Consider the following 72089-nt stretch of genomic DNA (forward strand, 5'->3'; position numbering starts at 1 on the left):
GGAAAACTACCCCAAAGTGCCATATCTGCCAAATCAGGAGACACTCAGAGGTCCATGGGCCAGGAGTTAGTCACCCAGCACTAAGAATGGTCAATACACATTTATTTGTTTATTCAAACTACAATGTGGAGAACTTGGCCAATAACACTTTCAGCAAATACACTGAGAGGTGAGTGGTGGTGGCAGCAGGGGGGGAGCTCCTGTGTGAATAAACCTGGGGGTCTTATAGGAAATGTGCTAAAAACAGCAAATACAAGGAAATCAAGTGGGGAAATAGAATATCAGGGTTCAGGAAAGCTTTTTACCAGGTTAACTGGGTTCAAATCCATTTGTGAAATGGAGCAGTGAAATGTATGAACCACAGAGACGAGTTCATTTTGTTATTGAATAGTTATTGTAAGAGTACGCCATTGGGGTATTCTGATTTTTATCCCCCCCCCCGCTTGCCCCTAGCTTTGTGTAACATATTGCCCAGTGAAGAGCTCTGGAGAACCAGGAAGCTTGCTGTGCTTTTGTGAGATTTTTGGTCTGTTCGATACCTCATATTACGTCTGCTTCATATTACGTTCTTTTAGGTTACGTCCCGCGGCGACCTGGAAGTACCGAAACGGGTTACTTCCGGGTTTCGCCGCTTGCGCAGATGCACAAAATGACATCACGCACATGCGCAGAAGCGGTGAATCACAACCCGTGCTTGCGCAGACACGCTGCTGCAGATTGCGTTCTTTTCATGTTGCAAACGGGCCTCCAGAAAGGATCCTGTTCGCAACCAGAGGTACCACTGTATTGCATCACTCCAAATAGTGGTGGGGGAGATGTGCCCTCCAGACACTGTCATTATTGCTCCTTACCTGCATGATGATTGGGGAAGGTCAGGGGTAGGCAACCTAAGGCCCGGGGGCCGGATACAGCCCAATCGCCTTCTCAATCCAGCCCGCGGACAGTCCGGGAATCAGCCTGTTTTTACATGAGTAGAATGTGTCCTTTTGTTTAAAATGCATCTCTGGGTTATTTGTGGGGCATAGGAATTTGTTGCTGACCCCTGGGGAAGGTGGTGGCAACTGGGCACTTGTCCCTGCCCTGGCAAAAGCACCCAATTGGCAGCAGCTGTCCTGCTGGTACAATTATGCCGTGTGGCCTTTCCTTGCCCCAGCGCTATCCAGGTAAGCAGCAGTAATATTTATATCCCACCTTTCACTTAAATGTCACAATGCCACGTACAATGATACCAAATATGTGGATGGCATGGGGGGGGGTGTCTAACTAGCAACAGTACCCTCCCACTGCCCAAAGGCCTGGTGCAACCAAGAGTGTTCTAAGCTGGCTTGCCTTGTACTAGTTTTTTTTAAGCAGGGAGCATAACCCCAGCCAGAACAAGTTATGAACCTAGGGTGGGAAGCCCAGAAACCACTAATCCACAGTTCCTCTGTTCTCTACACTGCTATAAGAGGTATAGCAGGTACACCAAATGCTTTTTTCTTTTTTAGTGTTGCTCTTGCAGTGTACAGATCTATTTGCAGGATACTATGCATGAAGTGGGCTCACTCATAGAATCATGGGACCGTTGAGTTGGAAGGCAGCACAAGATCCATCTAGTCCAGGGGTCTGCAACCTTTAAGACAAAAAGAGCCACTTGGACCCGTTTCCGAAGAAAACAAACAAACTGGAAGCCGCAAAACTCGTCATTATAAAAATAACTTTTTTGTCACTTTATTATTTCTTTGTTTGACCCCTCAGAATTACTCCTCCTCATAGAAATAAACGTTAAATTAACAAGTTACCTTTTGTGTGTGTGTGTTCTTCAGTCCCCTTCAAAACAGTGACCAGCGTACATGCCCTTTACAATGTAGCGGGCAGGCGGGTGGGACGGTGCGTGACTAACGCACGCACTGCCCCCATGCGACGTCACAGCCAGTACAGCGCCCGCCACAGTGGGGAGTGTTGGGGCGCACAATGCACCTCCTCCCCTCGCTAGTATCCGCCCCGGAGCCGCGGCAAAGGTGTAAAAGAGCCGCGGCAAAGGTGTAAAAGAGCCGTGGGTTGCAGACCCCTGATCTAGTCCAACCCCAGCAATCAGTGTCAGAAACTGAGATATGGAAGCTAGGAGCTAAATGGCAACTTAAACCTAGGTTATGGGCGCAACAACAGAATGTCTAGGTGCACTTCTTTATAACAAGAATTCAAAGCTGAAAATGAACGAACTGCAGCTAACATATTATGTTCATTTTTCACATGATCCAGTCCCCAGGGGTCAGCAACCTTTTTCAGCCATGGGCCGGTCCACCGTCCCTCAGACCATGTGGTGGGCCAGACTATATTTTGAAAAACAAAAATGAATGAATTCCTATGCCCCACAAATAACCCAGAGATGCATTTTAAATAAAAGGACACATTCTGCTCATGTAAAAACATGCTGATTCCTGGACCGTCAGCGGGCTGGATTGAGAAGCCGATTGGGCTGCATCCGGCCCCCGGGCCTTAGGTTGCCTACCCCGGTCTAGTCCTTCCCTTGCCCACCCCCCTAATATTCTTAATATTACGACTGAGCTATTTGCTGTATTATGCCTCAGTAAATCTCCAAAACATGCACAATTGTTGGTAGAGCCATAGGGATCCATTAGGGAAGAAAGTGAAACAACCAAAGCCACAATATGGTGCTATATTTACTAGTATAACTAAAAAGGTTACAAATAGTTAAGATTTGTCCATGTCTTCAAGCTGGACAAAGCAAAGATGGTTGTGGAGGACAGAGGACATGGGGTGAAATCTGGGCATAGTGGTAAGACCCCAAATTGTGGTATGGTATTTGCAACCTTTTTTTAAGTCTACAAAGGTAAAGCACTTTGTAAGAGTCTTAAAATGTGATGTGCAGGAAGTGTTGTATCCAAGCTGTATAACAAGATTCTGTGTCACAGGAAAGGCAGAGCAAATCTGTAGCCTCGCTACAAATCACAAGACTTGTCGTCTTTTCTTCTTTTAACTCCTCCTCCCAGCTTTTTTTGTCGTTGCTTTTAATATCCAGTCTGAAATAGAGTTCTGGAGAATTCAAAAGCTCCCTGCTCCCTTGCTATCTCTATACAACTGGCTTGTTGTAACAAACCTATTGCTTATTGCAGCTTCACAATAAATCTGCTACATCTTCTTTTTGCAAAAGACAAAGCTCTGGATTTATTTATTTTTAATGAACATCTTTATTGAAGAAGTTGCATGTGAAAGGATGAATTTTATAGCAAAGTAACAACAAAACAAAACAGCAGTACCACCTTTCAGTCGGTATCTAAACTTGGTAGTACAGTAATAGCGTTATGAGCTTGTGGGTGCCAGACCTCTAAATTCCTGCAACCAGCCAATGTTAACAGCTAATCCAGCCAGGCCTAGCCTCCTGGTGAGGTGCAGAGACCACAGAAGGAAGAAAGCCAGAGTTGAGAGTTATCAGTTATGTGAGCTAGAAGCTGGGTGCAAAAGTGGCAGGCTGGAAAAACAGAAAGAGAGGGCTGTGAGCATTCCTCTTGGAATGCTGATGCTGTGAGCCCCTCCATAGTAGGCTCAGGTGGTATATATGACGTGTTTATTGGTTTGCTTTGCTTTTGTTTTCATTCCGCATTTTTTTATCTCGCATTTTTATGCTGCGAACCGTCCCGAGATCTACAGATGAAGGGCAGTACAGTGGTACCCCAGGTTAAGAACTTAATTCATTCTGGAGGTCCATTCTTAACCTGAAACTGTTCTTAATCTGAGGTACCACCTTAGCTAATGGGGTCTCTTACTGCCGCCACGTGATTTCTGTTTGTATCCTGAAGCAAAGTTCTTAACCCAAGGTACTATTGGTGGGCTGGACTATAATTTTTAGAGAGAAAATAAACGAATTCCTATGCCCCACAAATAACCCAGAGATGCATTTTATATAAAAGCACACATTCTACTCATGTAAAAATGCGCTGATTCCTAGACTGTCTGCAGGCCGGATTGCGAAGGCAAATGGGCCGCATCCGGCCCCCCCGGCCTTAGGTTGCCTACCCCTGGTCTAGAACCTATGGGTGAGCGCCTGGAACCCTGGAATCTCACCCCACTTGGAGACTGGGGTGGTGTGCAGCAATAGACCTGAAATTTACAGCACAGAACAGCCCCCACTGCAGAGGAAAAAATATTATCAGTCATCACCTAATTTCCCCTTCGACACTTTACTTACCTACTACAGTGCTACCTCGGGTTAATTACTCAATTCGTTCTGGAGGTCCGTTCTTAACCTGAAACTGTTCTTAACCTGAGGTACCACTTTAGCTAATGGGGCCTTCCGCTGCCGCCACATGATTTCTGTTCTCATCCTGAAGCAAAGTTCTTAACCCGAGGTACTATTTCTGGGTTAGCGGAGTCTGTAACCTGAAGCATATGTAACCTGAGGTACCACTGTATCTGAAAAATTGTCCTCACCTTGAGGGCAGAGGAGTAGCAGGACTCTCTTCTCCACTGAGTCAAAACCTGGATAGGAGTGGGCCAGGGTTTCCTGACCACATTGCAGGACAAGGGATCCCCCTAGATGTTTCTACACCCCAAGCTGTTTCCATCTCTACTTCTGAGGCAGAACCTGTCTTTGGGCAAGTACTGCCCTATGGAGGTGAACACCCTAACAATATTAAGTTAATAATCACTCATGGAAAACAAACTTATTTACCATATTCCACGAGAACAGACCTGTCCCTCATTTCTAAGGCTAGCAGAAAGCCTGCATAGCTTTTAGGCAGGATACTGAGCCACAGAAATATTGAGGAGAGAGGGAGTCTTGAGATCATAGAATCATATAGTTGGAAGAGACCACAAGGGCCATCGAGTCCAACCCCCTGCCAAGCAGGAAACACCATCAGAGCACTCCTGACATATGGTTGTCAAGCCTCTGCTTAAAGACCTCCAAAGAAGGAGACTCCACCACATTCCTTGGCAGCAAATTCCACTGTTGAACAGCTCTTACTGTCAGGACGTTCTTCCTAATGTTTAGGTGGAATCTTCTTTCTTGTAGTTTGGATCCATTGCTCCGTGTCCGCTTCTCTGGAGCAGCAGAAAACAACCTTTCTCTCTCCTCTATGTGACATCCTTTTATATATTTGAACATGGCTATCATATCACCCCTTAACCTCCTCTTCTCCAGGCTAAACATGCCCAGCTCCCTTAGCCGTTCCTCATAAGGCATCGTTTCCAGGCCTTTGACCATTCTGGTTGCCCTCCTCTGGACACGTTCCAGTTTGTCAGTGTCCTTCTTGAACTGTGGTGCCCAGAACTGGACACAGTACTCCAGGTGAGGTCTGACCAGAGCAGAATACAGTGGCACCAGTTTTATTTCAGGCCACTTCTGTGCATTTTTACCTTTAGTCAAAAAAGGGGCACATATTTCTTTTATGTATGGTGAAACAAGCAAAAAGATGCAGAGACGTTTGCAACTTTCCACTACATTTGTTAAAAACAAACGTTAGGAGCTCTCCTGTCGTGCCCACAATACATGAAATCTGGCTCTCTGACAGTACATTGACCACACCTATTGGCCCTCAAGGCTGAGTTTTGGGGCTGGATTTGACCCAGAACTCTCTATATATGTATGTCCCGCAGAGGACCCTAAGGTCTATGAATAGTAATAGCTTAAAGGTTCTGGGCCCTAAAGCAGCCAGACTACCCTCCACCAGGGCCAGGGGCTTTTTCAGTGACGGCTCTGACCTAGTGGACTGCTCTGTCCCATGAAACTAGGGCCCTGCAGGACTTGATCTCCTTCCGCAGGGCCTGTGAGACGGAGCTATTCCACCTGGCCTTCAATTTGAATTAGCCTGATCCTCTATTCCCTTTTCTTTTCTATGAAGAAACCCTTCTGGGACCCCACATTTAAACTCTTCCCTGGTCTCCTTGCTGGCCCTAGTAGGACCAACCTGGCCAGTTAGCCCTGGTGATCATTTGATGTTTATGGATTGGGGGGTTACCCCCCCCCCCAAAATGACCCCTGAATTTTATTGACATTGATGCTGTATTTATGTTGTATTTTATGCTGTTGCATTTTAATCAATGTTTTATACAGTGGTACCTTCGGTTAAGAACTTCATTCATTCTGGAGGTCCGTTCTTAACCTGAAACAGTTCTTAACTTGAGGTACCACTTCAGCTAATGCGGCCTCCTACTGCCACCACGATTTCTGTTTTCATCCTGAAGCAAAGTTCTTAACCTGAGATACTATTTCTGGGTTAGTGGAGTCTGTAACCTGAAGTGTCTGTAACCCGAAGCATCTGTAACCCGAGGTACCACTGTATTTGCTGTTAGCCGCCCTGAGCCCGGTTTTAAACTGGGAAGGGCAGGGTATAAATAAATTATTATTAATAATAATAATATTAATGCTGACTCATTCTTATAGGATCTTGAGGCAGTGCAGGCCTGTTCTTGATCTGTATGTGCAGGTAGGAACAGTCCACTGAGGAAAGGTGGCCTTGTGGCGAGACTGTTTTTGCCCCGTCCATCTTGACGCACTGCAGTCTCCTGGAACATGCTGGTCCTGTGTGTGCCTTCCAGCCACAGTTGCATTCACTGATCAGTGAGCTTCTTCTCCAGCATCACAACCCACCGACAGAATGAATGTTGATTGTGACTTTCTAGCTTTCCAAAACTCTGTCTGAAGAGAGCCGATGTCCTGGTGACAGGATTTTACAGAGAATTACATGGGGTGTGCGTGTGGGTGTGTGTTTTAAAGTGCTCCAGTTCCTGGGGAAGAAACCAAGGCCTGAAGATGAAAAAGGCAAAACACCTGCCCCTTTGAATGTTTAGAAAGAAACAAGGGGCATAATAGAATCGCAGCCTGCAGAACGTTCTGGTCATGGAAAATCCTGGCCTTCAGCATGTTTTGTGCCTGGGGCACATCGAGATTTGGTGGGACAGAATACAGGGAGTCCAAATGAGAGGTGGAACCTAAGCAAAGGACATTCAGAGTCAACTAATGCTTGTTTTGCCCCCATCCTCTTCCCTGCTGAGCTCTAAAGGAAGACCCGGAGACTAAAAAGCTGACAGCCAGAGCGATCTCATGAATAGGTTAGAACAGTGTTCCCCAACCTTGGCCCTCCAGCTGTTTTTGGACTACAACTCCCATCATCCCTCGCTAGCAAGACCAGTGGTCAAGGATGATGGGAATTGTAGTCCAAAAACAGCTGGAGGGCCAAGGTTGGGGAACAATGGGTTAGAAGACAGGCAGGTCATGGGTGGGTGAGGACAAACTGAGATTGGGCAGTGCCCCACTTGACCTATTATTATTATTATTATTAATAGACCAGTCTCCACATCTCTTGAATGTGGCCCTCACTTGAAAGAAGGTTGCCCACCCTTGTTGTAGGTCATCAGAACCAGTATAAGAATTCAGGGTTTAAAACAGGGTTTATTTTATCGGGGAAGGCTTTATGGGGGGGGGGGGCAGAACAGAGTTATCTGGGACGGAATTATTATTATTATTTGTTGAATTTATATACTGCCCTATACCTGGAGGTTTCAGGGCAGTTCACAGAACAAAATCAATATATAAAACCACAAAATATATAATCAAAATAAAAACAATAACCCAATAAACCCCCCCCCCCAAAGAAAACCACATTTTAAAGGGGCATAGGATGCTAAATCAAATCAACCAAAGGCCTGGTTAAAAAGGAACGTTTTTGCCTGGCGCCTAAAGGTGTTAAATGAAGGCGCCAGGAGAACTTCCCTGGGGAGAGCATTCCACAGATGGGGAGCCACTGCAGAGAAGGCCCCGTTCTCGTGTTGCCAACCTCCGGACCTTTCGAGGAGGAGGCACACAAAGAAGGGCCTCAGAAGATGATCTCAGGGTCTGGGGAGGTTCATATGGAAAGAGGCGGTTCTTTAGGTATTGGTCAGTTAGTTAAGTATCTTTATTTATTTACTTGGTGGGGAGCAACTGCGCCCCCCTGGCTAGGCCCGTGGTTGGGGAAGATGTGGTGGTGTTAGCAATTTATTAGTGTCTGCTTTGGCATGTGCCAATGACCCTGCCTCCTAGTGTGGTGTTCTGGTCAGAGGCAGGGAGGGCTACTGAAAATCTCTGCGTACCTTCTTGAAGGTTTGAGGAACCACGGCTGCCTAGGCTTCCACTGAATCAGAACAGTGTCTAGGTTGCAAGAGGGCAGAACTGGGAGCCCTAGAGATGCATGGGTCATGCACAGACCCCACTGATGATATCACGTAAGCAGATGACGTTTACATACACACCTTGACATTTTCATCCATGGAGTTTAAATCACCTTCTTTTGCACTACTGATGCAAATATCTGGCTTGTATGAATGCAGAGGGTAAAATGGAAGAGAGCAAGTTGCATCGTGACAATGAGCATCCTGGCGAACGTAGGTTTGACATGTCCAATTGAAATAAACTGAAGCGAGTCCTGCTTCAGATCTCCTTGCAGACATACCTGTCACACAACTTTACATTTCTCTAAGCTGAGCACCCGCTGCTTAGCAAGCCATTTCTTTGCACTCTCAACTCCGCCAACTCGGCTGTCCTTTGGCTGGTAGCTTCCTTCGCTTCCAAGTGCTGCACAGGCCACAAGGTACACTCAACAGTCGATGGTTTGACCCCAGTGACAAAACTCACCGACAGCGTTGAATGTTCCACGAGACCCTCTCTTTTGCTTCGTGTACGAGAGAGAAAGAGAGGGACAGACAGACAGAGAGAAAGGTGGACGTTAAAACAGGTGATGATGAAGCAGATTGTATAGGATGCTGTATTAGCCTCAATGCTACACACAGGAGGAAAAAAAAAAAACAAAGCACACCTACCTTTCAGGACTCTTGCAAGAGTGAAGGAAATAAGAGATGTATCACCATAAAAGTTCCATTCTGCAGCCTCGGCTGCTTTGCAGAATTGTGAGCAGGCTCACACAACTCTTTTTGTGACAGAGACACTGTGGTTTTTAACAGCTCTAGGATGGGCAACAGAAAAACCCAAACCATCTTAGTCTGGCAAGGGCAAACAACATCACCTCTTGAATTTCTGCCTGCCGTGTAGCTGTGTGTAGATGACATCTAAGCTGGGCAGCCACTCCTTGCAACTCCCTCTGAGTTCCCCTTTATGTAACTCTTGCGCCAAGCAAGCCAACTGCCCTTTGGGGAAGTTGAAGAAGCTGGTTTGTTGTTTTCACTGGGGGATGCTGTCAGGGAACTGCCATCGGAGCTGGAGGCGGAGAGGAGGCTCCAGAGGGATGCCGGAGAAGGTCCCAGCAGGGAGAGAGGTAGCTCATCTGCTGGGGAAGGAAATCAGCGTAACACCAGTGGAGAAGGGGGGCAGATGGGGGAATCGGAGAGGTGGCTCCAGGACTCTTCGCCGGAGACCAGCGGAGAGGGCACAAGTACTCCGCTGCCCACACCCACTTTGCGCAGAAGACTTCCGCGCAGGCAAAGTAGGAGGAGACTGGGCGTGGAACAGCTTCTATGCTGGAAGAGGTTCAAGAAACGCCCACTGACGGATTCTACCAGCGACTGATGCAGCCATGGAACTTAAGGCTGTCCAGACAGAAAGGGTTCAACCAGGCAACCTAGCCAGGAGTAACAGCAACTTACGCACGAGCAACCCCTAGAACCTTTACAGATGCTGATGAAAGGAAAGCTCTCAGCCTTCTTTGGATCAGGACCACTGGCTGTCATGTGATTCTCTAGCCCCATATCTGCACAAAATTATTATCCCAAAATATAGACGTGCTTTTACACTTGCAAGACTGGATGTTTTGCCATCTGCGATACTTGAGGGTCGATTCCAAAAGATCCCGTCTGAGAAACGTCTTTGCCCCTGTGGAGACGGTAGCACCGAAACAGTGGCACACATCCTCTTGTCCTGTACTCTCTACAAAGACCAGAGGAATGAGATCATCACCCCACTCGTACTAACCATCCCAGGGCACTCAGCCACTGCCACAATGTCCTTTCTTCTATCAGATCAAAATGAGCAGATAACAGCAAAGGTTGCTAGGTTCATAGCAGGGGCAATCAGAATAAGGGCCACTAACTGACTGCTGATTCAGGACTTTAAATTGTGCTCTTATATCAAATTTCCCTTTCTGCGTATACTGTAATGTTTTATTGTTGCTATGGCCATTGGCTAATGCGAATAAAGTTTTATCATGTCATGTGAATACAGTGGTACCTAGAGTTACAACCACCTCAGGTTACAAACGCTTCAGGTTACAAACTCCGCTAACCTGGAAGTGTTACCTCGAGTTGAGAACTTTGCCCCAGGATGAGAACGGAAATTGTGTGCTGCTGGCGCAGCGGCAGCAAGAGGCCCCATTAGCGAAAGCATGCCTCTAGTTAAGAAGTTTCAGGTTAAGAACGGACCTCTGGAACGAATTCAGTTTGTAACTAGAGGCACCACTGTAGGCTCATGCAACAATGAGATGCTCAGTTTTTTTTGGTGCTGGCTGCAACATAGTGAGGAAAGAGCCAGTTGCAGCATCAGTCTTGGGGCACCCAGCCTCTGCCCTGTGGGACTGTCTGGATGACACCTTTGAGAGAGAGAAATAGCCAGTGTGATTCAATGGGCACAACATTGGACTAGGACTGGGATTTTGTTCCTTTCTCGCTTCATATCCTTTCCGAGAGCAATTGCAGGGCAGCTGCCCTTTTCACAGCCTAATCGACCTTGCAGGGTCATCTTGAAGGCAAAGAGGGATAATCTCATGAAAATCATGTTGTGAGGATAAAAGGACATTGCTGGGGGGGGGGGGCAGGGTGGTAACATTGAGCATCCTGGAGGAAGGGGAGGGATACAAATGTGAAGTAGAATCCAGGACTGGACAATGTGCAGAGGGATAATCAGTGTCATGCAAAGCAAGACCAGCTGGCTGTGAGGCACCTGTAAGGTGTCCTCCCCTTTACTTACCTCTCCTATATGAATGGCTGCTGTTCAGCCCTATGGAGCGGGGCAGAGGATAAGGGAAAACCCAACCCTCTTAGCCCCAAGAGCAGGTAGCCAGCCTCCCTCCCCCCACCTCAAAAAACCAGCAGACCTTCCTCTGTCACAGCCACCACCTTCCTCCACACAACAACAAAGATTTTGCTGGCAATAAACAAATGGCAGCATTGAGCTGCAGACAGCCAAGCGAGGCAATTTGTAGGAAGAGACGAACCAATTTATTATGGCAATCAGCTCGGGTCCACAAAAGCTGATTGCCATAATAAATTTGTTAGTCTTTACGGTGCCACAAGGCTCTCATTTTTGAGCTGCCAGATAACATGACTCTTGCAGGGAGCCTTCTGGAAAATGCATCAGGAGAGCCACCTTCTCCTAGGCAATCAGTCTCCCTCTTCCGGTGTCATCTTAGGTGGGAGCTGTGAGGAAGCCCAATAGCCTGGAGCTGGACACCTGTGGAGCTTGCAGCCCTATCTTCTTAATATCTTGCTCTGAAAAGAAAGAACACTGTCCCCCCCCCCACACACAGTTCACACTCTCTTCACCTCTTAACTCCTAACCAACAGCAGCCAACAATAACAATACTTAGCACCCGTACTTAGCATTTCAAAGTGCTACACTAAGAAACATTAACTCAAAGAATCCTCTCCGGGAGGCTGTTGTTATCTTCCCACTGAGACTGAAAGATAATGACTGAGACTGAAAGAGATAGACGTCTTTAAGATTATTAGGGTCGCCATATTTCAAAAAGCGAAAACCCAGACACAAAAGCTGTTACCTTTTTTTGGCTAACACCACCAAAAAATGTTTTTAACTATTTTTTCGGGGGGGGGGGGGAGCCAAAAAAAAAAGCGCGTGACTTCCCCCATCTCAGTTCTAGAACTTTGCTGGCTGTACAATGAAGCTGAGTGTTGCAAGATTCAGGACAAACAAAATTAAGCATTTCTTTACTTGTTGTTTAGTCGTGTCCGACTCTTCGTGACCCCCTGGACCACAGCACGCCAGGCACTCCTGTCTTCCACTGCCTCCCGCAGTTTGGTCAAATCAATGCTGGTAGCTTTGAGAACACTGTCCAACCATCTCGTCCTCTGTCGTCCCCTTCTCCTTCTGCCTTCAATCTTTCCCAACATCAGGGTCTTTTCCAGGGAGTCTTCTCTTCTCATGAGGTGACCAAAGTATTGGAGCCTCAGCTTCAGGATCTGTCCTTCCAGTGAGCACTCAGGGCTGATTTCCTTCAGAATGGAGAGGTTTCTTTACTATTCTTCACTATGGAATTCACTAAACACTAAACAACTTAAGATGGCAAATTCATGGAGAAAGCTAAGGATAGCTTTTCTTCTGCCCTTTTGATAATGGCTTGCTTAAGGCCACCAGGTGATTTCATGACAGGGCTAGGATTTGGACTCAAGACTTCCTGGTTCAGTTTCAGTAGGCAAAAATTCTATACAGGCTTACCTGATGGTTGAACACAGCTTGACTTAATTCAGCATACATAGGATTGCCCTGAGACTGTTAGTCTTCCTTCAGATTCTTCCACCTTTTCTCTAAGTGCCTAAAATCTGACATATCTGGGAGTGAGGGTAAACTGACTAGTTGCATAAACTCTACAGGTGAGGATGATTCTTGGCCCTGATCTTTCATCTCTTCAAGAGGTGAGGTTTCAACATCTGCCATATCGGGCAGGTAAGCCTAGCACAGCTCAGTACACCTTAGTGAGTTTTTAGGAGACCCCCATCATCCTCAGAGAGATAACAGTGAGCAAACCCTCTTTCCAGGGAACTCTGAGAACTGTAGCTCTGTGAGGGGAATATAGATCTCCACGGGTGGCGCTGTGGTCTAAAGCACTGAGCCTTTTGTGCTTGCAAATCAGAAGGTTGAGGGTTCGAATCCCCACGATGGGGTGAGCTCCTGTTGCTTGGTCCCAGCTCCTGCCAACCTAGCAGTTCAAAAGCATGTCCAAGTGCAAGTAGATAAATAGGTACTGCTCCGGTGGGAAGGTAAACGGTGTTTCCATGCGCTGCTCTGGTTTCGGTGTTCTGTTGCGCCAGAAGCAGCTTAGTCATGCTGGCCACATGACCCGGAAAAACTGTCTGCGGACAAATGCCGGCTCCCTCAGCCTGTAAAGCAAGATGAGCGCCTCAACCCCATAGTTGTCTGCGACTGGACTTAACTGTCAGGGGTCCTTTACCTTTTAACAACTCTAAGTATCCTTAACAAACTACACTTCCCATAATTCTTTGAGGGAAGATATGGCTTTTAAAAGTGATATTATGCCGCTTTAAATGTGCAGTGCTGGCAGGCTCAGGATCTAACCTCCATGCAAACAAATCAGGATGAATGTTCAATAGACAGTTCATCTGGAACAGGGGTCAGCAACCTTTTTCAGCAGGCGGCCCGTCCACTGTCCCTCAGATCTTGTGGGGGGCCGGACTATATTTTGACCAAAAAAATGAACGAATTCCTATGCCCCACAAATAACCCAGAGATGCATTTTAAATAAAAGCACACATTCTACTCCTGTAAAAACACCAGGCAGGCCCCACAAATAAACCAGAGATGCATTTTAAATAAAAGGACACATTCTACTCATGTAAAAATGCGCCGATTCCCGGACTGTCTGCGGGCCGGATTTAGAAGGCTATTGGGCCGCATCCGGCCCCCGGGCCTTAGTTTGCCTAACCCTAACCCTAACCCTTACTCTAACCCATGATCTGGAAGCACCCTGCTTCGATGGGAAAGAACTCTCTCTGCCTGAGATTCTCAAGTGCCTCTGCCTGCCAGAACACAGAAAGATAACACGGGGCTAAATGGACAAATAAAATAGTTTGCCCAGATGCAAGCTGTTTCCTGTGTTCTTGTCTCCCAAGCTGGTCTAATAAACTGCTCACACAGTATGTTGCCATGAGCATGCTATGCAGATAGGCTTACTCACGACAACCATGCGACTGTGGCTCATGGGGCATCACAATGAGCTAACGGGTCTTGATTCTATGATTCTATGCCACCCTTCTTTTCAGGCTGGTTAGCAGGCCAGCTCCAGCCACACCACAAGGAGAACACAAAACATGGAGAAGGTGCAATGGAACAGGTTGCTGTCTCCAAAGAAGGCAGCTTGGCTGGCTCCTTCCTAGGGAATCCCTGGGATGTTGTGGTTTGAAGCTCCTCCTGTCAATTCTTCACCAGGTGGCTTCCCGCAGAAGAGGCAGCTGGTTGGAATAACAGTGGCGGCAGAAGAATTCTCTGCAAAGAAGAAGAGAAGGACAGAGAACAAGGTTAACCAATAATGGCAACATTAATTTCCTGATGACCTCACTCTTGACAATTCTATCATCATCACATATGTGTATGTACACACACACACACACACACCCTGATCTAGGTATAGTTCGTGGCTGGAATCGGTTTACTTCGTTCTAATATCTATGCTAATATCTAATACGGTCAAACCTCTACTTAGCACCGCCTTTTCTTACTGTCATTCCAAGTTGTAACCATGGCAAACCCGGAAGTAACCAGCGGGTTTGCTGCCGTTCGCACATGCGCAGGAATGGCGATCGCAGTTTGTGCAGAAGCGAGCAATCGCCCTTCGCACATACGCAGAAGCGGGCAATCGCCGCCCGTGCCTGCGCACAACGGTGCCTCTCCCAGAGACCCGTTTCAACCTCCAGACAGACCTCCAGAACAGATTATGGTTGCAAAATAGAGGTTCCACTGTAGTAAAGGTAAAGGGACCCCTGACCATTAGGTGCAGTGGTGACCGACTCTGGGGTTGCAGCACTCATCCCGCTTTACTGGCCGAGGGAGCCGGTGTATAACTTCCGGCTCATGTGGGCAGCATGACTAAACCGCTTTGCCGAACCAGAGAAGCGCACGGAAACGCCGTTTACCTTCCTGCCAGAGCGGTACCTATTTATCTACTAGCACGTTTACGTGCTTTCAAACTGTTAGGTTGGCAGGAGCAGGGACCGAGCAACGGGAGCTCACCCCATCACGGGGATTCGAACTGCCGACCTTCTGATCGGCAAGTCCTAGGCTCTGTGGTTTAACCCACAGCGCCATCCGCGTCCCATTCCACTGTAGTAGATGCACCTATAAACCCCTCCAGTTTAAATATACATAAACACACAACAAAGCCATTTTAAAAGCAAAATGGAACAAGGAGACTGATCCCCAAATAACTACCCTGCCAAAATCTTGTCTAAATATATGCGCTTTGTATTTTCTTTCAATTCTACTAATGTTTCACACGCAACCAAAAATCCCCGCTTGCCACTCTTGAACTTTTCCAATAGAGGGCGCATGTGATCTGAGAAGCTCATATTTCCCCTCTCAACTGTGCACTCATTCATAGGGAAATCCTCCCTTGCACAGTGAGAAACAGTGATGAAGACCCGGAACTGGCAGATGTGCTGAGGAGAGGATAGTGCTCAGTTTTCTGGTGAAGGCCAGCGGGCTCTGAATGCTTCCACCAATGCTGCCATAACAACCAGGACTCTTCATGGCATATAACAGGGCTTCCCAAACTTGGGTGTCCCAGCTGTTTTTGGACTACAACTCCCATTATCCCTAGCTAGCAGGACCAGTGGTCAGGGATGATGGGAATTGTAGTCCAAAACCAGCTGGAGACACAAGTTTGGGAAACCCTGGTGTATAATTATTGCCTGTCACACAAGAAGGGACAGGTGATCAACTCTCCATTGCATGGTTTGCGTGCAGGAGCCAGGCCCTGTGACCAGGACTGGGGCCTTCCTAAGTTTGTTCTGGAGAGGCAAGGCGCGGTTGCACAGGTGAGGCCGATTGGTAACTCACAGCACCTGGTGGCAAGAGCTGGGAAGAGATATAAAGTCAGCATTTTCCCTTCGGCTCTGCCACAGCAACACGCTTCCTGCCTTGCTGTGTTTGGTCCCTTGACTTCTTGATCCTTGGACCCCTGACTTCATGACTCCTTGCTTCTTGACTCCCAGTTCTCTGACCCTCGGACTCTTGGCTTCCTGACTTCTGGACTCCTGTTCCTGCTCCCACCCCGCCATCTTGCCCCCAGTCCTGACGTCCCCAGCCGGGACTTTGATCACCCATGAACCGGACTGTGACAATACTGTATTGCACCTAAGAAGAGCTCTGCTGGATCAGGCAAAAAGCTATGGCAGCCCAGCATCCTGTTCTCAGAGTGGCTTATGGCAGGCATGTCCAAAGTCTGCTTTGGGGGCCTAATCTGGCCCACCGGTCAATTTAACCCAGCACCTGTGGCAGTATATGTCCTGGTGTAAAATCCTAAAAAAGAAAAGCTTTTTCTATCCTAAAAAAAGCTCACCAACCTTGGTCAGCCCTCACACATGTTCACTTCATCACATCTGGCCCTCTCTGAAAAAAAGTTTGGGCACCACTGGCTTATGGGAAGCATGTGAGCAGCACCCAAACACAAGAGTGCTCTCCCCACTTGGGATTCCCACCACTGGCATTCAGAGGTAGGCTGCCTCAGATAGTGGAAGCAGAACACTGACCCTGAGTTCGAATCCCTGTTTAGCTGTGGTGCGGATCCCAGGATGGCCTTGGACCACTCGCCTTTCTTCAGTCCGGCCTACCTGGCAAGGTTGTTGCGAGAATAAAAGGGGGAGGTAGCCCCCATGTTCCTCAGAAGAAAGGGCAGGTACCCCAAATGTCCAATAATAATAATAATAATAAAATAATTTTATTTATATCTCGCCCTCCCCAGCCGAAGCCAAGCTCAGAGAGGTTTCCACCATTGAACCCAGCGCCACAATGATTAATTCTGGAAAGAGCTGTGTGTTTTGTGAAGCGGCAAGACTCCTTCCGCTCGAAAGGTTTGGTTTTATTTTCCAAAGGAGGGGAATCTCCTCCCTGCATTTGGAGGTGGGCTTTTGTGTCAGATGAGTACCAGGGAGCTGGCCGAGGTCGCCAGTAAGTTTTATGTACCTGCGGAAGAGGAGAGGGAAGACAGGGCAGAACTGGAGGGGAGAGGAAATAATGGCCAAAGGGAAATCAAAAGGAAGATGAAAGAGCTTCCAGTGGCCCCTCAATCCCCACAGGCCAGCTGTGTGTTCACTTCAGCCAGACATCCCCATCAGAAATGAATGGGAGAGGGCTAACTGTGGGGGTAGGGCTGTCTAGACACAGCCGGCTGCTGCCAAGGAGAGCCCTACATTTAGAAAACACACTGCAATGCTCTCCCCTTACTTGCCGCAGCAGCACATGGCCCAACAAACCAAACAGGGTTAAAGAGCAACAGCAGCGACCTGCCGTTAAATATCACTGGGAATAGAAACCTTGCGGGGGTGGTCTGGTGTCTCAATGTGAGAAGGACAGAGAGATGGGTGTGTGTGTGTTTGTTTGTGTGTGTGTGTGTGTGTGTGTGAGAGAGAGAGAGAGAGAGAGAGAGAGAAACAGCATCCTAGTTTACAATCCTCTATCTCAGAGGTTTTCTTTTCTTTTTTTAATAAGTAATATTTATTAGATGTTTAATAGTTACAGAAAGAAAAAAGGTTAAAAAAAAACAGTAAAAAATTTAACAAACAATACATCAAAAATAGAAAGAAAAAACAATACAACAAAACAACAAGAAAAAACAAAAACATTTAAAAACACATCCAAATTTCATATCTTTATCTTTCATTTGCTTGTTTCCTCGACTTCCTCGCACCTCCCTTTTTTGTATTCTAGTTCAAATTAGCTGGTTCAGCAAATCCTTTCCCTCTTTCTCAATTTTTTGTTCTATAATTTATCTTAACACAGTTTAACTTTAAATTTTCCACTTTAGCCCATTAACAATCAGTATCTCAGAGGTTTTCAACCTTTTTGAGACCATGGCTCCCTTGACCAACTCCATTCTTTCTGTGGCAACCCTGTGGGAACCCAGTTCTGTCACCCCTTGCCTGCAGAGCTGGCAGCCTCTCACCCTTTTTCCAGCACCTTCCCTTGTGGGGTGTTTCCTCAGCCCTCTCCCCTCTCCTTGGGAGTCCTCTGGGCAGCAGCTGCCACACACACACAACCCGATCTCTGAGTTGCCCCCCGCACCCATAATAATAATAATAATAATAATAATAATTTATATCCCGCCATCCCCAGCCGAAGCCGGGCTCAGAGCAGCTAACAACAATAAAAGTAACACAGCATTCTAAAATCAATTCATTCTAAAATCAATTCAAAATCAAATTAATGGCAACCATTGGGCTAGAGTTCTGTGAGGATTACCAAAGGAGGGGGTCAGACCAGTGTCTTGGCCAAAGGCCTGGTGGAACTGTTCTGTCTTGCAGGCCCTGCAGAAAGATGTCAAGCCCTGCAGGGCCCTAGTCTCTTGTGACAGAGCGTTCCACCAGATCGGGGCCACAGCCGAAAAAGCCCTGGCTCTGGTTGAGGCCAGTCTAACCTCCCTGTGGCCCAGGACCTCCAAGATGTTTTTGTTTGAAGACTGTAAGATCCTCCATGGGACATACCAGCAGAGGTGGTCCTGTAGGTATGAGGGTCCTAGGCCGTATAGGGCTTTGAAGGTTAAAACCAGCACCTTAAACCTGATCCTGTACTCCACCGGGAGCCAGTGCAGCTGGTATAGCACCGGGTGAATGTGATCCTGCAGCGAGGACCCTGTAAGGAGTCTCGCTGTGGCATTCTGCACCTGCTAGAGTTTCTGGGTCAGTCTCAAGGGCAGCCCCACGTAGAGTGAGGTACAATAATCAAGTCTGGAGGTGACCATTGCATGGATCACAGTGGCTAGGTCAGGGCGAGAGAGAGGTTCCTCCTCATGTCACCCCACAGGGGCCTGGGCAGAGGATGCCCCCAGCCTTAGTGGCCCAGCGGAGACTGGACAAAGGTGGACGTGAGGCCAGCACCTTACCTGGGGAGGCACTGCCACAATAAACAGCCATGCAAACCTTTGAGAGGCAGAGACTCAAGAGGGCATTAGAGAAGGGAGGGAAGGAAAGATGGACAGAGGCCAGTGTTGAGTGTGGCACCCCTGACCATAATTCAAGGCACCCCAGGGTGCCATGGCACACTGGTTGAAAACCACTGTATCTGAAGGACTGTCAGAAGACAGCCGTCCATCTGAAATTGCTGTATTTTGGCAGCACTCAGGGCACCGCTGGAATTATAAAGCCCAAAGTCTGCCACTGCCACTATGAAGGGATGTACTGTCTTATGATTTAAACTACAGCAGTTGTTTTCAAAATGTAAAATATAATTAAAATATATGCACATTTCATGCAAATCTGCCACCTCCTCTTTCATGCTACTGCTACGGACCTTCCTCTACTACACTAGTGGCCAAAATTGTGGAAACCTTTTGGGAAAAGTGTATTTCTGAGTTTTGATGGCTCTTCAACACCTGATTGGTTCTCTAAACACTCATGCTCATTGGCTGCATTGAAAAGACGGAAAGCTACTGCATATCAATCTAAGCAAGTTGTGTTTCCCTTTTCTGGTTATTTGGCTATAACATTTGATAGAATACAGATAGTTGAACAAACTTTGTTGCATTACATTCTTCATCAAATTATCCTTCCATCGATATGTAATTTTATGGTATTACTACTGCAAAAAAAGTGGTGTTATGAGCCATCAAACCTCAGAAGCACACTTTTTTCCAAAAGGTTTCCACAATTTTGGCCACGAGTGTATACTATGCAACACTAGAGAGCTCAGATTCTGCTGCCAATGCCCAAATTGACCTATATCACTTAGGTCCAAGCTACCTGAAATATGTTATTTTCTCATATGAACCTGCCCGGTTTCTGAGGTCTTCTCTCAGTCCTACCATGCTTGTGTCTCCCCATGCTTGGTGGGGACATGGGAGAGGGCCGTCTTGGTGGTGGCTGCCACCACTTGGTGGTGGCCTTCTTGGTGGTGGCTCCTCCCAGACAACTTTAGAACTCCCTTCCCAGAGAAGCCAGACTGGCTCCCTCCTTGTTCTCTTTCCACACCAGCAGCTGAAGACCTTCTCGTTCCAACAGGCTTTTGGGAACTGACTGTTTTTAATGAAATGTCAGCTACCCCTGGGCATAGCCAGGATTTATTTGGGGGGGGGGCAGGCTTTCTGTTGGGGGGAGAAGAACCGAGATATCTGCGACGCAATTGGTCAGTTAAACAGAAATACTTAATTATGTGTTGGACTATAGTTGTAATGGAAATCTAATAGAATTGGATTAATAGAGAAGACGCAGGAGGAAAAAAGTTAATATAAGGACCCACAAAAGGGAGGAGGGAAGTCCATGGGAATTTATGGATTTCTCTTTTTGTTATGGTTGCTTGACGATTGTAAATTTCAAAATCTGAAAATTATATATGTGTGTGTGTGTGTGTGCGTGCGCGTGCGCACCCATGCTGGCACTGTGCGTTTTTTGTTGTGATTGTCTGTATGCTTTTAACAGATCTTATATATAGTTTTGATTCTGTCCATGTTCAATTGCTTTTACATTATTGGGGCTTTTTCCATGTTTATGCATAAGCTTGCCTCGAGTCCTTGTCAGGGGAAAAGGCAGGGTATGTATGTATGTATAAATAAATGCGATATATTTTTGAGAGGGCATGTCTGACTTTAAGAGACTAGTCCAAGGGCACAGCAGACAATATTTTCCAACCTCTCTCAAATTCTCAGCTGCAGGATAGCTTACGCCCAATTTGGAAGTGGGTCAATGAGGGCTTTTTTGCGGGGTGGGGGAGACACAGAGATAAAGCATCTACACCATCTAGCTCCATCACAAGTCTCCCGCTCTGTAAAACCACTCCACAATACAGAGTTCACTGGCCTGCCCTACTTTCCTTAATCTGGTCTTGGCCGCCAACACCCACAACACGCAGCCTTTAACCCCTCCTCAACCCGTCTTCTGTGAGGCTGAAACATCTCCCTCCTGTACCCTCTCCCCATTGATCTGCAAAAAAAAGCGCCATTCTCCCGTGTCAGACTTTCTGAGCTGCTGCTTTGAAGCTCCAGCTATCTTCTGCCGTTCCTTTTAATATGCCAGCGATAGCTTTGCACACTTGTACACAGTTCCTGGCAGGAGTTGGCGGGGTGGGAAGAGAGAAAGAGAGATCTTTGCCTAACAACACTATTTGAATTAAGAGGCAGGGAATCAGGAGACCCGCTCTGGATTAATCAGCAGGCAATGCACACCCACCCACCCACCCACCCACCCCGGATTTTGCTATTCTGATGACAGCCACCCCCGTTAATGTATTCTGCTCTGACAGCAAATTAGAAAGAGAGTAAGGAGCTTATGGGAGCATTGTGCCTCGGTGCCCCAGTTCTACATAGGCCCCCTAATCCTGCTGAGCACTGAAAAGAGGTTCCCGTTGGGGTGCGACGGGGCTGGCTAAGGCTTCGCTCAGAGGTGTTCTGACGGGAAACTCAGGGGCTGCCCTCTTGCCAATGCACACAGAGGGCACCATCAGACAGAAACCTTACAGGCATCTTAAGATGAAGAGAGGGGAATTGGGGGAGATTCTCCTCCTCCTTCTAGCTGAAGGTTGTTTAGAAGAGAGAGGGTTATCTGCTGCTTACGCCTGCCCCACTTGGGCATCTGTTAAACAGGCTTTTGCATTAATTAAAAACCCTTTGGCCAGAGGTAGCAGTGGGACAAAACAGAAAACATGTGCGAGAGCAATGCCTTTTTCAGAGACCACTTTCAGCTCTCTCATTAGTGGCACCTAGCATTTGCAGAGCGCTTGGTGTAAACCAGGGGGCAGCAATTTTTTTCAGCAGGGGGGCCGGTCCACTGTCCCTCAGACCTTGTGGGGGGCCAGACTATATTTTTTTGGGAGGGGGAATGAACGAATTCCTATGCCAGACCAATAACCCAGAGGTGCATTTTAAATAAAAGGACACATTCTACTCATGTAAAAACACACTGATTCCTGGCTCGTCTGCGGGCCGAATTGAGAAGGCGACTGGGCCGGATCCGGCCCCCAGGCCTTAGGTTGCCTACCTGTGGTGTAAACCTTACAAGGCAAGAGGGGCAGTGAAGATTTTCCAGCTACTGTTAGTGGGGCAGGGAGGGGGAGAGGGGCTTGTTGAAGACCACCGAGATCTTCCTACAGAAGAGGCAAGATTCAAGCCTTTATAATTTAAGCCATCGCATTTCAGCTGCAGCAGTAGGGGAGTCTTTCGCCCTCCCAATCATGGCCCCAAAATCTGGAGATGCACAGATTTGCTCGATGGTTTGGTTACAGCTACATAAACCATATATACATATTTCCTGATTTCTGCACAGTCCTCTCTAGATCTGAAGTGAGAAGAAAGGTTGAATGGTGAACAGGCGCTGCTGCTGCTACAACACAGCTACAATTCAATGCTGGCTATCTTTAGCACCAACAGAACTGGAAGGGGTGGGTGTGTCATTTGGATGAGTGGTTCAGCGATGTAACGCGCTGCCCTAGGGAGGCTGTCAAATCTTATATGCTTTCACGAAACATTTGGGAAGACGTTTTTGCCAGAGATGCCTCACCCCACTGCGTCTCTTCCGACTCAGTGGATTTCTCCACTGAGAAATCTAGGACACCAATAAGGGCAGCATTTTAAAAAGGCAGGGTTGTGTATGTGTGTATATTGCTCATTATTCTCAGACTGCAAGTGGGGACCTAATGAAACCCTCCTGGTACGGAACACCTGGCTAATTTTCACATCACACAAAGCCAGGTGTGGTACAAAGTGTACACTCAAAAGAAACAAACCCCATTCTCCAAAAAGTGCCTCTGTCTAAGACACGTTTGCAAACTCGTTTTCATGTTGTTTCGGCATAAACCTAAATACACAGAATGTATGACCGTAAACAGTGGTTTTTTTCTAAAACAATGTTTTGGGGTACTCTCGTTTTCCTACTTATATTGAAATACTGCCCCTCAATGAGGCCAAACTTAGTTTCACAAAACATTTAGGGGTTCGCGTAATCCTGCCCCCCCCCCGAAAAAAGCACTGATCGTAAATGTGCATTTAGAAGCACCGCGAGGTAGGGAGAAGCAGCGGGGGAGAGGGGAGAAATAAAATTTGGAGCAGAGTTGTAGCGTAGCGTGGGGTTAGGAGCAAAATTGGGGGAAGGTGCACAAAATTTCACAAGAAAAATAAACCGCTTTGAGGGTTTTTTCTTAAAAATAAAAGCAGTGTAAAAATGTCATAAAATAAAATAATAAAATAAAATGAGCAGAGAAGAGATAAGCAAGAAAAAGGTTAAGCAATCCCTCCTCTTCTGCCAGTTTATTTCCCCCTCCCAGTGTGCTCTTTCTACAAATAAAAAAGGATTATTGGAGTTTTGTACCTACTATGCATTTTGGAAAGCTGTTTGTCTGCTCAGTATGCATATAGACCCCTCTCAAAGATACACGTAGCAAAATAAATAAATTGCATGATGGTTCAAGGAGCAGGTTTCTGTCTATGCTTGGATACCCCTGGATCAGTGGAGTAGCGTGGGGGGTGCAGGGGGGGGGCGGCTGCACCGGGCGCAACATCTGGGGGGGGGGGCGCTCGCACTCGCAGCTCTCTGCCCCTACCTGGCTCACTCACTCTCTCTCACTGCAGTGCTGGCTGTGCGAATCCGATCCGAGCCGCCGGGTCGCTGCCCACTGTGGAGGGGGGGGGGGTGCCAGGCGTGTGGTGCGGTGCGGAGAGAGAGCGAGGGACTATCTGGGGGAGGGACAGTGCAGTGCAGCGGGGGGGGGGGCGCAAATTATTTGCCTTGCCCCGGGTGCTGACAACCCACGCTACGCCACTGCACTGGATGCCATTTTGAATCAAAGTGGCCGGCTGGACCTTTCAATACTGGACTGGTTTTAACTACTGATTTCAAAATTGCACTGATTTTTCTGGCGTCTTCGAATTCCCCAGCAACACCAAGTACAAGGCAAATGAAAAGATTCAAGCACAATTTTTATTCAGATGCAGCTGTTAATTACATCCTTCCAAACTCTCTGGTTCTGGGAGTTAGCTTTTGTAGAGGAGGCTCAAGCAATTAAGGGTAGGTCTGCTGGGTGAGGCTCCTGCAAAAAGACCTTTCCTCCTCCCCAGGGTTTTGCACAACTGAGCTGCTCCCAGAAAACCTAAGGAGAGCAGCCTGCCTAATGTCTCCCAGCCGTGAATCCATGATTGTCTGCATTTTGAGAGAACCTTTACTATCTTTTCAGCCACTACTGCCTTCATTACTTAATTGTCTGCCTTTGCAAAAGACCATAAAATACTTGAGACCAAATTCTATCACTTCTTCTGCATCAATACTTAATTCGTTCTGGAGGTCCGTTCTTAACCTGAAACAGTGCTTAACCTGAGGTACCACTTTAGCTAATGGGGCCTCCCGCTGCTGCCACGCCACCGCCACGCAATTTCTGTTCTCATCCTCAAGCAAAGTTCTTAACCCGAGGTACTATTTCTGGGTTAGCAGAGTCTGTAACCTGAAGCGTCTGTAACCTGAAGCGTCTGTAACCCGAGCTACCACTGTAATACGAATTTACTAATCTTGCAAAAAATCCGTTAACACAAATTATCCATTAAATCATGCAGTCTGCAGAGGGAATCGAACACAGGTTAACTCAAAGGTAAGTTGAGTTCAATTTGTCTCACTCCTTAGTATAGTATACATGCTTTGCAGTCTAAATTATAGTAATAAATATGCCTTATTCGTGTTACTATTAAACCATTGTATAACCGATTACAGTAAAGCTAAAACTACAATTGAAAATTACACGCGTGCAAGTCGTACCAGCCCTGATGAAACTTACTGAATATATTTACTCTGCCTTTTATTTTGGAAATGCATTGCTGATTTATGCAAATATTATTATATTTGAAATAATGCTTGGGTAACGGAGTTGTTACGGATGGGAAATATAGTTTTTACGATATACAGTGTATTTTTCCAAGCTATGCAAATAGAAAACAGCAGATGCAAGGAAGTACACAAAGTAAAGCTGACATCTTTAACAACGCAATAAAGGTAAAGGTACCCCTGGCCGTTAGGTCCAGTCACGGACTCTGGGGTTGCAGCACTCAACTCACTCTACAGGCCGAGGGAGCCACTGTTTGTCAGCTTTCAGGGTCATGTGGCCAGCATGACTAAGCCGCTTCTGGCGAACAAGAAAAGCGCACGGAAATGCCGTTCACCTTCCCGCCGGAGTGCTACCTCTTTATCTACTTGCACTCTGACGTGCTTTCGAACTGCTAGGTGGGCAGGAGGTGGGACCGAACAACGGGAGCTCACCCTGTCGCGGGGATTTGAACCGCCAACCTTCTGATCGGCAAGCCCAAAAGGCTCTGTGGTTTAGACCACAGCGCCACCCGCTACAAGAAGGAAAGGTTGGGGTTTGGGAGCACATGAACACCCTTGTGGCAAGCCAAGGGTTGAGAAACTGGGGAGCAGTCCCTTATCCCCTCTGGATCCTTCCCCCTGAGGCCATCCATCGGCATCAAATGCCCCCATTTTCAGAGCTGGGGGCATCTCCTCTAAAAGAGCCCAGCACTATTTTGGTGCACATTGCAGAAGGAACCAAGGGAGCTTATGCACAGACAGCCAAGAGCCCCCAGGACAAAGATGGCAACACAGATCAGTTCTGACAGGCAAGAGCTGCTGAGGTCATCGCTCTTGGTTCTTGCTGCCCATGACTGAGCTCTGTTTTCTGTTTTCTGCAGGACCACAGCGGCTGCCATCTCCAGCAGGCTGCCAAAAAGGGGGACCAGCTGCTGCTTCTCTGACTTCTGAGCCAGACAAGCAGAGAGCTGGCTTCCTTCCTTTCCTTACACACAGTCTGCTGCTGGGGCCAGGTCTCCTTCCTGCAGCACTAGGCACCGAAACCTCTCTACAGCAGCTCCCGCTCTCTCCCTCCTTCCCTCCCACATCTCTTATTTGCTCCTGCAAGCACCCCAGGTGCACACCAGAGACAGACAAGAGAGGCAAGAAGACAGGGATAAGGCAGCAAGCAGAGATGCACCAGGTTCACTAAATTTACTCACAAGTAGGGGAGACAGAGAGGTCAGGCTCATCCACCTTCTCATGCGTACCCAGCTTAGGACTCAGGTGCTTGCTGGACTGTCTTCATCCATCCCAAACTCCCCATCATCTGGGGATAAAGGCGACCAGAGAGAGCATCTTTTTGGCGGTGATGCTTTTGGCATACTCTCCCTGGGGAAAACCAAGTTTGATGTTGAACTAGAGTGCCAGCTGAACACCTTTCTTCTTCCTTTCCTTTTAGCATCCCAAGGTTTACAGACCTTTTAGGTAAAGGTAAAGGGACCCCTGACCATTAGATCCAGTCGTGGCCAACTCTGGGGTTGCGGCACTCATCTCGCTTTATTGGCCGAGTGAGCCGGCGTACAGCTTCCGGGTCATGTGGCCAGCATGACTAAGCCGCTTCTGGTGAACCAGAGCAGCGCACGGAAATGCCATTTACCTTCCCGCTGGAGTGGTACCTATTTATCTACTTGCACTCTGACGTGCTTTTGAACTGCTAGGTTGGCAGGAGCAGGGACTGAGCAACGGGAGCTCACCCCGTCGCGGGGATTCAAACCGCCGACCTTCTGATCGGCAAGTCCTAGGCTCTGTGGTTTAACCCACAGCGCCACCCGCGTCCCTACAGACCTTTTAAGCCACTATAATTTTTTTTACCTGATCTGCTTTACTTTCTCTCTTTTTTAAAAAACACTTGTTTTGGTTTGCTGGGTTTTCTTCTTTTTTGTTCTCAGACAGACATCTTTCCCAGCCCTCCCTGCACGTGAGAAGCAAGATGCTGGACTAGAGGAAGTTTTGGTCTGATCCGGGAGGGCTGGAAACAGGGCAAGGTGGTTCTGTGGTGGAAGACATGCCTTGCAAGCAAAATGCCCCGGGTTCAAGCCCCAACACCTAAAAGGAGTGGGGAGACTCGTGTGTGAGATCCTGGAGAGCTGTTGCCAGTCATTGTGGGCAGTGCTAAGCCCAATGGACCAACACTCAGGCTAGCCACAAGGCAATGTACAAGGACTCGCTGGAACTGTTCAATTTCTCCAAAGAGGTTGCCTTTTGCATAGACTGTCCCCTTGTAACCGAGAAAAATATAGAATCACAGAATTGTAGAGTTGGAAGGGACCCTACATGCCTGCAATGCAGGAATCTGCGGATCTGGTGCTCATTTTGAGAGTTTGTTTCTGATCATATGTGGCCGTTTGGGCCAATGGCCAGTAACATTTCACCTGCATAATAATGGTGATAATGATAATGATAATGATACTGATAATGATAATTTATTTATACCCCGCCCATCTGGCTGGGTTTCTCCAGCCACTCTGGGCGGCTTCCAACAAAATATTAAAATACAATAGTCTGTCAAACATTAAAAGCTTCCCTAAACAGTGCTGCCTTCAGATGTCTTCTAAAAGTCTGGTAGTTATTTTTCTCTTTGACATCTGATGGGAGGGTGTTCCACAGGGCAGGTGCCACTACCGAGAAGGCCCTCTGTCTGGTTCCCTGTAACTTGGCTTCTCGCAGTGAGGGAACCGCCAAAAGGCCCTCGGAGCTGGACCTCAGTGTCCGGGCAGAACGATGGAGGTGGTACTTTAAAAATGTACACAGGCAGTGATTATATTGCACACCTCTTTTTGCCATGGCTGAAACGTCTAGGGGAAGGATGTTAAAAGCTTAAGAAAAAAATCAGTTTGTGTTGGGGTACACGAAAGGCCATGTGGTTATCCTTATACAGACCAGTGCTCCTGTGGACCTTGAATAATAAGACCTCAAACAACTGAAAACATTCATGTGCACAGGTAGACATGGCAAAGTGGCCTCTTTTGGGAATGTTCTACCATTCAGGAACATCTCGTTCTTTGTGTATATTTCAAGTTCTCTTGGGCAGCGAAATTGCTCAGACAAGAAGATGCTCGTGTTCTGTTGTTTATTTCCATAGGCTTATTCCGATCGAAGGAGGAGTTGCTGCAATTAAGAAAGAGGCTCTTCCCCGTTCTCTGCTTGCAGAAATATCAACCAAAGGCAGATTCAGGGGAGCGCGACCAGTGCGGACACATTGGGCGCAGAGCTTCTGGGGTACTGCAGCAGGCACCACAACTATGATGTGCAATGGAAAGCAAGAGGTTGGTGGGAGGATGGATACAGGGTGCCACTGAAATTCGAGGCGCCAAGGTCTGCCACTGCATCAGTTATTGGTGCTGGATTAAGTGCCACAGTGGCAGTGCGCAAAGGCAAAATACTCAAGAGGCCAAACTATAAGAGATGCAGAAGATCTGCAAAAAGATACAATTATGTCCCTCCCACCCCCACTGTGCTACGAATAGTAATTTCAGAGGGTGGCCAATTTAGGTGGGGGCAGTGGCGTAGCGTGGGGGGTGCAGGGGGGGGGCCAGCTGCACCGGGCGCAACGTCTGGGGCTGCCGCGCAGCTCTCTGCCCCTACCTGGCTCACTCACTCTCTCTCTCACTGCAGTGCTGGCTGTGCAAATCCGATCCGAGCCGCCAGGTCGCCGCCCACTGTGGAGGGGAGGGTGCCAGGCGTGCGGTGCGGTGCGGAGAGAGAGCGAGAGACTATCAGGGGGAGGGACAGTGCAGCGGGGGGGGGGCGCAAATTACTTGCCTTGCCCCGGGTGCTGACAACCCACGCTACACCACTGGGTGGGGGGAAAGGGGAGCAGGGAAGGCTGTTCTTAAGAAAAAAGAAAACTGGATTTCCCAGCTCTTGTATAGCGAGGCTGGAATCAGGGTTCAAAAAGTTGCTTAGAATTTAAAACAATGAGAAGCACTGTGCAAACCCAAACCACCAGTGGGCACTCAAAGCCAGAGAGAAATGAAAGCGGCCAGCCGCAGTGTCTCTGTTTTTCATGCCCATTGGGTAGGAAGGGTACAGGAGAGGTTATGCCACAGATCAATTCACACGATAACATAGTAGGCACATCATGCAAAGAAAAGAATGAATGAAACAGGCCTTGAGTTGTGGTCTGCAAACTTTCAGGCTATCCTTTTCTTGAGGCCATAACTCAGCAGTCGAATGTTGCACTCCAAAGGCTCCAGATTCAGGCAAGTTTCTAGTCCTTGTGATCGTAATGTGCAGCTTGGGATGTCCTCTGGGTGAAATCTAAAGCCAGAAGAGAAGTTTCAGTGCCTCGCATATCTCATTGCTCCTCATGGCTAGGCAGAAATGGAGCAACATTATGCAAACTAAGCAAATGCAAAAAAATGCCATGATTGATAGAGGCTGCAAAATCCGGCTTTCCACGGCATACCAGGATACCTTAACACATCTTATTTCTTTATTTTAGTACACACAAACCTGCTTTTGGCTTTGATCATATCTGCAGCCATTTCATAGGGACGCGGTTGGCGCTGTGGGTTAAACCACAAAGCCTAGGACTTGCTGATCAGAAGGTCGGCGGTTCGAATCCCCGCAACGGGGTGAGCTCCCCTTGCTCGGTCCCTGCTCCTGCCAACCTAGCAGTTCGAAAGCACGTCAAAGTGCAAGTAGATAAAGAGGTAGCACTCCGGCGGGAAGGTAAACGGCGTTTCCGTGCGCTGCTCTAGTTCGCCAGAAGCGGCTTAATCATGCTGGCCCCATGACCGGGAAGCTGTACGCCAGCTCCCTCGGCCAATAAAGCGAGATTTGCGTCGCAACCCCAGAGTCGGTCACAACTGGACCTAATGGTCAGGGGTCCCTTTACCTTTACCTATGGCATACCCCAGGATACCTTAACACATCTTATTTATTTATTTTAGTACACGCAAACCTGCTTTTGGCTTTGATCATATCTACAGCCATTTCATGAGGGTGGCGGCGATGGCAGCAGCAGCATTGGCAGGATAGGGTGGCATTTCTCGTTTCTCCTCTAGTGGCAAAACTGGACACACACACACCCCTGGACTGGCTTGGTACATTAATGGCATCTCTGTTCTCTGGCCAAGGATATGCCCCTATTCTGCTCACTTGGTATCTCGTTCTAGAAACAGGGTTAACATACAGCTTGGCCCAGTTTCCTCCCCCTGAAAAAAACTCCCTTTCTGTGGTCATTTCCAGATGACCTGCTTATTGAGCATTCATCCTGATTTGTTTGTGGGAAGGTTAGATGATGCCAGCCATTTAGCGAGCCTTCATTCTGATTTGTTTTCTGGGGAGGTTTAGACGATGTCACGCGCCAGGCAAATGTACAGTGAATTTCCCCCACCACTTTCCCTTTCGCCAAAGGCCCATTTTGGGTGGGTGGGGAGGAAGTAAGCTTGTTGCTAAATCAACTTTAATTGCACAACCAGAATTTTCTGCTACGGGTCGAATTCTACCCGAAAACAGCAACAGCTTGGGAGCGCCCTATGAGACCTCAGCAGTGGTCTTCTTTCCTATCGTCAAAATAAGGGTGTCATAGTGAAAGCGTTCTTAAGTAATGCCATTTAGAGAGTTCCCTTTCGATAAGACCATTAAGTCCAAAGTCTAAAATTGTCGAAATAAAAAATTAGAAAAACATACATATTTACAAAAAAAGAAAATACAACAGAAAAAGAAAATACATGTAACCAAGAAAAAAATTAGAGAATATTTTGTCTCTTTTCATATTTACAGTTATTTATACCTCTATAAAATGCTATACACAATAAAGAAGTGAGATAAAAGGTAAGATAAAAGAACAAAGAAAAAAAAAGAAGTAGAAGAAAATTTTTTAAAAGTGAACATTTTTAAAAGAAGATAAGTATTCACTATACACAGCCATTTCCAATCTATATTTATAGATTTTCTAATTTGTACTTAATAAAATTAATTAAAATATTTAAAAAATAATAATAATGCACCACTATGCTATGGAACACATATTAAAACCGCATCACAACCTCTCTTGAGTTGCTAGCACAGCTGGCTCAGCCCTGACCTAAATACATCTTCAGCAATGGTCTGCCCAGCTTTTTCATGAAAACTGTCCACAGCCAGAAGCTCACTGGAAGGACAGATCCTGAAGCTGAGGCTCCAATACTTTGGCCACCTCATGAGAAGAGAAGACTCCCTGGAAAAGACCCTGATGTTGGGAAAGATGGAGGGCACAAGGAGAAGGGGACGACAGAGGACGAGATGGTTGGTTGGTGTTCTCAAAGCTACTAATATGAGTTTGACCAAACTGCGGGAGGCAGTGGAAGACAGGAGTGCCTGGCGTGCTCTGGTCCAGGGGGTCACGAAGAGTCGGAAACGACTAAACGACAACAACATCTCTAGTTAAAAACGCTGAGTCGTCATGGGTGAAGATGTCAAAGACCTCTGCCCTGGATAGCCACTTCCAGCCAGAGTAGACAATACTGGGCTAGATTAACAAGTTGTCTGACCTGGTATTAAGAAACGCCCTGAACTCCTAACAACGCACCACCTGTTTATTAGGCCAAGGAGAACCCAGGAGTCCTGGCTCCTGGCCACCACTTACCTGCCTCAAAACAACCACTCAGTTTACTCCCACATCTCAACTCAAAACACTCTTGTGGGGAACAGTAGGCTAAGCACTCCCTTTGGGCAAAAGTCTCCTTCCTTCCTTCCTTCCTTCCTTCCTTCCTTCCCTCCCTCCCTCCCTCTCTCCCTCCCTCCTCCACATCTTTATATTAAATATATGCAGAGCCATAGCCGTAGGGGCCTAGCCTAGGTTTTTTGCCCTGGGTGAAGCCTCCAGAGGGGCGCCATTAAGGCTCAAAATCTGTGTGTGTGTGTGTGTGTGCGTGCACACATGCATGCAAATGCGCATGGGGAAAGGTGTGAAACTGGGGCTTTGGCCCGGGTGAAATAAAACCTAGTTTTGCCCCCAATATATGTGTTTGTAGTTTTAACAGTTAGTTTGGCTGTGGTGGCAGCAGCAAGGCGGGTGGAGAGGAATCCCCCTGCCAGGAAAGTTCTGAGACAAAGGGAACTTGGACTGCCAGCAACTGGGCAATCACATGTGGGACGATTCCTGCCATGCTTGGCTCTAAGAGGCACCGCTGCTTCACTGTAGTGGGTCTCTGGAAGACAGAGTTTTCCTGTGGAAATGTAGACACAAAGATGTAGGACTATTTAGGGCCAGCCCAAGACATATGGATGCCCAGGGTGGGAAAGGAAATTGGCACCTGCTTAATTAATTGGGAAAGATGGAGGGCACAAGGAGAAGGGGACGACTGACGATGAGATGGTTGGACAGTGTTCTCGAAGCTACCAGCATTGGTTTGACCAAACTGCGGGAGACAGTGGAAGACAGGAGTGCCTGGCGTGCTCTGGTCCATGGGGTCACAAAGAGTCGGACACGACTAAATGACTAAAGAACAACAACAATTAATGAAGGGTATAACCCACCAGAAAAGTCTCCTGCGGAAGTCCAGCTGGGGAAAAATGAGAGCCCCTGATCCTTTCAGTGGACGAGTGCAAGATAGCCAAAGGGATTTTGCTGCCTGTCTTCATCCTACCAATTCCAATGGGTCCCACCAGCCACCAATGGGCAGAAAGATAGTTTAGGAAGATGCAGAAAAGGCCCTGTGGCACACACAGCTCTATCCTTCCAACAACTTGTTGGTGCTCCACATCCCACCCCACCCCGGGTCTGTTTCCTGGGGTAGTCACGCCCCCCCCCCCCCCGTCTCATGCCCTGGACCTGCAGGAGGATTTCCTGATAGACGGTGGTCCACATCTCAGACCTGTCTCCTACTCTGCTGACTGTAACAGCACCAAAAAGCTGCTGTTTGATGTGCCCACCTCTCTGCAGGTTCACCTTCGTATAGTGCAATTTACCCCAAGAAGTTCAATCTTTTCTGTAGGTTTCTAAGACCCTCAAAGATGGAGAAATCAGGTGCTTCCACACAGATGTTTATTGAAAGATCAGTGCTTTGCGTGATGCCCTTGTCAACAAAATGCCAACCCATCTCTTCCCCCACGTAATCCAGATTTATCCTTTCCGGAGGGAAATCTGTTTAAAAAAACATGCACCTGCTTTCCAACGACCCATTTGCAGTATTTCAGTGACCTGCTTATGCCAATCATCTTTAATGCATTCATGCATGCGGGGTAAATCTGATGGAAATAAGAAGACGGAGCCAAGCCCGAAAGATTCCAGTCACTGAACAAGTGCACTTATAGGTAGAAGAAGATTGAGCAAGAAGAGTTACCGTATTTTTCGCTCTATAAGACGCACCAGACCACAAGACGCACCTAGTTTTTGGAGGAAAACATGAAAAAAAATATTCTGAATCTCAGAAGCCAGAACAACAAGAGGGATCGCTGCGCAGTGAAAGCAGCGATCCCTCTTGCTGTTCTGGCTTCTGGGATAGCTGTGCAGCCTGCATTCGCTCCATAAGACGCACGCACATTCCCCCTTACTTTTTAGGAGGGAAAAAGTGAGTCTTATAGAGCAATAAATACGGTAAGTACTGGAAATCTACAGTCCTCTGAACTTGAATAGATGGCATTCAGGACCATGTCTACGCACAGGATGTCCTATGTTCAGAGGTTAAATGAGGCTGTTCAGAAAAAAAAATCAATGGCTCCAAACTATGCAGCAACTACCCGAAGCCGTACCAGTTCATATGAGCAAGCTGGGTGTGTGTGTGTGTGATAGTAGTGTTTGCGGCACACTTCTCCCAACAGAAGGAACCCTCTGCAACATGGCATGGACTGATCTGCTGAACACACACTTCCTGTTTCAAGCTGAACTGCTACGACATGCATGGTACGGCCATGTCCTCAATTTGCTTTTCTGTTTCACGGCGAACATTTTACAAAACTTAATTTGCATTGAACTCATTTGGTTCGCCGAATGGTTACCGAAATCAAAACAAGGCCAGGGCAGGCATAGGCATAGGCAAACTCGGCCCTCCAGATGTTTTGGGACTACGACTCCCATCATCCCTAGCTAACAGGACCAGTGGTCAGGGATGATGGGACTTGTGGTCTCAAAAACATCTGGAGGGCCGAGTTTGCCTATGCCTGAGCTAGGGCAACGCAAAGACATTTGACGGGGTTCGGTTAAGTGAAGGGGGGACGCCTCCAAGCAAGGAACGGACAAGTGCTTCATTACTCAAAACTCCTCTAGGAGATGTTGGCGCCTGCTTGAAGGCATTCTTAATTTGACAAGCCTACCCAGATGAAAGCCTGCAGGAGTTTTAATTTGTTCCACGCTGTTCTATTCCGGTTTTAACTTTCCGTATGTTTAAAATCGTGGCCGTAATGTTTTTAGTGACAATGTTATTGTTTTTTTCTTTTTTTGTAAACTGCTTTGAGGTTTTCTTCCTACAATCAGGTGGCATATAAATTTTGTGAAATAAAATATATTATTATTATTAATTATTAAATTTGTACACCACCCTTCATCCAGGAAAAAAACAAACATGTGGCAGCAAAAGCAACTTCTAGTAGCACCTGAAAGGCATTAATTTTTGTATTTTTTAAAAAAAACAGCCTTCCCTAACTTGGGGATGTGCTGGACTCCCAACTTCCATCAACTCCAACCAGCATAGCAGGGCTAGTCAGAGGGCCCAGCACTGACCAGCATTTTGCACGCGCAGCCCCGTCTTCTAATGGAGTGGGATGGCTGGGGGGGGGGGCAGAAGGCTGAGGAGGAGCTGCCAGGAGGCTGACCTCCAACATCTGGTGCTTAAGGCCAGTGGCGTAGCGTGGGGGTGCAGAGGGGGCCGGCCACACCGGGCGCAACATCTGGGGGGGGCGCTCGCACTCGCAGCTCTCTGCCCCTACCTGGCTCACTCACTCTCTCTCACTGCAGTGCTGGCTGTGCGAATCCGATCCGGGTCGCCGTCCACTGTGGAGGGGAGGGTGCCAGGCGTGCGGTGCAGAGAGAGAGCGAGGGACTATCTGGGGGAGGGACAGTGCAGCGGGGGGGGGCGCAAATTACTTGCCTTGCCCCGGGTTAGGGGGCGCAAATTACTTGCCTTGCCCCGGGTGCTGACAACCCACGCTACGCCACTGCTTAAGGCAGGAGGTGATCTCACTCTGCTTAATAGTAGGGCCGGCCCTCCCTGTGACATCACACAGAAGTGATGAGAACATGCACTCTTCCCTCATATCAAGTATTTGCTCCTCTCCCCTCAACTTTCAAACGACAACAACCGGTTTCCTTTCTCCAGAGCAGGGGGAGGCAACCTAAGGCCCAATTGCCTCCTAAATCCGGCCCATGGCATGGACGGTCTGGGAATCAGCGTGTTTTTACATGAGTAGAATGTGTTCTTTTATTTAAAATGCATCTCTGGGTTATTTGTGGGGCATAGGAATTCGTTCATTTTTTTCCCTTCAAAATATAGTCCGGCCCCCCACATGGTCTGAGGGACGGTGGACTGGCCCACGGCTGAAAAAGGTTGCTGACCCCTGCTCCAGAGTGTTCCCCCACCATTTGGTAAGGGCACCCCTCTGCAAGTTTGGGAATACACACACACACACACACACAAAAAAACAACACATATATACATATCTACATACACACACTTTTTTTTAAGACAGAAGAAAGCAGGAACCAGGTGATACCCACGCATTAATTTTATTAATGTTTAATTGCTTTTTAATGACCCCCCCCCCTTTTTAGCTATTTCTATTTTTATCTGCCTTGAGTGTCAGGGGGAAATGCAGGGTATAAATAATAATAATAGTAATAATAGCAATAGTAATAATACGTAGTAGTAGTGCCAGTACCTCGTGGCACTGCAATAATCACTTTGCAGCAGCAGCAGCAGCAGCAGCAACAAAACTTGGATGTGAGTGCCTATTCTCCAGCACGGGAGGACATATGGTAATTTCTGCATGGCCCCCAGAGCTATTGGCAATGCCAACTATCCCCCTCTGTGCCACCTAGTTGCTCCCCCTGCCAACATGGCACTAGTGTTGCCTCAGCAATTTTGTTCATTGTTGAGTTTTGTTCTTCTTTTTTTGTCCTCTGGAAGAACCCAGGCATATTTCACATCCTCATTACTGTTTACGCCACATTGGATTAAAAAACACAAAACGGGCTCTCACAAACGAAAGAAGTTCCCATTTAACACCTAGTAGAGCAGGGAAGGAACACAAAGGTCTCACAATAAATACTGAACATGGCACTCTATAAAAACAGCCAACGAAAGCAGGTCATTCCTTTTAAAATCATATTTGTGCAGTGTCAGATTCACAACGCTGACCAGGGAAATCACAGAAACTGAAAGATTTGGTTGAAATAGGTGTGTCTGACTTTCCTCTTCCCAGCTCTCTGCACTGATGCCTCTTAAAAATAATTACCTTTTAAACGATTTTAATCAAGAAACTCTGTGAAGTGCATTCCCTTTTATTTTTTTGAAAGACCACAGATGCAGACCTGAGGCTGAGACAGAATGACTCCTACCTGCCACCAGTTAGGGAGCCAAGAGCTGAGCTGGAATTCGAACCCAAATCATCCAAAAGAACACAAAACTCGAAGAGGAGATAAGAGCAGCCATGGCTAGAGTTTTGCCTAACTAAGACTTGCCATAGCCCCCATTCAAATATCCATTTGGCCATCTAGCTGAGAGGGTGAGGCTGGCCTGGCCTACCTTGCAAAGTTGTTTTTAGGATCAAAGGGGGAAGAGAGAGGACATTGCCTTGAACTCCTGAGAGGAAAGACAGAATCTAAATGAGATGGGTAAATCAGGATTGGCTGTTCCCCTCCCGGTTTGCATGATCCCAGCACGGAATGAATATTGCATGCGGCAACAACACACAAGTTGACCCAACGTGTCCCGCACATTTTCGAGCACTAGGCAGGATCTGTAAGCATTTCCTGCCCTGAAAAACAGATGCATTAAGAGAACTTTGAAATTAGAACTAGCATAAGGACTCCTGCTCCATAGGCAGAGATCTATATAAAGGTGCTTTTAAGACGGTTCAATTATTTAAGCCGATAGCCCCCAAGAGCAGCTCTCTGGAACACCAAGTACTGGAAATGGAGCATGCCACAACGGTTATCGTTATAAAATGTCTTCCCCCCACATCACATGCGCACAGCCAGAGCAAGGAGTAGTTCAGGGAAGTCTTTCCTTGGGAGGCGAGAGAGAGAACACAGAGTGTCTGTTTACAACTGCACCAGTTGAGAATGAATTCTACGAGCAAAGCAGCAGCATTCTTCCACAGAACTCCACATCTATGGCAGAAAATAGATCAATGACAGGGATACTACCAGGGGCCAGTTTCTTCCTCTTTCGTTGCTGTTGAGGGCCACATTCCCTCAGGGGTGATCTGCCAAGGTCCGCATGCTGCTGCTGGCCAGACAGAGCCAGAGGCAAAATTGTTCTGGATTAACTAATCCAGAATAAAGAGGGCCCTGCTTCAATTTTCATTCTGGTCACCTCCAATTAGAATTCCCAGTCCTATGTAGGTCTACTCAGAAACAAGCCCCACTGGGATGGATGAGGTTTCTTTCAAATAAGTACAGTCATACCTCGGGTTGCAGACGCTTCAGGTTGTGCTTTTTCAGGTTGGGGACCATGGAAACCCAGAAGTACTGGAACGGGTTACTTCCGGGTTCCGGTGGTTGCGCATGCTCAGAAGCGCTAAACTGTGCTTTGCGCATGCACAGACACGTCAAATAGCAACCCACACATGTGCAGACGCGCCGCTGCGGACGCTGCAGGTTGCGAACGTGCATCCCACACGGATCATGTTCACCAGAGCGTCCACTGTATACGGAAGTTGCTGTTTTTGTACAATGCACCAACACAGCTACTGTTCTTGAAAACGCATAAAAGTGGCTTTAGTCTTCTTGGAAGCCTACCAATTTGTTCTTAGATGGCGGGCCATACAACTAGGGAAAAAGGAAATAAAATAAAATGTGGCCCCCTTCAAACTGTTCTGAAACTACCTGGAAACAATTTTAAAAGCCAGGAGCACCAGGAGGGAACAAACAGGAAGGAAGGAATTCTGATGGCATGGAAAGATGAAGTAGCTTCAGGAAGCAATAGGAGGGGGAACATAACATGTAGTTGGGGCTTGCATATGGCTGCTGGACCATGTTCTGCCCACCTGTGCTCTGGCACCTGCAGAATCCCTCCGTCTGCCTTCCTTCCCTGACCATCCATCCTGCTGCAGCAACAGCCATTGTGCTAAGGTGAATAACAATTTCTTTACACGGATGCAGAAATTCTTCTACAGAAGGATTTTCCACTTCCATTGACCCATTTTCTGCTAAAAGCTTGCTTTCAGATTATGAATCTGTAGGTAGGGGCCTGTCCTTCAACACTTTAGGTACTGTGCTTAGCCGTAGGTACTATGTAAATACAGATTACATATTTATTAATAAAGCATAAAACATGAATGTCTTTGGGATAAAAAAAAGTCTTCAAAGTACAGCCTGGGTGATTAAACCAGAATAACTGACAACTCTGCTAATGCACATTACATGTGACTGACACACACACACGGAGCCTCGTAGGATTACAGAGTTGGAAAAGACCCTCAGGATCATCTATTTCAACCCCCCACAATGCAGGAAACTCAACTAGATCGTACATGACAGGCGGCCATCCAACCCCTGCTTTAAGCCCTCCAAGGAAAGGGAGTCCACTACCTCCTATGTATACAAAGATGTGCATCCTCTCATAGGGACAGGCTGGCTGTGCCTGGCAGCTTGTCTTAGTGTGTTTGCATGTGCGTGCATGGAGACAGTGGAGGCGGGCAATGTCCTAAATCGGGGTACCCAAACTAAGGCCCGCGGGCCGGGTAAGGCTCGGGGGACTCGTTTATCCGGCCCGTGGCGACCCCCGCTGCCCGCTCTTACCGGTGCTGCGCTGCGCAGCTGCCCATTTCCGGGTTGGAGGAGCACCGGAAATAGCTTGTGCGCATGCGCAAGAGTCATTTGCGCATGCACGGGTGTTATTTCTGGTGCACATCTGGGTCAGAGGAGGCCGGTGCACATGCGCACAAGCTATTTCCGGTGCTCCTCTGACCTGGAAGTGCGCTGGAAATAGTGTGTGCGCACGCCTATGGGCACGAGCTCCCCCGCCCTCCGGCCCGCCGCACGACTGGCGCTGGAGACACCTGCCAGAGGCGCAGTAAGTTTGCTGACCCCTGTCCTAAATGACCTGCTTCTCTAACATGGAGGAGAGGTCCATCTACAGTAACTCTGCAGGCCTCTAACCAGGGGCCCATTTTCCCTTTTCATAGCAAATTTGGGTGGGAGAAACCTCCTAGAGCTATAAATAAAACTCTGCAGAGCAGTAATGATAGCTCTGCAGCGCCCGAGATCCACATCAGCTCCCCATACTAAGTCACATTCACAACAGTGCAAACCCCTCCCCGTCCCTGCCATTCTAAAAATAAATCTGACCACTCTGCCTGGAAGTCAGGGGCATGGTGGAAGATGGAGCTGCAAAGAGGCACTTTCAGCAGCCTGAGGACATCTCTCCGCTCCTTCAGACACAGCTCCAAAAGGCCCAGCCCCATCTGAGAGTACGCAAAGTTTCTGGGTAGCCGAACTACACATTACTTGGAAGCAGGTGCCAACAATTCCCCACTCATGGTCTTTTTCGCAAAACAGTAACTGAAGGTTCTGATCAAGTTTTGGAATGGCTACACAGAGGGAAGTGGGGATCAACTCACCCCCTGCCCTGATTTTTGTTTTAACCTGCCCAGCGTGGTTTTATGCTGAGTTGGATTTGTAATTATTTTGGAAGCTGCTCTAATCACTATAATGGAATAGTGGCTAAATCATCACCTCTACCCCAACCACCATCCATTTCACATTGGGGAGGTAGGGACAGATCCCTGCAGCATCCCTAAGGACAGGGACATTGTGGGAGGGGGGCTGGGAATGGGGCTTTGTGCAGTTCAACACATTCCCACTCATTACGAGCAGCATGTAGAACAGAAGCTTCAGAAGAACAGAAGCTCTGCAGAATCTCTCCACCACCTTTTCCAAGTGCAGCACAGCACAGCAGGACGCACAGGTGATACTTACTGGCTGGAATGCGGTAAGGTAAAGGTAAAGGACCCCTGACAGTTAAGTCCAGTCACAAACGACTCTGGGGTTGCAGCGCTCATCTCGCTTTACTGGCCGAGGGAGCCGGCGTTTGTCCGCAGAGAGTTTTTCTGGATCATGTGGCCAGCATGACTTAGCCACTTCTGGTGAAACCAGAGCAGCAAACGGAAATGCCGTTTACCTTCCCGCCAGAGCGGTACCTATTTATTCGTCTTGCGAAGCAACTCAAAAAACGAAAAACTCTTTCGTCCTGTGAGTTTTTCGTCTTGCGAGGCATTCGTCTTGCGAGGTACCACTGTATAACCACCGGCAACTGGGAAACACTGGCCAGCGAGCGCTCCAACTGGAGAACAGCCTTTACCAAAGGTGTCACGGGCTTGGAAGACGCTCAAACACAGGACGAAAGGGAGAAATGTGCTAAGAGGAAGGCAGGCTTAGGAAACCCTCACCGTGATCAACTCCTGCCCAGAAACGTATGTCCCCACTGTGGAAGGACGTGTGGATCCAGAACTGGCCTCCACAGTCACTTACGGACTCACTTTTAAAACCGTGTTCATGGAAGACAATCTTACTCGGCTAAGAGTGATCGCCAAAGAAGAAGGAGGAACGCTCACAAGCAGTGCATGGAAGCAATGCACCTTCTCATGTGGTTTGTCCTCAACCAACCAATCAAAATCCAATTTTTAAAAGTTGGGTGAAGCAATTGTGAGTCCCATGCATCTCCTCTGTCTTGATCTTTAGTCCTTTCAAAGTCTCCCATTCCCAAGGTGTCCTAATGGCCTAAAATGCATGAAGCTGGTTTACATCAGTAATGTAGACAGGACCATAGTCGGCAAAAGAAGTGGTTGGGAGAAAGGATGAGTCACAAAGCAGGTGTGCTGGTAACTTTTTAGAACGATAATAATTTGGGTGAAAGGTGTTGCAAAAGCAACTTCACAGGCATCAAAGAAACGCAGCTCTTGTTCTTCCAAGATTGTTGAAGCAGACCCTTCCTCTGCCTGCAACCAGCTTTCGCCTTCCCGTTGGGAATCCCCGCCTCTGCCTGCAAACATGAGCTCACTGGCATTTGGATGGGCTTGGCTCTGCCTCCCATTCACTTGGACAGAGCAGGAATCCTCTGAATGAGGGCTGGTCTCTCTCCAAAAATAACCGAACCCTTTGAGAGCCAAAACACTTGTGCCTCTCCAGAGGAGATCAGCAAGTTTCTTTAGATCTGGTCAAAACTGAGAAGCTGGAAAGAAACTGTGACTCAGCACAGGCCAGAGCAGCAACGCTAGTGGCATTAGAGAGACAGGATTCTGCTCCAGTGGGAGCTCACAGCTTTTCCAGGACTGATCTCAAATCCTGGAGTCTACACAATTCCAGACAAGACTGTTAGATGCCTCTTAAGGTGCATGTAAGGTGTGAAGAAAAATACAAAAAGCATGAGCAGGGAGGACTGATACTTGACAGTGCCTGAGATAATCAACACTGTCTACAAGACCAGAGCAGACACGGAGAAGAATAATAGAATCTTAGCGTCGGAAGGGACCCAAGGGTCATCTAGTCCAACCCGCTGCAATGTAGGAATCTCAGCTAACACTGAGTAACATTTTCTTCCCCTAGATACATAGATAATTTCTTACGGTCGGAGACCAGCTTATAAAACACACTTGGGGGTGCAATCCCAGAAGGAAAACAAACGTTTAAAACAATGTACAACAATAAATTTAAAATTTATAAATGCGATAAGTGTATAGACACTTTAAACTTTAAGATAAGCTACCGCAGAGAGATGACCCAGAGTTACCCATGGAACCAAGTTTGGGGATTTTCTTAACAAACTAGTTTGGGTTGGGGGATGGTCTGCGCCTACAGATCTGTACACAGAATCTGGTGACTATCCGGGTCGTCTTATAATCTTTGCCTAACAGGAAAGGTCAAATTTTTGCTTTTCCGGGAGGTCAGCGAGCCTCACCAGCAGGGGATCAATGGTCTCACTATGTGCCTCTTCATAAAAGGGACATCTAAAGAACAAGTGCTCTGGGCTTCCTATATCCCTCAATGAACAGGTGCAAAGTCTCTGAGCATATCCTTTTTAAAAGGATCCTTCCAGGACTGGCGAGGGCAGAGCTGAACTTCTGGCGAGTGTAAAAGCCCTTCTTGCATTTTTGGATACGAGAAAGAAGAGATATGCTGCCGGTGCGGCTATATCTCTCTCGATTTCTCCAATTTTATAGTTGGGGCACCTTGAGTCCTGTTGTCTCTCATTGTCTATGATTCTTTGCCTGACCGTAGCTTTTCCCTGGCCCAACCATTTTCTTCCCCTACTGCATTCACGAGGAAAATCCATTTTCTGAAGGTGCTATCAGCAACACAGGATGCCACTGCTGAGATGTATGCCCCTACTAACCAATGAGAGATATAAAGCTGTAACTTGTATGCTTGGCTTCATGCTGATCTGATTCTTTCTTGGAGCGATGGTGAATTCACCTCAAAGGGACTCACTTGCCGCCACAGCAGCGTGCTGCCCCCCTTTCACTCACATTCTGAACGTTCTTGTTTCTGGGAAATAGCTGCAGGTGCATATCTTTGCAACATCTCCAGCACATCTCTGAGATTCATGGATGGCAAGTGGATTTCTGGGACCTTTGCCAATTATCAGATCGCCCAACTACTGACACATTAAAAAGATGAGTAACAACAGACCCCCCCTTTTTTTTACATCTTGGGAATTTGCTGGGAGATGCAGCATGGGATGAAGAACGGCTTATGAGGAACGGCTAAGGGAGCTGGGCATGTTTAGCCTGGAGAAGAGGAGGTTAAGGAGTGATATGATAGCCATGTTCAAATATATAAAAGGATGTCACATAGAGGAGGGAGAAAGGTTGTTTTCTGCTGCTCCAGAGAAGCGGACACGGAGCAATGGATCCAAACTACAAGAAAGAAGATTCCACCTAAACATTAGGAAGAACTTCCTGACAGTAAGAGCTGTTCGACAGTGGAATTTGCTGCCAAGGAGTGTAGTAGAGTCTCCTTCTTTGGAGGTCTTTAAGCAGAGGCTTGACAACCATATGTCAGGAGTGCTCTGATGGTGTTTCCTGCTTGGCAGGGGGTTGGACTCGATGGCCCTTGGGGTCTCTTCCAACTCTGATTCTATGATTCTAAGATCTCAAGTGAAAGCAGCGGAAGTCATGTGAAGTTGTCGGGTCTTTCTTCCCACTCTGAGGAGGCTATGGAGTTTTTATTGAACAGGAAGTACAGTATCTTCTGGCAGGGAACTGACCCCACTTTTGGACGAAAATGTTGCATAACTTGTCATTCCTACATCCAAGGCAGATTCCCAGTCCCTTGTTTAGCCTCCAAACCTATGCTCACCTACTTAAGCTCCAGTAAACTCAACTGCACTTACTTCTGAGTGGACATTATAGGATTGCACTGTTAAGAACTAGTGAGTTAAGAAAGCCTGTGGAGCCACAGACTGCTCTTATTCAGAGGCTGCTGTGTTTAAAAACCAAACAAAATCCTGAGACCTTGCGGCCATGGCCAAATTAACAAATTTTATAAGAAGACTGTAAAAAATGGAATACTGGGCACCATTTATTGAATCCTGTAGATGCAATTCAAGAATGCTAAGCCCACGTTCATGCTTTCATGAATTAAGATAAATAATAATACAAATAGTAATTTTCAAACAAGTGTCTCCCCAAAGCTACAAAAATATTCAGTTAGGTTGATTTAGGTGTACCTCAAGTCTCTATCATGTCTATAGACACCCCCTGTTATAGTTACCCCCACCTCTAACATCATCATAGCTTAATGAAGAGTTCTTAATAGTTTTGTTTTGTTTTTAAATCAACACACAACACCTTGCTGGCTGCTACTGTCCAAAGCACAAATGTTTTATGTACAAGTCCCACAACAATTGTTTTCATTTACTTAGTGAGTTTTACTGTATTAGGCCAGGGCACAGGGGCAATGCCATTCTACAATGCCACCAGCCTTTAAACGAGCCAAAAACTGGCTTCTCATCTACCATCTTGAAAACAACATCATGCAAGTTCCCCTTCAAACTATTACATGGACTTTGATAAGCCCATTCCCAGGCTGCAGAAGTGGCAGCTACCTCAATAATCTGATATCTTTTACGCTGCTAGTATGAAAACCTGCTATTCAAAGTTTTCTCTTTACTTCTCTGTGACAATAGGATCTAGGCAGGCTCTAGTATGGATCCGTACAGTGTGAACAGACACCAGCTGGGGTTCTCGTTGCCTCGTTGTGTTAGCGAGGCCTCTGTACAAGGTCCTGGGTGACAAAGAGCAGATGAATATTCAGCAGCGTGTGGCTCTGCTGCCCGTATCACAGCAAGGTCAACTTGTACCACTTAGCAATATATTCACTGCTACGGACGAAAAGAGTGTAATCTATAGCAAGGTAGACTAAGCTCTCCCTTCTGACTTAAATGGGAACAAATGCAGTTAGCTGGTCACTTTCTGAGACCATTTTGCCAGATCCCAATGTCTTCCTAACCGCAAAAGGAGAATATGCAAGGCATATTACAGAACTGTATTGTGTATTGTTGCTTAGTAAGAAACTTTGGATAAATTACCTACAGAACTTTTTTTTTTTGCAGATTCCTTGCAAATGCACTGTTAAGTCTTCGTTCTCTTAGTGCCCCCTCCCTCTTTAATGTCACAAAATGAATACTCCATCTCTCATCTGAGGCTAATGCCCCTTATGAAACAGACTATTAGAGTCTCTCTGAGCACGTACAGATTGCACTGAGCAACTTTGGTCTGATTCCACAGGCTTAAAAGCAGGGCAACTTGCATGAGCCAAGGACAGGGTTCCCACAAAATCCAAAGCCGTGCACCCATCTTTAGAAATTAAATGCTGCTCTGCCTCCCTTTAAAGGATGAAGTTCAGATACATAATGGGACTTTTAATGCTCATAGCTTACAAAAGTACTTCGGCACCACTCCTGCAACTACTGCTATTTCTCTGGCCATACCTGTTCGTTCCACAGTGGCAGATGAGAATTAGTTTTGATTATGCCAACTTCAATCATCAAGCAGCACAGCACAGCGGCAAATGGCACATTCCTGCCCAGTGCCTCACATCCATTTCAAGTTCTGCCAGGGTGGCAAGAGGCCATGCCACGCCAAGGCAATTTGGTTGCCCTCAAAAACTGAACCACACAATCCAAGAGGCAAAGTTCACCCAAGGCTGCTCTGCTACCATCTCCCTGAGTGCCAAGGCACAAGCCTCCAGGCGGAGAGTATTTTCTTGGAGGATCATGTCACAAAGGCAGCTTCTGTGGCATTCTGAGTGGCGCAGCTGGAGAGAGATGCTTATGGAGTCTGGCCATTCCTGAAGACAAGATGCTTCAACCAGAGCCTGGCCAGCTGCTCAGGTGTATGGAGGGTTGCCTAGAGGCTGCCACCCTCTATATCACCTGTGCTGTCAACTCAAGGAGCCAGGCCCCACCCTGCAAGGGCCAGAGGCACTCTAGTTGCTGACTCCTGACCAAGAGAGCAGAAGAATGGAGCAGAAATACACTTTCATACACTTCTCACACACCTCATGTAAGATTCCCGCAAGACAAAAGGAACAAAAGGAGCAAGAGTTCTAGGTACACCAGGTACGTCTGCTTGTCTCCCTCCATCCCAGCAGACTCCACAAAAGTTTCATATGCCCATTGTGACCGTTTTTTGGCTGAAGTCTGGCAACAGCTCAGAACTGGTCCCCTGCCAGGACCTGCTATTGACCAGCATAATCCCGAGATCAGAGCAAACTGCTAGAAGCCCCAGGGCAGAAGTCCTCATTTCTAGCAAAGGGACACCCTTGCTTCACCAGGCCCGAGGGTCTGCTCTGCCCCCCCCCACATGTCCACATTTCTCTAGGTGTTGCACTTCGTCGGTGCTGAGATGCCTCTAAGCCTGAGATGAAGGGGAATTTCACCCATCGCAATGTCTCACTTCCCTAAATGGCAAAAAAAACCAAAAACAACAACCCACAACCAAAACCATTTCTCATCTGGGAAAAAAATCTTAAATTAGTCTTCCCCCACCCGCTTACGAAAGGGAGACGGGGGCAAATGCGGCGGGGAGTGATTGGAAATGCGATTAGGACTTCAAAAGCACATGAACTTCTGATGGCGAGAGCAGACTCCGGCCTCGCCTCCCCTCCCCCCATGTCGCCTGCGGGGGAGGCCACGCGGTGTCGCTTCGCCCTCCCTCCCTCCCTCCCTCCCTGCCGCCGCCGCCGCCGCCGTCTGGGGCTGCCCGTGACCAGCAGATTTAAGGCCCGGCGCGCCGTCACGCCGCTCCAGCTTTCCCACTTGATCCTGACCGCAGACAGAAGGGGAAGGGGCCGCCGGGCGGCGACCTTCCCTCCCAGGAGCGTCTGGAAGGGAGGAGGGGGGCGGGGATGGGGGTTAGCACTCCCGCCGCCGCCGCCCGAGGTGCTCCGCGATCCTTCCCGGGGTGGGGTGGGGTGGCCTTGGGGGAGCCTCCGCCGCCGCCGCCTTACTCACGGCTCCTCCTCGGATCGCTCTCGCCGGGGCGGGGCGGCCAAGACGGCGCTGGCGGGAGGGGGGGGGCGCGCTCCGGCTATGCCTTCCCTTTGTGTGCCGCTTCCTTCCCGGCCGCGAGTGGCACTTGGCGGAGAAGGGGCGCCGTGGGAGCCGAGCGGGGTCCTCCTTTCTTCGCGCTTTCCGGAGCGGAGATGAAGGGCGGGGGGCGGGGGTGGTTAGAGACCCTCTCCCTCCCTCCCTCCCGGCTGGCGTCTGCCGAGAGGCTCGGCGGGGAAAGTTGGATAGAGGCGCGGCGGGCGGGCGGGCGGGCGGGGCGGCCCCGCTGCTCCCTCCGCGGGAAGAAAACAAAACAAAACAACCCACAAACAATCAAATAGCCTTTCTTTCGCGAGGGGCAGGAGGCAGGGCGGCCGCCGGTCCCTGCCACGCTCTCCCGGCCTCGCAGGTCGCTCGGCGATGCTCTTTTCCCACGGGCGCGACGGGGCGGGCGCGCCGTCGGACAGCGCGCATCACCCCGCGCTCCCCGGCGGCGGCCACGCCGGACGCCGCGGGAAGGGAGCCCGTGACCTTGTTTCGCTTGGGGCCAAAGCGGCAGAGAGCTCAAGCTGCTCCCGGATCGCGCCCGCACTTGGCAAGGGATCGCGCAAGGGATCGCGCCCCACCTCAGCCCATCCGGCGCCGGCTCCGCTCGCTCCCGGTCCCCGTTCAAATCCACGTCGCGACCCGACCCGTCTCTATAGGAGCGAGGGCTCGACGTTTTACATATACATCCCATATGTGGGCAGTTTTCAGGGAAGAGGTGGGGTGGGTCAGATGAGCGCCGAGGATGCTACCCTATTGGCTGATCGGGAAGCCCCGGACTCCTCTTATTGGCCGCGAGCCCCGAAGATTGATTTTTCCCCTTTCCCCCTTTTTTTTCTTTCAAAAAAAGAGAACGGTCTTGGGTATCAGAGGGAGGAGGATTTTGCAGACAAGCTCGCCAAGGAGCAGACATTAACCCCCAGCGCGCCGGACAGACACGCGAGGGAGGCAGCAGGCGCGGCCGGATAGCCAGCATTCCCCAAGGTGCATGAGAAATGGATCCGTCCCACGCCTCTTCCTAAGGCTGGCTGGGCTGCCGCCTCCCAGGGTTTCCGGCCTTGCTCCTGTGCCGCTGCTAACGCAGCAGGGCTGATGCGCAGAAAGGACCAGGGAGGCTTTGTTGGCGGAGCATCTCCGTGCCAGATTTTCTGCTCTCCAAGGTGCTGGTAAAGATGCAGGATCGGGGCCCCCGAGGAAGAAGGAAGTTGGCTGCCTGGCTGGGATGACTCCCATGCAGAGGGGAACAGGGGCTTCTTTTGTCACCAGTGGCGTAGTGTAGGTTGTCAGCACCCGGGGCAAGGCAAGTAATTTGCGCCCCCTAACCCGTGGATTTACGCCCCCTAACCCTAACCCCCAGATGTTGCGCCCGGTGCGGCCGGCCCCCCCTGCACCCCCCACGCTATGGCACTGTTTGTCACAGTGAATGGGGGCAAGGGCAGCTTGGCCTCTCAAGGAGTGGGGTGAGAATAAAAGAGGCCCCAGCCAGGATCGCTTCTTTGATCCCACTATTCAGAGGAGCCTTACTCTAACGTGGGCAGACACGTCCACACCTCTCGAGTTGTTTTCATTTATTTACAGTGGTACCTCGGGTTACAGACACTTCAGGTTACGACTCCGCTAACCCAGAAATAGTACCTTGGGTTAAGAACTTGGCTTCAGGATGAGAACAGAAATCGGGCTCCGGCGGCGCAGCGGCAGCGGGAGGCCCTATTAGCTAAAGTGGTGCTTCAGGTTAAGAACAGTTTCAGGTTAAGAACGTACCTCCGGAACGAATAAAGTTCTAAACCCGAGGTACCACTGTAGCACTTGTAATGTCACAAACACTATGGACAATATGGACAGATTCAAAATATAATTACGAAATAATATGCAGTTGAAAATGACACAGCTGGTTTTCAGAGGTCCAGCAAATTGTTAGTCATTTGATTTTACTACAGTGGTACCTCAGGTTACAGACACTTCAGGTTACAGACTCCGTTAACCCAGAAATAGTACCTTGGGTTAAGAACTTTGCTTCAGGATGAAAACAGAAATCGTGCGTCGGCTGCGGGAGGCCCTCTTAGCTAAAGTGGTACCTCAGGTTAAGAACAGTTTCAGGTTAAGAACGGAACTCCGGAGCAAATTAAGTACTTAACCTGAGGTACCACTGTATTGGCGAAAAATGCTACACACACCCCAGCAGGTTATCTACTATGCAGAGGCCCATTCAAGTGACTTACACAACCCCTCCATTTATATCAGTGGCGCCTGGGCAAGAGAAGGCCCCCAGCTGTTAGACCTGCTTGTCTCCCACTAGGCTGTCCTAAAGGGTGTCGACTTCTGAAAAGCTTTACACCACCAGTGGCTGCAACTGAATGTGAGCCCCCGGGAGGGAAGGCTGGACCATGTACAGTGGTACCTCAGGTTAAGAACTTAATTCGTTCTGGAGGCCCGTTCTTAACCTGAAACTATTCTTAACCTGAGGTACCACTTTAGCTAATAGGGTCTCCCGCTGCCACCGCACCACAATTTCTGTTCTCATCCTGAAGCAAAGTTCTTAACCCAAGGTACTATTTCTGGGTTAGCGGAGTCTGTAACCTGAAGCGTCTGTAACCCAAGGTACCACTGTATTTTGCATTCTTCGCTTTTTAGCCAATACAGTGGTACCTCAGGTTAAGAATTTAATTCGTTCTAGGGGCCTGTTCTTAACCTGAAACTGTTCTTAACCTGAGGTACCACTTTAGCTAATGAGGCCTCCTGCTGCTGCCGCGCCACCACCGTGCAATTTCTGTTCTCATCCTGAAGTAAAGCTCTTAACCCGAGGTACTGTTTCTTGGTTAGCGGAGTCTGTAACCTGAAGCGTCTGTAACCTGAAGCATCTGTAACCCGAGGTACCACTGTAAGGTGTAGTGGTTGGACTGAAGAGGACCAAGTTAGAAACCTCAGAACTGTAGTTAATCTTCTTGCAGAGCTGGCATTCCCAGCAGCCCCTAAAAAAAAAACCCTAGTCCTGAGAATGCCTTGAGGTGGTGGGATGTGCTTCAAATCCACAAATTTCACCTTTCTCACCTGAGAAACCTTCAGAGGGCCACATGGCAGTGAGTGAGGAGGGCCTGAGTGTGACAAATGCAAATTTCACCTTTGTACAGTTGACTAGTGTGGTCTAGTGGTTAGCGTGTCGGACTGGGACCTGGGGGACCAGGCATGAAGCTTGCTGGGTGACCTCAGTCCAGTCACTGCCTCTCAGTCTGACCTACCTCACAGGGTTGTTGTGAGGGTTAAATGAGGAGAGGGAAGACCACAGACACAACCTCGAGTTCCTTGAAGTAAAAGGTGGGATGTAAACACGACAACTAAATAAATGAATATGGCACACCTCTCTATCCTCCATTCAGCCAAGCAAAGAGGCGTTTGAGTCACCCAAGGAGGGTTCAGAAGAGGGCCTGTGAGCGATGTGGGAAGAGGCCCCCCAGGTCCAGATGGAGCATTTTGGAGGGCTGCTATTGGCTGCTCAGCCCGAGGTCCCTCACTTCTGCCTTAGAGCAAAGGGAGGGTATTTAATTTGGTACATAAACACTTTAATGACTCTGAAGAGGCCGACAGGATTCCGTCTCCTCTTCTTTTGTCTCGAGGCTTGTAGAAAGTGGGATATATGGTGGCCTCGTGACAAAACCCATGGCTTTTACTGGCATCTGGAGAGCAGATTGTGTTAAAGTACTTCTGGCTGGAGAAATGCCACACTCAGTCCACCCCCCCACACACCCCACCCTGCAATTTCTAAGAGACTTTGGTGAAAGGGGTTGTCATGAGCAAGGTTATACATGATTATAGGATTCCAGAGCAATGTACGGCGGGGATATGGCATGAAAATACGTGTTGATTTGTGTGTTTATGCATGGCTTTTCTTTTTTTTTAACAGGCCACCCAATACCATTGTTCTCTGGGTAGCTCACAAATGCAAAATTGTAAAATACAGTATGAAAATACAATACCACGAAGCAACATTTGCAATATATATTTTTTTTAAGTGAGCAGAGATAGAAGAGTAGGTTTCAAGTTCTGAACTTTTAAATTCACAGATTTTAAAAGGCCTAGAAAACTAAAAAGGAGTCCTTCCGTAACACTGAAATTACCATAAGGAAGGCACCAAGCAACTTTTTACCACATCTGGGAAGCCATCACTAACAAGGCTCTCATCCCCATAGACAGCTACCTTACCACTTGGAAAAAGGCTGACATAAGCAAAGAGACATATTCTTTTCTGTAGGATTGCCAATTTCCGTACTATCCTCTTGCACTGGTAACGGCAGTTTGATCTGAATGCATTCAGTTGATTAGGTATCTCCACATCCTCTGAAAAGCTTCACCTTTCAGTTTCTGCATATCAAGCTGCTAGTAGAGGCAAAGGAAGAGGGGAGAGTATTTTTCCTGGTCAGTTGGCAACTCTAATGACATGCTCCCTTCTCTTCCCTACAACTCCCCCTTCCCTTCCACAGTTTGCTTTAACCATAGTGCTATGACTGGTATGAATGATTCCTAATGCTCGCGAGAACGAATTGCCCTCCTAGACAGAGCTTGGATCTAGGGGGTGAAGTGGATTTGCAAGGGCATTAATGATGGTTAGCGTCCGTGCATGGTGCAGCATTATAGCATGGTTAAAACAGAACATAGAAGAAGAGAGGGAGAAATGTGCATGAGAGAGATTAGGACGGAAAGAGGAGAGAAGTGTGGAAGTCTGTGGTCTCCTAACTCTGGTCATCTGGAAAATGACAGCTACACCAGTCACAAAAGCGTAGGTGCCCATGTCCTGTCGTTCTAGGTGTTGTGCTAGTTAACAAGGGGAGATCTATGGTTTTCCATGTGAAGTTGTACCACCCAGTCCCAGTGTGGTGTAGTGGTTAAGAGCAGTGGACTCGTAATCTGGTGAACCGGGTTCGCTTCCCCGCTCCTCCACACGCAGCTTCTGGGTGACCTTGGGCCAGTCAAACGTCTCTGAAGTCTCTCAGCCCCACTCACCTCACAGAGTGTTTGTTGTGGGGGAGGAAGGGAAAGGAGAATGTTAGCCGCTTTGAGACTCCTTAGGGTAGTGATAAAGCGGGATATCAAATCCAAACTCCTCCTCTTCTTCTTTGTGTGTCAAGAAAGGTTGGGAGAAGAGCTTTGCTCCTTGTGTCAACAGGTCAGCAACAAACTCCTGAAACTGAGAACCAGGAAGCCACCTATAGCCCTGTAGTGCCTAAATTGGTTTCCAGTTTGCTTCCATGGGCACAATTCAAAGAGTTGACAATTGTCTTTAAAGCCTTAAATGGTACCTGAGGGACTGTCTGCTCCTATACCAGCTTGCTCACTCCCATAGATAAAGGGAAGAACAAACCCTCCAAGTGTCCCTATTTTCCAGGGACAGGCCTGGATTTACAGAAGCCATCCCAGTTTCGCATTTGATCCCGGAATGCCCCGCTTTTCCTTAGGACTTCCTTATTTTCAAGGAGAAATTTGGGAGGGTATGGGGAAGAGGCCCTTCTCTGTAGCCAAGGGCCAAGGCATGGCTGACCTGCCCATGAACCCTGGCGAGGTGCTTGCAGCCCGCCACTGCCGGATCTTCTCCTGCCTCCTTTTACTCCCTGGGTTGCCTCCAGGTGGTGGCTGAGGCAGAGGTGGAAGAGGCAGGGAAACATGTTCAGTTTTGGCTGGAGCAGCCCAGCATCTTGGGCCAGGCCTGCTTAGTGGTGAACATGGACAGGGCCTTCTCAGTGACTGCACCAGTTGTGAAACACCTCCCCTTCCACTCGTAAATGAATATAATTTTATTCGGCAGGTATAGTCAATGGCTTTATCCATTGTGCCTCTCTGTTGTAATGTGCTTTTTATTATTATTATGTTACTGCATTTTTAACTGTTGAAAGTTGCCATGAGTAATGTTTATGAATTACAAAGGCCAGGTAGAGATTCCTATATCTATGTACAAATAAAATAAAACGTCACAGACCATCAGAGAAGATGCTCTAAAAATCTTTTCACGGACTCATCCGTTAATTTATTTTACATTACATGTCCCCTGCTTTGTGGAAGGCCAGGCGAGAGCCATTACTGCTCAGGCCTCCTCTAGAGTAGCTGCTCTCTCTGGAAGTTCTGGGTTGTCTCTTAAGTCCTACTCCGAGTAGACCCATCAAAATGAATGGGACTAAATTAGTAAGGTTCATTAATTTCAGTGGGCCTGCTTTGAGGAGGACTTAGTTGGCTACAACCCTCTGTGCTCCTAAGGGACGTGTCATTGGCCACCTCTTTTGGAAAGTAGTCAAAGGCCTTTTGTTCTCAGGCGAGCTGCTGGGTCGTAGGAGAAAGGATGGGAGCTTGCTTTTACTTGTAGGGGCTTTGTGTGCCTGTTCTTGCATTAAACAGATATGGTGGGGGGCATCTAATGTTAGGCATAGTTAGAACAGACCAACCCAAATCAATGGACTTAAAGTTACTTAAAATATCAATGGGTTTACTCTGACTATCACACAATAATTTTAAATGGATAACCCCACCAATGCTTTCATAAACAAAGAAGCATGAATTAGTTGCTAAGTGCTAAAAATAACCAGTAATTTTAAAATTAATTTATAATTGCAGTTGTACCTTGGTTCTTGAACGGAATCCATTCTGGAAGTCGACTTCCAAAAACGTTAGAAAACCAAGACATGGCTTCCGATTGGCTGCAGGAGCTTCCTGCACTCAATTGGAAGCCATGATGGACGTTTGTGTTCCAAATAACGTTCAGAAACCGGAACATTCACTTCTGGGTTTGCGGCGTTCAGGAGCCAAAACATTTGAGTCGCAAGGCGTTCAACAACCAAGGTACATAAATAGATCTGCATATTACCAAAACCTCAGTATAGACATAATTTAAACGTAAAAAGTATAGACATAATTTAAACGTAAAAACCTTCTTGTTGGAAGGAAAGGCTTTTAGTGTTTGCCTTTTGTCTCCTATTGCAGCAACACATCAAAACCAGAACAACTTAAAAGAAACCAGTGTGCCTTTTAACTCTGCATTTGAGTTTGGCACTTGCCAGTTAGAGTTCGACACTCCCAGATTAATCAACTAAACTTTTAGTTGACTGATCTACTTAGAAATGCTTGTAGCTGGAATCTCATGCAGTCTTGCACAGCTGATGTTATGTCTCTTGAAGCCCAAGGTTGTTTTGTGCTTCTAAATCTGGCATGACGACCTCGCACGCTATTATTCCCTTGGGGAGCCCCTATGGTAATAAGCCTGGAAATACTACTGCCCCCCCTCCAGCGAATTTGGTGGTAACCGTTTCATTAGGGAGCTGTGTGGAGACAGATAGCAGCTGACATATTGACCGGCATCCCAGACAGGAGTCTGGAGCGTCCTTGCTTTCAAAGACCGTCATATCCGATCACATTGCAACCCACAGCGAGTTATCGCTGTCCTTTGCCCCCAAATTAGGCGTTTTGTCTTGAATCACAATGGCCGGGCTTGGATTGCACATGCTTCCCTTTGTCTTCTGGTTTGGCTATGAGGCAGCTGAACGGAACCACATCCCGACTCTGGTTTGGCAGCAGCTGCAGGTGCCCCACTGCCCACGGGAGCCCCCCAGCGATAGCAGCCCTCTGGGCTCAGCCCACGTCCACTTAGTGGCCTTTGTGTCAGTGCCGCAAACCCCACTCAAGGCACGGCCATGGTAGAAAACAGAGGAGAGAACGGCGCATGTGTTTCAGGTCGTCCCCCCCCAATATTTTGCCGAAGAGGAAGCAAAGGGCCTTTGATTCCCCTTGGAAAGGTCAGGAACTGGGTTGGCCGCTGCTGAGTTAGTAGCAGCCCTGCGGACTTTGTGCCCAATTGGATTCTTTCTGCCTCTCAACAGATCCCAAAACACAGACCCTGCTCACCAAAATTCAACAGACCCATCTCCCTTGCAGAGAGAGGATTGCAAAAACCTGGAGCCTTGTCTGTAAGGCATTGTTCGCCCGCATCTGGAATATAAATAACCCAGCCTTACCTCCCCCTCCCCCTCCCCCTCTTGCTCTAACCATTAGGCGCAAATGCTTCCCTTTCAGATGCATGTAGTAAACATATTTTTGCTGAAAGCAGAATTTTATGCGCCAGTGAACAACTGGGGCATGAACACTCTGATCCAGGGTGCCTGGCATTAAAGAATCAGAGCTCAGCTCCCTTCCCTAGCCATCCTGCCCCAGGGATGGAGGTGGAGTTTAGCAGCAGCAGCAGCGCTCTCCACCTCCCTCCCTCCCTCCCTCTCTCTCTCTCTCTCTCTCTCTTTTTTAAAGGGTAATGTTGCGTTGTGGCGATTGAGAAGCACCGAAGAGAGGAGTCCTGAGACACAAAGCTTTATTTTGCCACTGCCAGTTTAAATAGGACATAAGGTCAAGGGGTTAAAGCAGGAATGGTAGCCAGCTTCTGTCTTGCTGAAGGTTGTTCCCATCTCCCCAGTGGACCATGAGGAGCTATAAAGGTATTCTCCCAAACCACAAAAATATTTCCTGAATGGTCAGGGTGAATCGTGAAACTGGCGCCACTTAGCAGTCAGGATTTTCAACAGGACTGCAAGCTTCACTTGGTTCTCTTGGTAGATTAATCAACTGAAAGTATTGTTGATTAAGCAGTAAAGCTTCAGTTCAAGAGCACATGGGTTTAGTTTTCAAAGCTATTTTGACTTCAAATCCATAATATAACTTCAAAATGGAGGATGTGAAGATGGCAAAACTGACGGGGAAGATCCGAAACCAGGAAGATCAAATATTTTATAAAGTCTGGAGTAAATTTGTAATTTACTTAAAAGACCACTGTAAACAGTTAAAACCTTTGGCAGGGATGTAATGACACATGTAATGTGGAATTATTTATGTTAATTATGGTTATATAATGGATGGGACGCGGGTGGCACTGTGGGTTAAACCACAGAGCCTAGGACTTGCCGATCAGAAGGTTGGCGGTTTGAATCCCCGTGACGGGGTGAGCTCCCATTGCTCGGTCCCTGCTCCTGCCAACCTAGCAGTTCGAAAGCACATCAAACTGCAAGTAGATAAATAGGTACCGCTCCAGCGGGAAGGTAAACGGTGTTTGCGTGCACTGCGCTGGTTCGCCAGAAGCGGCTTACTCATGCTGGCCACATGACCCGGAAGCTGTATGCCGGCTCCCTCAGCCAGTAAAGCGAGATGAGCGCCGCAACCCCAGAGTCGGTCACGACTGGACCTAATGGTCAGGGGTCCCTTTACTTTTAATAGATGGGTAATTGTAAAAGATGCAGTAAATTTAATCTTAAAGATGCAAACCATGGAAGGAGGGAAGCAGGTCTGAAAGTTCAAAAGAACTTTGTATTTTAATGTTTGAAATGGTTATGCTAAATATGTATAAAATTATTGAAAAACAAACAAAAAAACAACAACCCAAAAAAAGTTATTTTGATTCAAGGGTGCTTTTGCAACAGTGAGCGAAAAAGAAAGTATTAAAAAATGACTTTCCCTGTAATAAGCTTTGTTTATTAAATTGTTTGTTCAAACCGCCATTAATATCTCAAAACAGATACCTGTAATATATCAACATAACTTTGAATGTAACAGTATATTAGCCATATACCACTTCATTTAAACGACACTGGTGAATTGGTTAAAAGCTTTATCTGGCTGACATGCCTTGGCTTCCAAGTCATGAAATGCTAACTCCAGAAAATGCAGAGTTCCAGAAAGCAGGAAAGTAAAGGTAGCTGCACTGGCCCCTAAGAAAATAAAATCCAAAACCCATATTAGGGCAGGTTTCATGTAGCTTGTTGGGAGGGAGAAACTTGCAATGGCTGCGTCCCTAGCTCTGGAAACACAAAATCTAGCTGTTTCCCAGTTCTGTCTTAGGCAAATGTTTGGTGACGATTGCTGGGTGGCTAGCTGGCAGAGGGGGAGAAACCCCTTCATTTACGGAAATCACAGTTTCCCCATGTTCTGTCCTCTTTTGTGTCTGGGCACTGCATAACGAAATGGGAGTAAGAATATATGTAGGTAAAGGTAAAGGTATGGTGTGTGGTCTAAACCAGTGAGCCTCTTGGGCTTGCCGATCAGAAGGTTCAAGTCCCCGCAACGGGGTGAGCTCCCGTTGCTCTGTCCCAGCTCCTGCCCACCTAGCAGTTCAAAAGCACGCCAGTGCAAGTAGATAGATAGGTACCACTGTGGTGGGAAGGTAAACGCCGTTTCCATGCGCTCTGGCTTCCGTCATGGTCTTCTGTTGTGCCATAAGCAGTTTAGTCATGCTGGCCACATGACACGGAAAGCTGTCTATGGACAAAACGCCAGCTCCCTCAGCCTGAAGCGAGATGAGAGCCGCAAACCCATAGTTGCCTTTGACTGGACTTTACCAGGGTTCCTTTACCTAAGAATATATGTGGCCTTGGGACGCGGGTGGCGCTGTGGGTTAAACCACAGAGCCTAGAACTTGCTGATCAGAAGGTCGGTGGTTCGAATCCCCACAACGGGGTGAGCTCCCATTGCTCGGTCCCTGCTCCTGCCAACCTAGCAGTTTGAAAGCATGTCAAAGTGCAAGTAGATTAATAGGTACCGCTCCAGTGGGAAGGTAAACGGTGTTTCCGTGCGCTGCTCTGGTTTGCCAGAAGCGGCTTAGTCATGCTGGCCACATGACCCGGAAGTTGTATGCCGGCTCCCTCAGCCAATAAAGCGAGATGAGCGCTGCAACCCCAGAGTCGGTCACGACTGGACCTAATGGTCAGGGGTCCCTTTACCTTTATATGTGGCCTTATTCTGAGCATTTAGCTATCCCAGCTGCCCTGGGAACATTTCCCATTGAACTTCCAGGTTCTTCCCCTCCATATCTTGGCTGCATTGTCCTCCACATCACCCACAGCCCTATGCAAAGGGTTTTCCTTCAGCCGCTGGCCTTTCATTAGAACTTTCAGTGCCTGGAATACCACGTTCTGAGTGACAACTATTATTGACAAATGGAATGTTCAAGAATATTTCATGACATCACATCAGCTCAGCCAATTGGAACCAGTTGCTCCATTGCCGCTTGAACCACTGCAACTGGTGTTGGACTCCCTGAAATTATTTAGTGTCTTACAATATATTCACCGTCATAATAATTATTAAATTTATTAGTCGCTTTATCTTGCCCAGCGTAAGCTAATGCGACTTACAACCATCCAAACAAACAAACAACCCCTGGCCCCACAGAGGTACATTAAAACAAAGGGGGAAAGAATACAGTAAAAGCATCCCACCTGCTTTTTACAGGCCACAGATAGGTAAAGGCCAAAGGCCTGGTTATAGAGGAAAGTTTTTGCCTGGTATCTAAAGAAATGTGATGAAGGTGCCTGGCAAGCTTCCCTGGGGAGAGCATTCCACCAATGAGGAGCCACTGCAGAAAAGGCCCCGTTCTTGTGTTGCTACTCTCCTGACCTCTCTTGGAGGAGACACATGAAGAAGGGCTTGAGATGCTGGTCACAGGGTCTGCCTCAGTTCATATGGTGAGAGGCGGTCCTTGAGGTATTTGTGTACATGAATCATGGGGGCCAAGGGCGGGGAATGGAGATTTTGGTAGAGAATCGTGACTTTGGAGTCCATCTCTCCCTCATTGTGGGATGAGAAGACAACGGCTTTGTAAGATGAGTCAGAGGGCTGGAGAGATTTCCTCTCAGAGCCCTCTTCCTGCTGGACCAAAACAGGTGTTTAAATAAAACCGTGATGTGCCGGCCACATTGAAAAATCAGCAACTGCAACATAAATGACGCCTGGTTGTGTTACGAACCCTAGTTGATCTGTTCTGCACTTCAGGCAGAAACAAACTACAGAATGGCTAGGTAGTGAGGTTGTCAGCCTCACAGTTTACTTTTTCATTTGCTCTTTTTAGATTTCACGGAGCGTGAAAGAGAAAACACAGAATTATTGCTAAAGACAAGGGTTGTGCTGAAACAAGCCACATTTTTTCCATACACATACAAATCAACGTTATACAAATAAAAAAGTATGTATTTTTGGTTGTTGTTTTTTCATTATCCCTTGTAAAATTCATCCCTATATACTCATTGCCTTCAGTTGCTGTCATTTGTCATATTGACAAAAACCGTAGCCAAATTATGGCTACTGACATCCAGTGAGGTCATCACATCAGAGAGGGCACTGTGGCTATTTGTGTACTTTCATGAGTTTGGACTGAGCACAATTGCTCATGTGATTAATTCACGCAGAGAAGCAGCGGTGTGTGTGGAAGGGGGAATGGCACTTAATAAATAAGAGCCATGGGAATCACTTCAGCATGATCAAACATGATCACGTCATCCAGTTCCCCCCTGGCTGCACCAAAGAGAAATTTCTACCCTGTGGAAATGATCAGTTTTGAAAATCTGGTGAATACCTGCTGAAGAGGGTCAGCAACCTTTTTCAGCTGTGGGCCGGTCCACTGTCCCTCAGACCATGTGGTGGGCTGGCCTATATTTTTTTTGGGGGGGGGAATGAACGAATTCCTTTTTAAAAAAAATATGATATTTATTGCTTTTTGAACAATTTAAACACCACAAAACAAGAAGAAAAAAAAAAAAAGGAAACAATACAATACAAATACACTAACACATTAAACTAACAATAAACACAATATACTACACTAACACATTAAACTAACAAAACCAAACAAAAACAATTTAAATCATTTAAAACAAACAAACAATTTCAATGTCTTATCTTTCATTCACTTATTTCACCGACCTCCTCACACCTCCCTTTTTGTATTCCACTTCTGTCAATTGTTTCAGCAATTCCTTTCCATCTTCCTCTGTTATCTGTCCTATAATTATCTTAACACATTCTAACCTTATTTTACCTTTGAAATTCTATTAATCTATTTATACTTAAATCCTTATAACATTTCTACTAAAGCCATATAGCTTCATTCCAACAATCTTTTAACATTCATTAATTTTGCAAATAATTTTTAAACGTTTTCCAGTCTTCTTCCACCGACTCTTCTCCCTGGTCTCGGGTTCTGCCAGTCATTTCCGCCAATTCCATGTAGTCCATCAACTTCATCTGCCATTCTTCCCGGGTGGGTAGATCTTGTGTCTTGGAATGAACGAATTCCTATGCCCCACAAATAAACCAGAGATGCATTTAAAATAAAAGCACACATTCTACTCATGTAAAAACACGCTGTTTCTCGGATGTCTGCGGGCCGGATTGAGAAGGCGATTGGGCCACATCCGGCCCCTGGGTTGCCTACCCCTGCACTAATGCTACTTTCCACAAATCACACGGGATTGCCATACTCCTAATTGACTATGGTGACAATTATGCCAATCAGCTGTGCATTCACAGGGAACTGTGCAGGAAATCACAGCAGGCTGCATCCATTTTGAGACAGGTTTCTATGTAGAATAGCAGACCCACCAAACGCCCCTATTTTCCAGGGAAGTCCCTGATTTAGATAAGCTGTCCCGGTTTCTGATTTGATCCCAAAATGTCCTGCTTTTCCTTAGGATGTCGCTATTTTCATTGGAGAAATGTTGGAGGGTATGGAGTTATCTGACCCCTGAGCCAGCAGAAGGCAATCCTGTATAGAGAAGACTTTTTTAAAAAAAATGTTTAATGTTTTATTACGTTTTTATATGTGTTGGAAACTGCCCAGAGTGGCTGGGGCAACCCAGTAAGATGTGTGGGGTATAAATAGTAATACATTGTTACCTCGGGTTAAGAACTTAATTCGTTCTGGAGGTCCGTTCTTAATCTGAAACCGTTCTTAACCTGAGGTACCACTTTAGCTAATGGGGCTTCCCGCTGCCGCCGCACCGCCGGTGCGCAATTTCCGTTCTCATTCTGAGGTGAAGTTCTTAACCCGAGGTACTGTACTACTTCTGGGTTAGTGGAGTCTATAACCCGAAGTGTTTGTAACCCGAGGTGCCTGTAACCCGAGGTACCACTGTATTATCATTATGGAATTGGGGCGTCCCTATTTTCATTGGAGAAATGTTGTAGGGCATGCATCTAGTGGGCTAGAACCCCTTTCTAACTTAAGTCTCATCCTGATTCTGCACTGCACTGTACTGCCAACACACACACACACACACACACACACACACACACACCCCTACCTTCAGTGGTGCAGACCTCATGTGTCTTAGTAGCCCACACAGCCAGATACCAGCTGCATCACTGCATTTATGAAGAGGCTCTGTGTCCCGGATACAACTTATTGGAACAGGCAGGAAACCGTTAGCCTGTGGTCTGGGGTCAGGACAGCCAAACAGACAGTGGCTGAGAAAGAGACAGCGTGGATGGTGCTGCTGGTTTTAAGAATGCTGCAAAGGACACAGACAGGCGTTGCCTAAAAGCTGAGCCCCACCTTGTGCAGCTGCTTGGGAAGGGAGCATAGCTGTCAACTTTTCCCTTTTCTTGCGAGGAATCCTATTTGGAATAAGGGAATTCCCCTTAAAAAAAAGGAAAACGTTGACAGCTATGGAAGGGAGCCACTGTGTAGCCAATTCTGTTTTTGGCTCTGACCATCTGGTGATGGTCTGATTAACACTTCTGACCCCCTGAGCTTAAGGTTTGAAGGTGTTTGAAGGATCCCACCTGCACTATGCATTTAAAGCAGGATCATGCCACTTTAAACAGTCATGGCTTCCCTCAAAGAATTCTGGGAGCTGTAGTTTGTTACGGGTGCTGGTAAGGGTAAAGGTAAAGGGACCCCTGACAATTAAGTCCAGTCGCGAACGACTCTGCTCACCCCGTCGCAGGGATTCGAACCGCCGACCTTCTGATCGGCAAGCCCTAGGCTCTGTGGTTTAAACCACAGTGCCACCCGCATCCCTGGTAGGAGACTCCTGTCCCCCTGACAGATCTACAATTTCCAGAGTGGTTAAGGAACAATTCCTCTTCTTGGGGAACTCTGGGAACTGTAGTTCTGTGAGAGGAATAAAAAAAGGTAAAGGTACCCCTGCCCGTACGGGCCAGTCTTGACAGACTCTAGGGTTGTGCGCCCATCTCACTCAAAGAGGCCGGGGGCCAGCGCTGTCTGGAGACACTTCCGGGTCACGTGGCCAGCGTGACATCGCTGCTCTGGCGAGCCAGAGCTGCACACGGAAACGCCATTTACCTTCCCGCTAGTAAGCAGTCCCTATTTATCTACTTGCACCCGGGGGTGCTTTCGAACTGCTAGGTTGGCAGGCGCTGGGACCGAACAACGGGAGCGCACCCCAGGGGTAGCCTAACAGCTCACAGCATCCTTAACAAACTAGTTTCCAGGATTCTTTGAGGAAAGCCATGACTGTTAAAAGTGGTGTTTAAGTTGCTTTAAATTTATGGTTCAGGTGGAGCCAAAATTAAGGCTTCTGATTTTGTAACTATCCTAATAGCTTAAAAGATGGCAGCTAAGGTTTACTTTTATTAACTGAATGAAAGAGCAGGTCTACACACAGGAACAAACCCGGTATAAATAAGTCAGAAATTCGACCGTTATAACAAAAGGAATATCTGTTTAAATATTTCCTGCTCTCTGTCGCCATCTGTTGTTGCATGTTTATAGCGCATTCAAAGAGTTGTTTCTTTACTAATGTAGCTGAGTCGCTAGAGATTAAATATATATAAGTATCTGTGTTGGATTTGAAATGCTTTTTATATATGAAATTATTTTATACATGAAACAAAGTTTAGTAACCATCCATGTCATTTAATACAATGGAGCCCTCAGACAGAGATCATGTATGAACACTGCAGTGAATCTATCACAAGTGGATATGAGCATAGGAAGTTAAGAGTCAGGCCATGGGGCTATTAGTATAGTTTATTGAATTTCTATACAGCCCTTACTCCAAGGATCACAATATTTTATATTTTATTTTACATCACAATATAAAAACACAAAAATACGCAACCTAGTAACAAACAAAAACTATAACTCTGCTCCCACTGTTTAAAAGGCCATAGATGGTTTAATTAGCCCAAGGCCTGGGAGAAGAGGAATGCTTTTGCCAGGTGCCTAAAGATATGTAATGAAGGTGCTAGGTGAGTCTCCCTGGGGATAGGATTCCTCATGACGTCTCATGAAGAAGGGCCTCACATGATGGTTGCAGGTCTGGGTCAGTTCATATGGGGAGAACAAATAGCTGATGTTTGCTGTGAACTGCTTTGAGAACAGCTGGTTGCAAAAAAGCAGCGTACACTAAACTTAAACTTCCAATTATATTTGTGTGTTGTTGTTGTTTAGTCGTTTAGTCGTGTCCGACTCTTCGTGACTCCATGGACCAGAGCACGCCAGGCACTCCTGTCTTCCACTGTCACCCGCAGTTTGGTCAAACTCATGCTGGTAGCTTTGAGAACACTGTCCAACCATCTCATCCTTTGTCGTCCCCTTCTTCTTGTGCCCTCCATCTTTCCCAACATCAGGGTCTTTTCCAGGGAATCTTCTCTTCTCATGAGGTGGCCAAAGTATTGGAGCCTCAGCTTCAGGATCTGTCCTTCCAGTGAGCACTCAGGGCTGATTTCCCTAAGAATGGAGAGGTTTGATCTTCTTGCGGTCCATGGGACTCTCAAGAGTCTCCTCCAGCACCATAATTCAAAAGCATCCATTCTTCGGCGATCAGCCTTCTTTATGGTCAAGCTCTCACTTCTATATATCACTACTGGGAAAACCATAGCTTTAATTATACGGACCTTTGTTGGCAATGTGATGTCTCTGCTTTTTAAGATGCTGTCTATATTTGTGTACTGAGATTGATGATGTTTTGCGCGGTGGGTTTCCTCTCCAAGCTTCTCTGATGTTAAAAACTACACTCACTCACGGACTCACTGTTAAAACGGTGTTCATGGAAGACAATCGTACTTGGCTACTCGCCAAGGAAAGAAAGAAGAATATTTTTCCAAGCACACGCTGCCCTCTTGTGGCAGATAATGTGATCTGTCCTTTGCATTACGATTTTTGTTTAGTCGTTTAGTCGTGTCCGACTCTTCATGACCCCATGGACCAGAGCACGCAATTTTAAGAGTGTTCAATATTATCTGGACTGTGGATGCTCTGAGATGGGGGCTAAATATGCAGATGGGTCATTGAGATATTGCAAGCAGGTAATTGACAATGAACACACCCACCCACCCTTGTTGTTGTTGTTGTTTAGTCATTTAGTCGTGTCCGACTCTTTGTGACCCCCTGGACCAGAGCACGCCAGGCACTTCTGTCTTCCACTGCCTCCCGCAGTTTAGTCAAACTCATGTTGGTAGCTTCGAGAACACTGTCCAACCATCTGGTCCTCTGTTGTCCCCTTCTCCTTGTGCCCTCCATCTTTCCCAACATCAGGGTCTTTTCCAGGGAGCCTTCTCTTCTCATGAGGTGGCCGAAGTATTGGAGCCTCAGCTTCATGATCTGTCCTTCCAGTGAGCACTCAGGGCTGATTTCCTTCAGAATGGAGAGGTTTGATCTTCTTGCAGTCCATGGGACTCTCAAGAGTCTCCTCCAGCACCATAATTCAAAAGCATCCCTTCTTTGGCGATCAGCCTTCTTTATGGTCCAGCTCTCACTTCCATACATCACTACTGGGAAAATCATAGCTTGAACTATACGGACCTTTGTTGGCAATGTGATGTCTCTGCTTTTTAAAATGCTGTCTAGGTTTGTCATTGCTTTTCTCCCAAGAAGCAGGCGTCTGTTAATTTCGCGGCTGCTGTCACCATCTGCAGTGAAATGCAGAGGGTGAATTGCCACAATTGATTCCTCTTCGCAGAGAACTCTGTGAGGCAAGTAGAGGTCTCCTAACAACTCTCAGCACCCTTGCAGCAGCTGATACAATGCTTTCAAGTGATGTCATCATGCTTTAAATGCATGGTGTTTTAAACATGGTCTTGGTTCAGCTCTGGCAACAGGACAACCCCCTCTGCTGCTCCTGAAGATAACAAGCAGGCTGCCTTAGGAGGCAGTCCAGGGCTGGCCACATGAATGAGTGACCCCAGTGCCGGATTTACGTATAAGCTAAATAAGCTATAGCTTAGGGCCACACTCTCTTGGGCCCCCCAAAAAAATTAAAGAAAAAAAAACCCTGGATGTACATTTCCAAAATATAAGATAAAAGATAATGTGTTGTGTAGGCTCCTAAGATAATGTGTTGTGTAGCCTGCTCCCTAAAATATCACTGGTTTGCTCATTTCTATATATAGGGCGCCTACATTCTGCATGGGACGTGGGTGGCATTGTGGGTTAAACCAGAGCCTAGGACTTGCCGATCAGAAGATCGGCGGTTTGAATCCCCGCAACGGGGTGAGCTCCTGTTGCTCGGTCCCTGCTCCTGCCAACCTAGCAGTTCGAAAGCACGTCAAAGTGCAAGTAGATAAATAGGTACCGCTCCGGCGGGAAGGTAAACGGCGTTTCCGTGCGCTGCTCTGGTTCGCCAGAAGTGGCTTAGTCATGCTGGCCACATGACCCAGAAGCTGTTTGCCAGCTCCCTTGGCCAATAAAGCGAGATGAGTGCCGCAACCCCAGAGTTGGCCACGACTGGACCTAATGGTCAGGGGTCCCTTTACATTCATTTCAACCTTACATTTTGCATGGACTGGTTGCATGGCAACATGTGCAAATGGCTTTAGATACCTATTAGGTTCATAAATTACCATATAGTGGTACCTCGGGTTACAGATGCTTCAGGTTACAGACACTTCAGGTTACAGACTCCACTAACCCAGAAATAATACCTCGGGTTAAGAACTTTGCTTCAGGATGAGAACAGTAATCGCGCGGTGACGGCACAGCGGCAGTGTGAGGCCCCATTAGCTAAAGTGGTACCTCAGGTTAAGAACAGTTTCAGGATAAGAATGGACCTCCAGAACGAATGCTTTAGTTGAGATTCCTGCATTGCAGGGGGTGGATTTGATGACCTTTGGGTGTCCCTTCTCACTCTTATGATTCTATGTACGTGACAACAGCAGGTAGACTATTATATGCACAGAGGTTTTAAGCAGAGGTTGAGTGGCCATCTGTCAATATTATATGCACAGAAATGGAAAGAAGAACGAGTTTCAACAAAGGAAGAGTGGCTCTTGAAAGTAACGGACTATGCAGGAATGGCAAAACTGACAGCAAAATTAAGAGATTAAAACGATGAACTTTTTATAGACGAATGGAGGTCTTTCGTGGAATATTTTAAAAAATACTTTAGTCAAATGAAATCATGGGCAGGATTCAAGATAAAAGCAGCGGGGGCGGGGCGGGGATGATAGAATAATTGTACCAGAGAAACTTTTTGTAATAGATAAAGATGTAAAGCAGCGGAAAAGGTTTGAGGAAAAACACTGCAGAGGTGGGAAGTAAATTTATGAAACAATGCAAGTACCGTATTTGATGTGAAGATTATTGTAAAAATGTTTGGAGGAAAATAAAAAATTACACTACAAAGAAAAGAAACAGGATTCAATTCAAGTTTGTTGGGAAGCACAGTCCTGGGGCCAGTCTGACATGAGGCAGCCCAGCTACCCAATTGGGGAGGCAATTTTTAGGGATGTGAAGGACAGACCACCTGAGTTGAGGGCTATGCAGCAGGAGACACTGTGTATGTGCATCTTAGCCTAAGGTTACTAGATTTTCAAATAATCCTGGGACACTTTTTTTTCTGAAAAGAAAAAAAAAGTTATTAAAAAAGTTTTTTTTTAAAAAAAAAAAGTACTGTGATATCTTCTCTCCTGTGGTCTCCTCCGTCACGTGGCCTTCTCTGAGTCACCGTGGAGTAGGCTTGGGTCGGGCCTGGGCTCGGCCACGTGTCCTTGCCCTCCCAGTGCTGTCCTACCTCTCCTCCTCAGCGGTGGTGGCGCGGAAAGTTCAGGGCTCCCCTCTTTTTTTCTCCTTCCTCTTTCTCTCTCTTCCTTCTCCTCTCCTCCTTCTCCCTGCATCGGCTCCGGGGTTTTCCTGGCCCTGGAGTGCCCCTGGGCAGTCGGCCAGGTGGCTGGGCGCTCTTGCTCCCGGCTCAATTTGGGTCTCTGGGGTGTGTGTGTGTGTCAGCGGTTCCCCCAGTTGATGCGCTGGGCGTCCCCGGTTCCCCTTTGGCAGTGGCAGCGGCAGTCTCAGCAGCCCGGAGCCAGCCTGGTAGCACAGTTGGCTCTGGCTGGCTTCAGAAGCTGCTCGCTGCCGTGGCGCCCGCCATGTTGCCTCACCAGAAGTCCTCTATGATGTGTCTTGTGCCGTTGAACCAATCACGCAACATTCATTCCCTACTAATAAATCTACAACATTTAAAATATAAATCCAGGGGCATTAAATGAAATCTGGGTACATTCCGGGGACGGATTTTGTCTGGGGACAGATTTGTAAATCTGGGGACTGTCCCCAGGAAACGGGGACATCTGGTAACCATATCTTAGCCTTTGGGCACCTTTGGGCACCTTGCTCTGCTAGAATTCCTCTTTTGGAGCGCCCTGGCATTATCAGTGAGAAAGCTCCTGATAGCATAATTTGTGGGACAAATTTCAAGGTCAAGGTCAAGGTACCCCTGCCTGTTCGGGCCAGTCTTGCCAGACTCTAGGGTTGTGCGCTCATCTCACTCTATAGGCCGGGAGCCAGCGCTGTCTGCAGACACTTCCGGGTCACGTGGCCAGCGTGACAAGCTGCATCTGGCGAGCCAGCGCAGCACATGGAACGCCGTTTACCTTCCCGCTGGTAAGCGGTCCCTATTTATCTACTTGCACCCGGGGGTGCTTTCGAACTGCTAGGTTGGCAGGCGCTGGGACCGAACAACAGGAGCGCACCCCGCCGCGGGGATTCGAACCGCCGACCTTTCGATTGGCAAGTCCTAGGCGCTGAGGCTTTTACCCACAGCGCCACCCGCATCCCTCACAAATTTAAGCTGGTGTAATTGTGTTCCTTTTCCCACTGAATCCTGGGAACTGAAGTTTCAAGCCACATGCAGTAGAGCACTGTTAGCACTCTCACTAAAATACAGATCCTGAGTTTCCTGCAGGAAGCCGTGAAGGGCAAACTGATACCTGTTTGCATATGCCCTCAGATTACCCTGTGTTAGCAAGATACTTTGGGCTGGCTCATCCGAACGATCAAATGTGCTAGCAATTGACCAAAACGAGCCAACAGAGGGCAGCCTTTCCTAGGAGGATCTCCTCCAGTTTGTCATGCAAATTTTATTTTGGGGAGTCATGCCCAGTGGCTGAATACCCGCCTTGGATTCTTGGTTTGGTGTTTAATGCCGTCAGATAACGACGGGTGAATTTCACAGGCCATAGTGCTGGCTCTGCTTCACAGTGAGTAAACTGAGGCATGGATGCAAAGAGAGGAGATCACTTGACCGCTGAGAAAATCAGAGGACAAAATGAAGTGTTTTGAGTGGTGCTATTCACAGAAATCCTTTCTCCCCCTCCACTGCCTCCCCACGTGAGTGAGCAGAAAGGCCTCACTGTGGGATGGCATGGTTTGAATTAGCCGTCTGCTGAGGGGACATCTAATCCAATATTGCAGTGATTCATAGCAGATTGTATTCCTTGGGCAGGGCTTCTGTGGAAGCCACAGATCTGCACAAACAAGGACCATGGGGAGTGGCCAGCCCAGCCCAGCCCAACCCATCCCCGGCACGCAGAGGAGCAACAGATCGTGGACTTTTCCAAAGCCTTTGTAGCTTAGATCTTGCGAGCTGACAAAGTTTTATTAACGAAGGCAAGCAAGTGTTGATGGAAATGAATGGGCGCAATCTGGGGCCACACGCTGGCATAAATACACCATCAGCAGCTACTCAGAAGTATCAAAACACTGTTATTTTTTTTGTACTCAGTTTTCAGAACGGAGGCAAGGAAAGTGTTGAATCGCTAAAATGTCCTGGAGTTCAGGTCTACGTAGATGGAAGCCTCACTCCTTTACAGTGGCGTAGCGTGGGTTGTCAGCACCCGGGGCAAGGCAAGTAATTTTCACCCCCTAACCCGTGGATTTGCGCCCCCTAACCCTAACCCCCATATGTTGCGCCCGGTGCGGCTGCCCCCCCCTGCACCCCCCACGCTACGCCACTGCTCCTTTAGGGTTGCCATACACCTGGAATTTCCCGGACACATCCGGAAGACTGCAGTTGGCAGCAGTGTGCAAAAATTGGCAAAAAAAAAAAAAAGTCCAGGAAAATCCAGATGTATGACAACCCATCATGTTGGCAGTGTCGTTTCTGCAAAACTCAAAAAAGCAAAGCTCAACAACTTTTCACTGCTTAAAATATGGCAACTCTAAATCCTTGATCCTAAGTGTGGGGGGGGGGCAGGATGCAATTGACCAATGCTGAGGGCAATACACACTGTACATGTTCATCAGTCCTCTTTTCTATTAGTTCAGATCTGTTTCTTTTTGAGAATGGGCATCGTGGTATCAGCTGCTAAATGAGCACAGCTAAAGGAGGAGTGGGACTACAATACCAACAATGCCGCCCCCCCCCAAAAAAAATTTGGTGGTCAACTAGGCAGCGAATACTTTTATTTTATATATCTTTATTATTTGTAAATGGAACCTTTGTATGAGTTACATACTTCGTTGTCCCTTTGGAGCTGTGCTGCATTTCTGCACTTTTGTCTTTCCAGGCTGTGACGCTTCATGGCTTACAGTTTTGAGTCTTTGTTTTCTTTCCTTTTGCTATGTTTGCACTTGTTGTTTTGCTTTGTTCACAGTAAATAAATTAAAAGCAAGCAAGCACCCTACTTGGGCCATTGATATTGCTGGGACAGGGTTCCAGCTAATGCAGGCACCTTCAAAAATGATTGTGATATCAAATAAAAACAACTAGTTTCAACACAATATAGATATGCGCTCATATACATAAAGGTTGGGAAGGAGCAAATTTAAAGGGGAGGTAGAAACTGCAAACCCTAATTGTATATCCCTAAGGAGAGCCTTGCTTACCCAGAACAGCCCATGTTGCATTCATTCAGACACAGAAGACAGCAGGAACATTGGCGACACCAATATTATGCTTCCACATTCCCAGCACATGAATCTCTGTAGTCTGGGGGCACACATCAATGAGGCCACGAAGACACCCTTTGGTTTCTTGGCCTCTGAGTAGTACAGCAAGCTCTCACCTGGATCCTTTCCTGTGCCCAAACTTACAGGATGTGGTGTGTGGCAGCAGCCAGAGACACTTTTAACCAACTCCATCTGGAGAGAACACTGTGACTCTTTCTATCTGGCTTAGACCTACCACCCATTATTCATGCCTTTGAAATGGCAGGGTACATAAGATGCTCAGATGTGCTCTTGAAGTGAGTCCTGAAGCCCCGGCTTATATAGACCACAAGGGACTGAAGCCAAGCTCTTCATTCTCCCTGGCTGGCTCTGGGAGAGCTTTTTGCTGTAACTCAAGGAGCCAGCTATGACCTTAGAGTGCATTCACATCTGCTTGATTTCCTCAGATATAGATGGAGTTCACATCAGGCTTGGAGTTTGTTTATCGGTTCATGTGTTTTTTCAGGTAATATCCCATCCCATCAATTGCATGGATTCCAGGACAGGCTGTGTCTTAATGTACGTACTATAAAAAGTGTAGAATGGAATTTGAAATAACCAAATATTCAGATAAGATACAGTCAAACGGTTGTTGAACGTAATCCATTCCGGAAGCCTGTTTGGCTTTCGAAATGTTCGACAACTGAGGCGCGGCTTCCGATTGGTTGCAGTAGCTTCCTGCCCTCAGCGGAAACCGCATCGGATGTTTGGCTTCCGAAAAACATTCGAAAACTGGAGCATTTGCTTCTGGGTTTTTGGTATTCTGGAGCTGAAATGTTCCAAAACGGAGGCGTTCAGGATCTGAGGTTTGGCTGTACAACAAATAAGAAAGAATACAATAATTACAGCAGACCATTCTTAGCACCCAGTGGGGCTGTGGTAGATTTACTGAGAGTTCCCATCCTTAAAAAAATAAAATAAAACATTGGGTGAAAAGATGTGCTTTAAGGTACAGTGAGCAGGGCCATCAGTCAGTGCTCCACTTTGAGGTTGGTTACAAGAAAATACAATCCTCTGAAAAGTTCACTGTGTGGTACAGTCTGGGGGCTGCGGAAAGGAGTTGGCAGGGTCCTTCCACACAAGGTGTTTTCCCTGGTATAGACACAGTTTGTTGACATACTTTTAAAGGGGCATCTACATGCTGTCAGTATGGTGTAGTGGTTAGAGACTTGGGCTAGGACCTGGGAGACTAAGGTTCAAATCCCCACTCAGCCACAAAGTCCACAGAGTGACCTTGGGCCGCAACCCTGGGAGTTGCGAAGGGTGAGGTAATAATTCCCTTCAAATAAAGAAATGCCTCTTTCCAGGGAGCCAGTGTGGTGTAGTGGTTAAGAGCGGTAGTCTCATAATCTGGGGAACCGGGTTCGCGTCTCCGCTCTTCCACATGCAGCTGCTGGGTGACCTTGGGCCAGTCACACTTCTCTGAAGTCTATCAGCCCCACTCACCTCACAGAGTGTTTGTTGTGGGGGAGGAAGGGAAAGGAGAATGTTAGCCACTTTGAGACTCCTGAAGGGGATATCAAATCCAAACTCCTCTTCTTCTTCTTCTTCTTCTTCTTCTTCTTCTTCTTCTTCTTCTTCCATCGTGTTTCTGTGGGGTGCTTGTGGGTTGTTTGGATTCCTGAAATGTTAGAGCATGAATTGGTGCTTCCCCCTTGTGCTGCTTTTCCTCCCCTCACCCCACAATTTGGCACTCTAAGGTGCTGTGGTCCAAACCACTGGGCCTTTTGGGCTTGCCAATCAGAAGGTTGGTGGTTTGAATCCCCACAACAGGGTGAGCTCCCGTTGCTCGGTCCCAGCTCCTGCCAACCTAGCAGCTCGAAAGCACGTCAAAGTGCAAGTAGATAAATAGGTACTGCTCCGGCGGGAAGGTAAACGGCGTTTCCGTGCACTGCTCTGGTTTCGGTGTTCCATTGCGCCAGAAGCGGCTTAGTCATGCTGGCCACATGACCAGGAAAAACTGTCTGCAGACAAACGCTGGCTCCCTCAGCCTGTAAAGCGAGATGAGCGCCGCAACCCCAGAGTCATCTGCGACTGGACTTAACTGTCAGGGGTCCTTTACCTTTACCTTTTTAAGAAATATATATCAAATTTGCTGCATAGAGTTCCCAGACTGGTGGTGACCCGCCAAAAGAAGCACATCTATGTGTCAAAGGCAGTGCTGGGCCAGGCACTTGTTTGTTCATAAACATATTCCGTGAAAAACAAAAACTGAAGAGGTGTTTAGATGTTCTGTTATGGCTGTGCTCCACCTTCAAGTATGCGAGTTGCTATTAATTATGAAAGAAATAGGTGAGGGGGGCGGGCAGAGGAAAGGTCTCACATTTCTAAGAGGCCTGTTTGCATGAGAGCACTAGCTCAGGAGCCCTATTCCCAGGGCGGGCTTTCTTGTAGGAACAAGCCCTTTCACAATATCCGCAGGCTTGGAATCAACTCTCTCACCACGCCACCATGCTTCTCAGACCTCAGGTGACTTGGTGGAGGGCAGGGAGAGTGGGAGAGCTCGGAGTGGGGCGGGAATTTCTCCTCCCCACACATGGTGCCAGTTTGTAAAAGAATCTCACGATTCTTTAAAAAAAGAAAACAACTCGCCAGCTGCTGCTGTTTGGATGAGGAGGGGAAAAACCCAAAACAAGACCCACTATTCACCCTTCTCAAAGACCCACAGCTTGAGCCTGACTCCCCCCACTGCCTTTGTTCACATTGGACTTGTAGCACACAGCTGTGCACCACCAGCTAAACATATCTAA

The 72089-nt window shown here is 47.5% G+C and overlaps 1 long non-coding RNA gene across 2 annotated transcripts; it reads right to left on the reverse strand.

The window, feature by feature from the left end:
- Nucleotides 1-13632: 13632 nt before the first annotated feature.
- Nucleotides 13633-47067, reverse strand: LOC310667987. 2 transcript variants are annotated; one of them, XR_014506513.1, is made up of 4 exons: nt 46970-47067; nt 28812-28965; nt 25866-26030; nt 13633-14164 (listed from the first exon to the last, which is right to left on the reverse strand). It is a non-coding gene; the product is annotated as an uncharacterized lncRNA (long non-coding RNA). The 2 variants fall into 2 exon arrangements; XR_014506514.1 differs by lacking the exon at nt 46970-47067 and having other exon boundaries at nt 28812-29199.
- Nucleotides 47068-72089: the final 25022 nt, after the last annotated feature.

The sequence above is a fragment of the Podarcis tiliguerta genome, assembly GCF_965153285.1.
Source record: "Podarcis tiliguerta genome assembly, chromosome: 17".
NCBI classification, from domain to species: domain Eukaryota; kingdom Metazoa; phylum Chordata; class Lepidosauria; order Squamata; family Lacertidae; genus Podarcis; species Podarcis tiliguerta.